Source organism: Myotis daubentonii, chromosome 17, assembly GCF_963259705.1.
Source record: "Myotis daubentonii chromosome 17, mMyoDau2.1, whole genome shotgun sequence".
Taxonomy (NCBI): Eukaryota; Metazoa; Chordata; class Mammalia; order Chiroptera; family Vespertilionidae; genus Myotis; species Myotis daubentonii.
Genome location: NC_081856.1, coordinates 6782410 through 6854498, shown reverse-complemented (window position 1 = coordinate 6854498; position 72089 = coordinate 6782410). Strand labels below are relative to the sequence as shown.

The 72089-nt window shown below is 45.5% G+C and overlaps 1 protein-coding gene across 1 annotated transcript; it reads left to right on the top strand.

Annotated features, from left to right (window-relative positions):
- The first annotated feature begins 20418 nt into the window (after positions 1-20418).
- On the top strand, positions 20419-59441 carry STMN2 (stathmin 2). The gene is made up of 5 exons (XM_059672670.1): positions 20419-20560; positions 42097-42192; positions 42813-42985; positions 55194-55385; positions 58099-59441. Exons 1-5 carry the CDS (start codon positions 20542-20544, stop codon positions 58156-58158), a joined length of 540 nt encoding a protein of 179 aa, XP_059528653.1. The 5' UTR covers positions 20419-20541; the 3' UTR covers positions 58159-59441.
- The last annotated feature ends 12648 nt before the right edge of the window (positions 59442-72089 follow it).

Below are 72089 nucleotides of genomic sequence, written 5' to 3'. Positions count from 1 at the left end.
AAACTGATGACTCACTAATCATAAGCAAATAAAGTTGTTGCATTAAGCCAATAAACGTTTTCTAATTTGTTACACGGCATTAGATAACTGACACAATAACACGCTATTATTCTCTGAAATAAGTAGCATTCGTTCATTTAAAGAGGAGTAATAAAGAGCAATGCCTTCATTGGGGAAAGCAAAGGAAATGAAAGTATGGTGTTATATTAATTCTCAGTCTCATCCAATTGCAGTTTTTAGCACCCTGACCTCTGTCTAACAAATCCTTAGTCTTCTAAATTAGCTTAGTGTTCTACAACTAGAGAAATATGTAACTTCCAAATTGTTTCCATTGGAGCTATCCTACTGTCCTAGAAATCCATAGAGTGAGCCCCATTCCCTAACTTGTTAATAGCGGGATGCTGGGAGGCAGCCGTGGTGTTGGATGAGTTACATGCCTGGACTGATTACAAAACACGGGTCCACTGTCATTCACTTTGTATCATACAAGGGAAAGGTGCTGGGGTATCTGGCTCCCCCATGAGCTTGACCAAGGTTAGGTGAAGGTTACCCCTAAGCCCTGTGCACAGTTGAGGAAAAAATTACTTACTGGTCAGGGTCAGTGCTAATGCTTCTTAACCAGGGATGGGCCTGATAGCCACCAGTAGACTTTTTTAAACTAGCAATCTTCCCATCTCCTGGAAGCTTTCGTTTATCCAGTCCAAGATGGGTTGCAAGTATCTGCTTTATTTCCACATCAAAGGTAATGGCTGTGCGCACGGCTAAATGAGAATAACCAGGAAAAGCAAAAGAAGTTAACAATGGCATATGATTTGAGAGTTGTGGCAACGAGAAGATTTTTCAATATTACAACCCTCCACGGGCCTAATATAGTTTCTGAAATTACACTCTCTTTTTTGGCTGGAGACACTATATTACCCATGGCCAGGGCAATTATAGAATCAGGGAAAGGTCTAGAATAAAAATTAAGATTATCTCCTAATTATGTACCTAACCTTGATAAAGTCATTTAACCTCTCAGTTTCTTCCTCTGCAATATAAGGAACAAACTATCTGCTCACTAATTTCCCATGAATGACAAATAGTGCATTAAAAAGTACTTTTCGCTCTGACTGGTTTGGCTCTGTGGATAGAGCGTCGGCCTGCGGACCAAAGGGTCCCGGGTTCGATTCCAGTCAAGGGCATGTACCTTGGTTGAGGGCACATCCCCAGTAGGGGGTGTGCAGGAGGCAGCTGATCGATGTTTCTCACTCATCCATGTTTCTAAGTCTCTATCCCTCTCCCTTCCTCTCTGTAAAAAATCAATAAAATATATTTTTTAAAAAAAGTACTTTTCACACTCTAAAATGCCATCTAAAATAAGGAATTACTGCCCTTCAGTAGGAAAAAGCCATTGACTTCTCAGAACAAACTTATTTATTTTAATTGCTAGTCTAGTACCTTCTAAAATGATGAGGATTAAAGGCTCAGGTAACTCTGTATTGGGGTGGGGGGCACCCTGAGGTAGGGGAGGAGGAGGGACTGGTGTTTCACCCTGATGGGGGCTCCTCCCCAAGTGGCAATAGGAGAGGGCAAAAAAGGGGGCTAGAGGCCAGCACCATCGACTTCCCAATTTAGCCTCAATTGCTCAACAAATGACCCCAAGTCAAAATGGTCCAGTGAGTTCATTTGATTCTCAAATGATGAGGCAGGTCAGGAGGGAAAGACTGAAGTAAGATATGCCCGGGATAATGCGCTTGATTTTAGACATATTCAAGTTTTGTGGGCAGCTCTTCTCTCTCTCATTTTCTATTTGAAAGTGAGATTATTTCCATTTTTCATATTTGGGAGCACAGAGCTAACATGGCAGAGAGAGGAGGAATTTGCAGACACAGTAAAAATGAAAGTGAATTGCTTTTCTAATTGCCTTGCAGACCTAGCTTGTATGAATAATTATCCAGGATCCCTTTTGATTCTATAGTGTAATAAGGATGTGTTTTTTCTTTTGATGGCAATGAAATAAGTTCACTTATTGAGGTTACAATGATCAAAATAAAAACTTGAAAACAATGGACTCATGCTCTAGAGGAAAAAGAGTTTGAATATTTAAAATAGTAAAAAAGAAGGATCTCTCACCCTTTGAGACAGCACGGAGGGACCTGGAGAGTATTATGTTAAGTGAAATAAGCCAGTCAGAGAAGGACAAGTAGCAAATGATCTCACTCATATGTGGAATCTAATGAACAAAATAAACTGTTGAACAAAATTGATTCAGAGACTTAGAAGCATGGAACAGACTGACAAATCTCAGAGGTAAGGTGGGGGTCAGGGGATAGGGAGAGATTAACCAAAAAAATTATATGCATATATGCATTACCCATGGACACAGACAATAGTGTGGGGAAGACCTGGGTAGGGGGGTGGAGAGAGTAAATTGGAGAAAAAAGGGAGGACATCTGTAATACTTTCAACAATAAAGATAAATTATAAATAAATAAATAGATAAATAAATCTATAATAATAAAGGCATAATATGCTAATTAGACTGGACGTCCTTCCAGATGAAACCGGAGCTTCGAGGGAAGCCTGGGTCCCGGGTGCCAGAGGGAAGGCGGCGCCGGCAGCCAGGGGAAGGAAGGCCTACTCTTGCATGAATTTCGTGCATTGGGCCTCTAGTAAATAAATAATAAACAGCGAAAAGTTTTTCTCAGTTCAAGCTTTCAAAAATGTTATGTGAAAGTGAATGCTGTGCACGTGGCTTATTTTTTATTTCAATAATATATTTTATTTAACCCATATATGCAAAATATTACCATTTCAGTATGCAATCACTGTGCTAACCACGTGCCAAGCACAGTATCTGGTGTTCCACGTGTCATTTGATCTTCATGGCTCTCTGATGTACATGTGATCATAGCCCCCATTCCACATACGAGGGAAACTGAGATGACAGGTCAATAAACCTGTGGAGACCCTCGTGCACTCACTGGTGGGTTCAAGCTAGAACCCAGGCATCCCGACTCATTAGGCAACGCTAACCTGTGGCCTGTGGGGGCCACCACTTGCCCCTGGGGCTGACTTCCTCCCGACAGTCCATCTGAAAGGATCCTCCATTCATCTTCTCCTGTTGTGCTTCTCTGCAATGACTTATCATCATACCTCGGATTTTACAGTCACCGCCACACAAATCTGTGGTTAGTTAATTAACTGAAATTGGGAGACATTTTGCTGGTGAAAAATGCTCAGTGCTCCCATGAATAACAATTGGTGTGGTGCTCCAACTAAATTACACATCAGCACTGGGGATCCATGAACGGAGCGAGGTCAGAGCTCAGACAGCCAGAATCAGAGGAGATGGACCAGTCAGGGCAAGACAACTAGAGCAGATATTAGCCTCAAAAAAAAACAAGCGACTTATTGAACACCTACTATGTTCCAGGGACCAAGACAAAAATGGTGCCTGCCCTCATGGTCACAGGCCAGGAGAGATAGCCCAGCACTATCTCTGGTTCAGGACTCAGAGGACAAGACAGGTGCGCCCAGGGTGGAGGTGTGACTGACCCGTAGAAAGCGAGTTCAAGGTCATGGTGCTTATGATTCAGGGCCTGCACCCAGTCCTGAGAAGGTTGCGAGGGGACAGGGCAGGACTGCTGTACTGGGCCAGCACCAGGACAGGTTCTGAGAGGGACTCCGCCCCTGAAGTGAGGCAGAGCCTGCCACAGGAAGTGAGCATGAGCGGGGATCCTGGAAGCAGATGGGGGCCTGACCATCAGGGAGGTCAAAATAAGGAACAGCTTCAGGCCTAGAATTTCCGAAAGCCTACTGTGGCTCAGGTGCTACCAGACTAATACCACAGGAAAGAGCACATAGGAAGAGAGAGATCCCAATATTTCCCAAGAATGTGAGAAGGTTCTTTCATTGCATATGAACTATGTTCTAAACCCATGGTCGGCAAACTGTGGCTCGTGAGCCACATGCGGCTCTTTGGCCCCTTGAGTGTGGCTCTTCCTAAACCTTAGGAGTACCCTAATTAAGTTAATAACAATGTACCTACCTATATAGTTTAAGTTTAAAAAATTTGGCTCTCAAAAGAAATTTCAATCATACTGTTGATATTTGGCTCTGTTGACTAATGAGTTTGCCGACCACTGTTCTAAACAAACATATTGTTGTACCTTTGTCTTTTCCAGAGACTATTAACAAATTAGATTCTAAACTTTCTAAATTTGAAGGGAACTCCTATTATTATTAGTTTATAGAGACTGGTAAGTCCTTATCTAAACTAGCCTAGGAGAAAAAACTCTAATTAAGAAAGGAAGGAAAGTGAAAAATGCTTTTAAAATGCTGTCCACTTAAGAACTTGAGAAAGCTGAAATGTATAAGGAAGGAAAGAAAAAGAACAAGTTTATTTGACCTTGGGTGGTGGGCACACAATTGTATACTTGAAACCTATATAATTTTATTAAGCAATGTCACCCCAAAAAATTTAACTTTTAAAAAATAAAAAAAAAAGGAGCAAGTTTAACCGTGAATCATATTAACAGATTTGGTTGCTAAGTTACAAGATAAAAAGCAAATAGAGGTCATTTTATACCAGGCTTGCAAATTTGACTTTCTTTAAGCAGAACTTTAGTCCTTTCAAATAAAATTTGAAGAGCTTTTAATATCCTATATAATAAAGGGGTAATATGCAAATTGACCCTCACTCCATCACACTGTCACAAGATGGCTACGCCCACAGCAGAGGCAGGGTTCCCGTAATGAGTCTTAACAAGAGATCACCAGGGACCTGAGGCTGCATGGCCCTGGGCCAGGGTGGAGGACCTGAGGTTGCGGCCCCTGCCTTTCCCAGTGGGGCTTGACAGGGGACCTCAGGCCACACACACCCTGCCCAGTGGGGCTTGATGGGGAAACCCAGGCCATGACCCCCACCCCAGTGCTGAGCCAGGGGACCTGAGGGTGCGCCGGGGGACCTGAGGCTGTGCCCCTGCCCAGCGGGGTTTGACAGGGGATCTGAGGCTGTTCCCCCGACCTGGCAGGGCTTGACGGGGGACCTGAGGCTGCGCCCCTTGCCCGGCACCAGGCCAGCAGACCTGAGGCTGTGCCCTCCACCTGGCAGAGCTTGAGGGGGGTGGGGTCAGACGGGTCTGGATCTCACCCAATGGGGTTGGGGCTGGCTGCGTCTGGGACTCGTGTGATTTTGAGGTGCACGCAGGTGGGCAGGGACTTGACTCTGGGTCCTGCAGCATGCCCCAGATTCTGACAGGAGGAGGATTTTCATATACATTTTACTAATTTTCTTTCATCTCTGACACTTCTATTATAGAGAAAGGGCAAATAGCAATATTAAAATATTTCCTCTAATTAATTCCCTTTTAATGTGCATGATTTTGTGCACTGGGCCACTAGTTAGATATATAAATGCAGAAAAATGTCTTAAGTTTGGATAATATTCCTAAGCTAATAGAGATGATACAGTAGTTGCAAAGACATACTGTTATACCAAATGGTGAATGTGTTTTATCTGGTATCACATCCAGCGATAATGCAGTTGGCCTGGTCATGCTGGTGAGGCTAATGTTTTTTAAATGTTAAACACCTATCTAATTTTATGTGTACTTGTGTATGCTTAAATGCAGACATACAAAGCTATTTTCATTGGTAAACAAAGGAGCTTATAAATCATCATTCATAAAAAGGTTGATCTTTGAGTATAATTTTTGTGTTTTTGTCATGCTCTTAAATAATTTTTAAATTTTTAATTTATTTTCAATTGCAATAAAGTACATATAATTTAAATCATTTTTATGGTTAATTTTATTTAATTAATCTTGATTGTTAAGATTATTACAGATGTCCTTCTTTTTTCCTTCCATAGCTCCCCTCCACCCTGTTCCCACCCAAACCCAGGCCCTCGCCACCCTATTGTCTGTGTCCATAGGTCCTGGGTGCCAGAGGGAAGCCACTGCCAGCAGCCAGGGGAAGGAAGGCCTACTCTTGCACAAATTTTGTGCATTGGGCCTCTAGTATTGACATAATGGCCAGTTTCCTCTAGTGAATCTTTTTGATAGTGTCTTTCCCAAGTATAGGCCCCAAATTCAGAATAATAAGACTCTTGATATCTTTTTCACTTAAATAGTTCTTGGTATTGCTCAAATGGATCACTAGTTTTGCTGTTCTACCTACAAAGGGTAAATGCTGAATGTAATCCTATCTAATAAAAGAGAAACATGGTAATTAGCCGTACCTCCTCTTCCCTTCCCATTGGCTAATCAGGGTGATATGCAAATTAACTGCCAGCCAAGATGGCGGCCAGCAGCCAGGCAGCTTGACGCTAACATGAGGCTTCCTTGCTTCAGTGACGGAAGAAACCAACATTCCCCGCCTGCCTTGCCAGCCTCTGAGCTTGCAGTTTGAAACATTGTTACAAATATAGAAGCTAAACAAACTCCAGAAACCTGCTTTCAGCCAGCCGGGATCTCAGAGCTGGAGTTGATACAGTGTTTCGATTATAGAACCCAAACAAACCAGATACCTGCTTTCAGCCACAGAGGCCTAAGAGTTGGAGCCAAGCCTCAGAGCTAAAGCTGGCCCAGAATAAAAAAAAAGGAGCGGTTGGGAGCATCAGTCACCCGCCAGCCTGAAAACAGCCCTCAGCCCCTCACCCAGACTGGCCAGGCACCCCAGTGGGGACCCCCACCCTGAAGGGTGTGTGACCAGCTGCAAACAGCCATCATCCCCTCACCCAGGCTGGCCAGGCACCCCAGTGGGGACCCCCACCCTGATCCAGGACACCCTTCAGGGCAAACCAGCCGGCCCCCACCCATGCACCAGTCCTCTATCCTATATAGTAAAAGGGTAATATGCCTCCCAGCACCTGGATCAGCGGAGCCTCGAGGCCTCCCGGCACCGGGATCAGCGTGACAGGGGGCAGCGCCCAAACCCCCTGATCGCCCTGTGGCTCTGTGTGTGACAGGGGGCAGGGCCACAACCTCCCTATCGGCCCTGCTCTGTTCCTGACAGGGGAAGGCGCCCCAACCCCCTGATCAGCCCTGCTCTGTACCTGATAGGGGGGAGCTCCCCAACCCCCTGATCACCCTGCAGCTCTGTGTGTGACAGGGTGCAGCACCCCAACCCCCTGATCAGCCCTGCTCTGTGTGTGACAGGGTGCAGCGCCCCAACCCCCTGATTGGCCCTGGTCTGTGCATGACAGAGGGTGGCACCACAACCTCCCCATCGACCCTGCCTTGAGTGTGACAGGGGGCGGTGCCCCAATGCCCCAATCGGCCCTACCCTGAGCATGACTGAGGGTGGCATCACAACCTCCCAATCCGCCCTGCTCTGTACATGACAGGGGGCGGTGCCCCAACTCCCCAATCGGCCCTGCTCTGAGCCCGACCAGGGGCTGCTCCTAGGGATTGGGCCTGCCCTCTGCCACCCGGGAGCAGGCCTAAGCCAGCAGGTCGTTATCTCCTGAGGGGTCCCAGACTGCGAGAGTGCACAGGCCGGGCTGAGGGACCCTCCCTCTCTCCCGAGTGCACAAATTTTTGTGCACCGGGTCTCTAGTTAAAATATAATATTCTTCCTATATTGTTTCAACCACCATAAAAGCAAACTAGAATCAGAAGTCCCTTCATTTCTTAAGCAGACATTACAACTCCTGAAGTCACGCACCCAGATATATAAAACACTTCTCATGGGAGGTCAAAGAAAAAGGTGTGCTTTGTGGTTCTCACCTCCCAAACTGGAGCCTAGTTCTGGGCTGGGGGCTCGCCTTGGCGTTTTCCCTGATCCTGTAGTGAAGACTCAGTCATGGTGTTACAGGTGGAGAGGCAGTGGCTTCGTAGTAGTCGAAGTCTCAACAGGGTCTCTGGCTCCACCTCCCCACTATGACTCCCTGATAGAATACGGGCCTTGTCACTCCAAAACTACACCCACACCTCTCAGCCAGCCCTGCGACCACCTATAAAGCCTACTTTGTCTGATTCCCGTAGACTATTCGATCGCCTCACCAGTTTAAACCCAGCTGCCTTACTTCCCCTTTTTGGTAAAGATGAATTTTCTTACCATTTAACAGTGGTCCAATATGACACTATATACTTGAAAATTGCCAAGAGGGTAGATCTTAAATGTCCTCACCAGAAAAAAAGAAATGCTAATTATGTCATGTGATAGAGGTGTTAGCTACAGCTATGGTGGTAATTTTTGCAATATATAAATGTACTGAAGTTATACACTTTCAACTTATACAATGTTATTTGTCAACTCTATCTCAATTAAGCTGGAGAAATTAGAATTAACGTAATGCCCATAAAGCCTGTCCTGACTTGACTAACATTCTCCTATAAAGCCCAATATATTACTAGTATTTGTTGATGATGAAGACCTTAAAAACAATCAATATATATTTTTGTACTGGACACTTTCTTTACAAGATACCTTTTTTAAAGTCTTCAGAACATCTTTGATGATAATAGAAGTTGTTCAGAATCCAATCCAGGATCACTCACTACTTCGGGTGATGTTTGCCCTGGAATCAGCATCTAAGACCAGGATTCGTTTGTGAGGACACGTGGGCTCCGCTTTCTGAAAGGGAAGGGAGAGGACCCAGGACTGTGCAGAGGCTAAGGCTGGGCTGTGACACAGTCTCCACCAAGACCTCAGGCAACCCCACGGAGAGCTGTGACAGCGGCCTAGCAGCACTGTTCTCCACTATCGGGAGGACCCAGCATTTTTACTCTGAATCTACCAGATTGGAGTAGGCCGCCCTCGGAAGAGAGCATAACCTTGTTTGAAACATCTGAGAGAACAATGTCCAGTGAGAGCGACAGCTGGAGAACTAGGTCCCTCCATCCTGACAGGGGACACGGGCGTCATTTCCACGACAGGCCTAGTATGAAAAGTGAGAGGCTTTCTAACCCCCGGTGACACCCAACATGAAGGAACAATTGGCTTCTTAGCAGCCGTCCAACCTGCAAAGGCCACCTCAGCTATGAATTAAAGCCCACACTTCCGAAGACACAGGGGTGACTCCCTCAATAAACCACCAAGCACAACAGTCCCCTTTAATAATTGAGCTTCTCTAGGTGTTGAAGGAAAGTTCCCCCTCTGATTTCACGAACCCATGTTAGAATCAGAAGTATTTATTCAAATCTAACTATCTGTCCCTACAGGAGAGAAACGATATCCCAGCACTGTCTCGTACCCAGCAATGAATTTGGACATTCCCGAGGCACTCACTCCACGGCACCCACGCTGGGTCCAGCACATGCTGCACAGCCACATGCTGCACAGCCACTCAAAACGGCGAAGGCAGATTGGTCCAAACTTTTCAAAAATGTTGGTGGGGAAATGCTTCCCGAGAAACCTAACAGCAGACCAAGCAGTGCCTTCCCTGCAATGATTGTAACCCAGGTGAAACTATAGAGGCGAGGCATGACTCACACCCCATCCCAGGATGATCTGAGCACTTACAAGTGGGTTTCATTTAGTTGCCCAAATCACAAAGCTTTAAGTAGGTTTTCATACTAATTTTTAAATTGTCTGGTTAGATTGATGCTTTCCTTGCTGAAAGTCCAACTTGATAACTTTTAGGGGGGAAATGTTGTGTGTTTCATTTTATTGCCCTCTTTCCCGGTGAAATGCTTCAGAAGTTCTACACGATTCTTCCTTTAAAACAACCTTCAGTGACCTCAGCCCCAAAGCAAATGGAGAAGTTAAATGAATTAACGGTGTTTTTAGTCTTTATTTTTATAAAACCAAATTTACAGAAAAGTCACAGACCAGTTAAATTAACTCCTGTATACTGTTCACCTACATTTACTAATTACCATTTTATGCATTCGCTTTCTTTTTTTTAATATATATTTTATTGATTTTTCACAGAGAAGAAGAGAGAGGAGAGGGATAGAGAGCTAGAAACATCGATAAGGGAGAAACATCGATCAGCTGCCTCTTGCACACCTCCTACTGGGGATGTGCCGGCAACCAAGGTACATGCCCTTGGCCAGAATCAAACCTAGGACCTTCCAGTCCGCAGGCCGATGCTCTATCCACTGAGCCAAACCGGTCAGGGCATATGCATTCACTTTCTATCTCTCTCTTTCCCTTACACTCTTTATGTATATTATATTCATATAAATAATAAAATTATTATTATTATCACTGATGTTGAACACTTGAAAGTTACAGATATCATGACCCTTTACTCCTAAATCTTTCCATTTATCCCTAAAAGTAGGAACATTCTGTTACATAACCACAGTATAGTCCCCAAATTCAGAAAACCCAATATTAATATAATATCATAATATACTCATCATTCCCCCCTATATGTCCTTTATATAGTCTTTTCCTTTATTCAGAGACCAATCCAGCATCACTCACTACAATCAGTGTGATGTCTCTCTAGTTTATGTGGAGTAGTTTCTCACCTGTCATTGCTCTGATGACACTGATATTATTTAAGAACTAGAGGCCCGGTGCACAAATTCATGCATGGGTGGGGTCAGGCTGGTCTGCCCTGATTTGGGGGTGGGGGGGTGATCTGGGGCGGGGCCTGCCAGGGGGAGGGGCTACGAGTGGTTGGCTGGCCAGCCCCGCCCCCTGGTCAAACTCCTAGTTGAACTCCCAGTCGAGTGGACGATTTGCATATTAGCCTTTTATAATAAAGGATACCAGCTAGTTGTTCTATGGACTCTCCATCCATATGGGCTTTTGGATGTTTTGTCATAATTGTTTGGCAGGAAAGCAAGTTGCTGGTGTGTGTCCTCAGGGACCTGCATCAAGAGGCACATGCTGTTTATCATATTGTTAGCAATGTTAACGTCCATCACTTGGCTCGAATGGCTTCCATAAGTTTTCTCCATGTAAAATCATCAATATTCCCTTTGTAATTAATAAGTAATCTGTGGGGAAATACTCTGCGACAGGTTAGTTCTCTGTTCCCCATCAAACTTTCACCTAATAGTTTTTAGCATTTATTGATTCTTGCCTAAGTCAATTACCACAATGGCAGTTGAAGAATGGTGATTTTTTTCCAACCTTCTCTCTCCTTCTACATTTATTATATAACATCCTATGATTAAGAAAAAGAGCTCGCCCTAGCTGGTTTGGCTCAGTGGATAGAGCATCAGCCTGCGGACTGAAGGGTCCCAGGTTCGATTCCGGTCAAGGGCACGTGCCCAGGTTGTGGGTTGCAGGCTCGATCCCCAGTAGGGGGTGTGCAGGAGGCAGCCAAACAACAATTCTCTCTCATCATTGATGTTCTACCTCTCTCTCCTTCTTCCTTCTTCTCTGAAATCAATAAAAATATGTTTTTTTTTATAAAGGAGCTTTTCCTTTTTTCTTGTTTATTTATTTAGCGTCACTGGAGACCCAGGGATTCTTATCTTCTTTAATGAGTTCTCATTGTTGCTATAGGTGTGTTGATGGTTACAGTGTCCCAGATTTGGCCATCAGCGCCCCTTCAAGCTGGCTCCTGTGTCCTTTTCACAATGTCCCTTTTTTAAAGAACTTCCTTAGTTTTTTACCCAATCAGGTGCTTAGACTCATCTTGACTTCTCTCTGTGCCAGCCCAGGAGTCAACCATGCCTCTAAACTGTTCAGAAACCATGGCATGGCTTTCTTAAATCTATGCAGACTGTTTGTTCTCTACAATTATATCAATAAAGTTATGTCCCCCCCCCCACACACACACACATACGTAATCTTAGGGAATCTTATAACTAGACTAGAGGCCCAGTGCCCGCTGCAGCTTTGTCCAGAAGAAAGGACGTCCGGAAGGACATTCGGTCTAATTAGCATGTTACGCTTTTATTATTATAGATGGTCGCCCCATGATGGCCACATATAAATGTGGCCTATACATTGACAAGATCACCCTGCTCTAGAATTTAATGGAAAATTTTATTTCAAAACCAGAACGTGGATGCTGGATGTGCTCACTATATCAGGGTGTAATTGCTTCTATTTAGTGGACAGAACTAAGAAATACAGACTTATATTATAAATATAGTATATGTTTAAGTCATGAATTGGGAATGTGTATATGTTTCTTATATCTATAATTCCAGTCTAATTCCATACATTCTTTTCTACCTTCTATAATACATATTTGCACCTCCTAGCTCCCAACAATAAGATTATATGTACTCAGTTTCTCAATCCTGCTGCAGATACGAAATGGTTCCAGAATTTCCACACTTATACTGTACAAACAAGAAACAATTGAGAAATATTCAAGACTCAAGGTTTCATTTTCTAGGTCGTTGATTTTTATCTTGTTTTGTGTTGGGTTTTTGGGTTTTGTTTTGTTTTTATTTTTGCAGTTTGTTGTCTTTAAACTAGGAGTATATAATAAAAGCACTGTGTTTAAAAGTTATATACTAATGGTATTTAAAATCAGAACAGTTAATACTTATCAAAAAATTCAATTTTTCTTATCCTAAAATTCTTCTCCAATCTCAATTATGATGTGGTCTACATCACAGAATCCCCATAAACGCACTTTTCTTGCTGACCAGATTACCCTTATTACATTCTGATCTTGCCAGGTGTTTTCAAAGCTTAGTATCACATACTGAGTCCAGCAGGTACGAAGCACATTTTCTAAAGAGATTCCAGAGAACAGGCCACTGTACAATACACACTTGGTCACAGAAATACACCAATGAAGGTCAGTCTTAGAACTACATTAAAAAGGACCATTATAAGTGTTTCAAACCACTAATGTTGCTCTTAAACTCTAGAAAATGTATTGATACTTCCCAATGCAAACTTACTGAATACCTATCCCCATTGCATATCCAATCCTGGGATCCCTAAAACACCCCAGAAGCAGGAAATTCACAGAAATAAAGCAAACAATTATATATTGTAAATTGCCATAGCTTCCCAGACCCTTCTAAAAAGTATTAACTAATGGCATGTGACTCAATTGAACTCTAGGCCTCCCACAATTACTGCTGTTAGTTATACATCCAGAGCCTCAAGGTCCTCCATGGGATGTCAAGGATAGAAAGGGACAGGTGACAAAAAAAAAAAAAGAAAGGGACAGGTGACTAATAATGAAAGTTATGACTCTGTCATAAATCAATTGGGAACCATTACATGATTTGTTAAATCTATGGAGAATATTTGTTCTCCTCAATTAAACCAACTACAGTTAGGCAGTTACTGATACCAACTGATTATCTTTATGACATGTCAATATACACCCAAGGGAGGATTTTTCCTATATAATTAGATGGGCTAATGGCATGCTAATGACTTCAAAATAAGGCCTACACTTTGACAAGATCATACTGCCTTTCCAAGGACTTAGATTCCTCCCTCCCCATCTCACATTTTTGGTGGGGAGCCTGACATGGTAACTTAACAGAAAAGATCCAAGACACCAGATATCTCGAGGATTTCTTCCTCCGACTGAAATGTGTGACCCACAATTTATAGTTGACCATAACCCATTGACAATAAAAGAGATTAAACTTTAGAAGTCCACCCAACCCACAAAAACTTGTTGCCTGCAATAGCCCCAGCTAATAGCACGCTCACTCTTTACAGGCCAACCAAGTCCTGAGTCAGTACAATAGCTCATCCTGTGTAAACACTTTGGGAAAGGCGGGCTTGCTGATTGGGGGTGGGGGGGGTGCATATAATTTTGAATGTTGACCAAACTGATTCAGGGGACTTGTACTCCTGCTGGTTCTAAACCAATGAAAAACGAAGGTGGTATTCTAAATATTTCTTTTTATATTTGTGGTTGTCCTCAGACCTCTTGCCTTTTCTACTGAATGATATGCAAGTGTCTAAAAATCACTGCAGGGCCGCTATGCTAGGTTGACAGCGGCTGATGCTTCTGCTTCAAAGAGCCTGAAGCCATCCTGGATCACTCAGCTGACTTTGACCTAAAGGAGGGCAAAGTCACCATAACATAGAAATGGTGCAGTCTTAGCTTATCTGAGGAGGAGAGGTCAGCAATCGCCATACCCAGAAATAGAACACATCACTTTCAGGCACAGAACTTCTCAGAAATCTCCTAAGTAACTGAAGTTGCCTTTCCTGACAATGGCCAGTCCCAGAAAATGCCCATTTGCTTCAAGGAAATTGTTCCTCCTGATACGTTTTAACAAATTGGCTTGCTCATGGACAAAAAAAATAATAATATTTCACTGTTCCTTGGGCTGCTGTGGAGTTTGCTTTCATAAATTCTTCCTTGACTTGGTTTCACAACTGATCTCCACTGCATGTGAGTAAATACAGCTGTGCTTTTAATTAAACTGAATATATCTGGATTATTCTTTGAGGTGATCACCCTGGATCTAATCAAGAAAGTTGACTTCCATTTATAGGAGACACAGGAACAAGTGATCACATGGAAGCAGTCACATCAGAATGTAAGAAAAGTCACAGGACAATTGACCCAGTGACTGCAGTGGCTCAATGGTGGGAATTTAAAATAAAGAAGGGAGGTCTGCCCCAGGTCAAGAGATTTGAGCACATAAAACCAAACAGACTGTGTGGACCATGTTTGAGTCCCACTGCAAAGACACTGTAAAAATCATAAAAATGTGATTATGGACACGTATTAGATGATACCAGTACACTGTTATTAAAATTAAGTGTAATCATAGAATTGTACTTATGGCTGAAAAGCTTTTAGAGATACTTAAGTATGTAAAAAGAATGTAAATGATATCTGAGATTTCCTCTTAAAGATTTCAGCAAATATGAAAAAAAAAGAAATAAAAGGAATAGAAGAAAATCCTGATAATTTTTTACTTGATTGATACAAGTTCACTATTTGCTCTCTCTTCGTGTCCATCTGAAACAGTTCCTCACAAAGATTTTCTTATATTTTGATGTATATGTTTAATATATGTATATGTATGCACTCATTTTTGGAATCCTCTTTCCAAAGAGACCACTTCCTGCACATTCTAAATAAAGCCAAGTAGTGAATCTGTGGGCAGGTTCTCTCCTGCCGAAGTAGACAGCATTGGCTCCCAATCTGCATCTTGCTCTCTGCTTGCTGAGCTGAATTCCTGAAAAGGTAGGTGGACTTGCTTAGCCTGGGAGTTAGGGAGCAGTTTTTTTAAAAAAGGAAGAGTCCATCAAGATGAGAAAAAGTAGAATGAGATTCTATTGTCTATAGTTGAACTCAAGGCTAATGTTGCTGTCAAATTGAATTTTTTATGAAATAGCTTTTTGGAGATTATTATGCTATGCAAAATAAGCCAGTCAGAGAAAGACAAAGATCACATGATCTCACTCACATGTGGAATCTAATGAACAAAATAAACTGACGAACAAAATAGGCCCAGAGGCATGGATGCATGGATGCATGGACAGACAGACAGATCTCAGAGGAGAAGGGGAGCACAGGAAGAGATTAAACTTACATGCATATATGCATAGGCCATGGTCACAGACAGCAGTGTGGTGAAGGCCTGGGGGGGGGGGTGGTGGCTGAATGGAGGGGGTAAAGGTGGGGGGAGGGAATGGGGGACACCTGTAATATGTTTTTTTAAAAAGTTAATTTTAAAAAGCCCTTACCTACATGTACTAATTTGATAATAAAGCAGGATAGGGGTGGAGGAAGTTCAGAGGGTCAGAAGATCAGTGACTAAACAATTAATAGGAAATATCTGGGGAGACAGTACAATAAGTGCTTTGGCTTTTCTCTTCCCTAATCCCACCTCCTTCCAGCTGTGACTTAAGATAAACAAAGTTCTCTTTGGCACGAATGGTAACTGCAGTTCACAGAGGGGCTTCTGTTTGACATGTAAGATAGACTAGGCACCGCGGGTACAGAGTGGTGAGTCACTCTCCTCCTGGGCTTCTCTCCCAGGCGCTCAGGGAGGTCTCACCAGCGCTGTGAACTGAAGCGCCGAGCGAACCCCCGATGGTGTCCCACTAATGTTCTCCTTGGATTCGGCTGGAAATCAACCTGCAGAGAGAAGGAAAGAGTTAATGTAGTGGCGCCAAGACACTCGGGCAATTACTTGTTCAACATTACCAATTTAACGTAAAGATTTGATTTATTAAGTTTCTATCAAGCCCTTCTTATGATTAGAGCAACTTCATTTCCAGAAAAGTTCAATTATGAAGCCATCAATAAGACCTGCTCATTTCAAATAAGTCAGTTTGCTTCGAGGTAAATGATACTACTGACTAATATGTACAAGTCCCATTTGGACATAAAGAAAACCCCAGGCACAAATAAGGAGACAATGATGAAGCATTCTTCATTTTTAAATAGCTGATCTAAAAGGAAAGTATTAAGATGTCTTCATTCCGCAGAGAAACAACTCTGACGCACAGGGAAGTGCCTACACCCCACAGACCCCATTGTTAGTGAGGGGCACTCATGTCTTCTTGGAATAACTTTCCTTTTAACTAAACCACATTTGATGGCTCCATTAAGGCATATCCGACCCTGTGTGGTGTGTGTGTGTGTGTGTGTGTGTGTGTGTGTGTGTGTGTGTGTGTGTGTGTTAATCTATAGGGGGTTAAATATGGCAAAACCATCAAACTGCCAGTCAATTAACTATTTTTCATGTGTTGCTACTTTCGATGTGTCTCTAGATATCTTTAACTGTAACTGCATTTCCAACCACCTAAAAAATTCAGTGGCTTTTCATTTTTCACAAACTTCCTTTGTCATCAATTGAGATCAGGTCAAAATAATTAATCCAACTCTAACAGTAGTTTTCATATCTTACTAACTTTTAATAATTCCTTTAGGATTCTTCTCCAGGTGCGTGATGATGATTAGCAGAAACCAGAGGACTGCATTAGATGACATCAGCTAATCCTCCAAAGCAGCTGCTCCTCTCCGATTTCGGAAGGAATCCGCACCTTGGGCCTCCAGGCAGAGGGAATGCATAACAGGCTGTGACCCGCAGTGATTAAAACCTGTTCGCACAGATCTGACCCCACAACCTCCTCTCACTGCTGTTAACGCTCAAAAAAATTCACAAGGGTCTTCTGCTGACAGGAGCTCTATCCACCCTTGTGCTTTTGCGAAAGGGGCAGGATATGGAGAAACGACAGTGAACAGCCGCGTGCCCACTCCCCATGAGCTCAGAGCAGAGAGGGTGATGGGAGCATTTCTGTGGCTGCACTGGATTCAATCATCTTGAATTAGTTTCCATTGTGTTTTGTTGTTGTTTCACAAACATTTATCTACCCTTGAATCATGAAGCCAAACACCGAAAAAGATAGAAATATGTACATTACTCAGCCCCTACCCTTACAAAGTTTAAATATATTGACAATCATAAACATTATAGCGACGACTTATTAAATATCTATGGCGCCACAGGCAGTTTCTATTTGATAACCTAGCCCTTCAGTCTACCCAAACACTGCAAGACAGCGATGGTTCTCTTTATTCTACAAGGTACAGATCTAATGCCTGTTCGCTTGTTTGGGATCCACCTGTCCCCATGGAGACTGTTACCTTCAGGGAAAGTGGTCTCTCAGATCCAGACCTCTGGCATCCACTCTACCTCTAATCAGAGGAGTCAGCTTGGGGTGTTGTTTGTTTGTTTTCCCTATTCTTTGCAACCTAAAGGACTCTAACTGATAAACAGGATGATATTCATCCTCCGGGAGTATTATTTTCTTAAAGAGTTGTGGCTTCTGCTTTCCTTCATTTTATATTTTTTAGACATTAAGGAAAAACTTAGCTGATTTCATAATATTAAAGTCTGAAGTTTTATTAAATAAGGATTTGTTTGATGAATGAATTAGCTGAACAAATGTATGAATAATGAATAAATGATTGAATATGAGATAACTTCTCTCTTCCTATTTTGCCCCTACTCTCTCAGGCTGAGACACATGATTGACAATGAGAAGAAAATAAAAGAAAAAATAATAATTGATTATAACTCAGATCTTTGAGTATATGTAATTTTTCTTAGCCTGTTGGTGTTAGCCTGCTTTTTTAAAAATCCTCACCCAAGGATATGATTTTTGAGAGGAAAGGGGGGAGGTAGGGAGGGAGGGAGGGAGAGAGAGGGAGAGAGAGAGGGAGAGAGAGAGATGGATGTGAGAGAGAAACATAGATCCTTTGTCTCCCTAACATGCCCCGGCCAGGGGTTGAACCAGAAACCTGACCAGGAATCAAACCCAAAACCTTTTGGTGCACAGGACAGTGCCCAACCAGCTGAGCTACCCTGACCAGGACAGCCTGCTACCTTTACGTTCTATAGTAAATCATACTAACCTACCCTCTTCCCTGCTTGACATTATTTGAAAATCATACCTATCTGAGTGTAGGTGCCTAGCACCCAGGAAGTCAGAAACAGAAGAGTCCCACATCAGACACTACCCCTGCATATGTTGACCTCCTCTCACAGTCCGACCCATCAGTAAGCAACATCACTAGAGAATGAGAGATTGGACAGTAGACTGTGTGTTTTGTTTTGTTTTACTCATAGGGGTAAAAAGTGCAAAAAATCTTGTTCAACTACCAATGCTAGTTGCTGAAGACATCAGTGCCATGACTTAGGGACCTTTCTCTCCAAGGAGGCTAAAGAAAGTGTAGAGATGACATCTACCCTGCGGGGAAAGGGCGTGGTGGGTAGGAGAAGGACCAGCATTGTAAAGACATTAGTCACACAGATCTGTTGAAGATCCCTCGCCTCCTGACTGGCAACTACTCCACTGAAAGGAAATCAGCTCTCACATTTAAAGTGGGAAATGACTATAGAGAGGGGGGAAATGGTTATTTATTTCCAGACCCTGCCAACTTCCATATTGTGCTCTTGCTGTATCATGGTCGCAGACCTATACAATGACAGGAAAAATAATTTCTAATCTTCCTGCTCAAGGAATGATGTTATTGATCTGCACTTTATCTTTTGTTTTTCCTGTGACTCAGCAGGTCAGAACAGCCTCAGTTCCAAGATGTCCACGGGATTAAATGTGTTACAAGTTAATAGGAGGTGAAGAGCTTTAGTTCAGCACCAAGGAGAGTGCCCTGCTGTTTTCAAATGGTTTTAGGCATTCAAAACTGCATATTATTCATGAGGCTAGAAAGAAATTTTGAAATGGGATTTTATAGACTGGCTACGAACTCATTTCACTCATGAGAAAAATTCTAATAATTTCTGTAAAATAAAAACTTGCCAGGGTTTTGTACATGTTCATGATTTCTATGCTATACTGTTCTCTTTGCCTATTGTCAGGTGTCAAAATCACAGTTTCTGAATGGATCTAGACTAGAGGAGGCTCAGTAATGTCACAAAAGTGTTACTAACAGATTCAAAGCTCCATGACAACAAGTCTTACTGTCGTTCTCACAGCTGTTTCCTTCCTTAGGGCTTGGTAAGTGCTCAGTGAATGTTTATGTGAGTCCAGTGGGAATAAATGAATTAATGAATGATATTAGGTAAGTGACTGGGGGTGAATGGATAAGTGCCCATTTGTAATGAAAAGTCATTTTTTCTGAGTGGTCTCAGAGATCCCTGCATACCATGCTGCTCAACAAGAAACTCGAACACATCTGTCCTTGGCCCATAGCGATGGAGTCTGGGTCTCAGACCCTGCCCTTTCTGTGTCCTCAGCCTTCAGTGGGGAGGGTTCTCCTTAGAGACCTGGACATGTTGCTCAGGTGTCAACCCGTGCAATCCATCCTCTCCAGGCCAGCACGGCAGCCGCCCACCTCTGGCTCCTCCAATGCTCAGGGCGCCCCGCCAACCTGGCTCTGCCCTGACACCAGATGGACAGGACACAGGCCCAGGAGGCGAGCCCTCCTCCCCTTCCACAAGGCCGCCATGGCTACTTGTCCCTATTTCCACACAGCCCCTTCCTTCTGTGCCAAGAGCAGAAAACATCAGGCCTTGCTTTGCTGAGGGACCCGCAAGAGGCCAGAGGGTCTGAGCCCAGCTGTGCCAGAGACAAATGGCAAGACTGCAGTTCTGCTCTGAGTGGCCACCAGAGAGGACATCGGGTCACCCTGAGAGACTAGAATCTACCAAAGACAAGGCCGAAGGCCAAGAGAAGAGACGAACAGTGAAAGCAGCGTTTAGACAGATGTTTGCAGCGGCAGAATGTTGGGAAGACTTCTCCGCCTCGGAGTCCCTTTCCCTGGTTTAGGACTAATTTGTGCAAAGAAACCTGTGTGAATGGGGTCACGCGTCCCGGTTCCCAGGTGGGCCCAGCCCGGTTTCAGCTCCAAGGAGCCCTCTGGGCTCAGGCGCCACTCTACTTGGACTGTACTACCAGGGCCCCGGAACGGGGGGAGCCGCCGGGCCAGGACTGATTTCCATTTCAAACTGCATTCTGCTACTTTGTACTCCAGCACCGCTGGCCAATCAATATTTAATGCTCGGAGGTTCTGACTCTGCGCGAGTCATGTCAGGGGACCTGGGGAGCCAATCTGCGCGAGCCTCGGGGTGATAATTATTCATGGGCTCCTGCCTCTTGCTCTTTCTCTCGCTCGGCCCCACGCTGCAGCTCAGTGCCTTATTCAGTCCTCTCTCGCGCTCGCTGCTGCTGCTGTCGCGGACCCCTCGCCTTCGCGCCGCGCCGCGTCTGCACCCCCCTGCAATGGCTAAGACAGCGATGGGTAAGGCAGCGCGCCGCCTCCCCGAGCCTGACCTGGAGCCCACCCTCGCCGTCTGCCTTGGAGCTTGGCAGGCTTTCGGAGATGTTTTATAGACAAAAAGGCACGGAGGGTAGCACGGAACCGGGGAGGGCTGCGCACGCTGGGGGTTTGGGGAGAGCCGAGAGGAAGGGAGGGTCCTTGGAGACCTAAAGCTAAGAATTTCTTTTTAAAAGTAGACGCAGGTAAGCTGCCTTCCCCTGGGGAGGGAATCATTATGTTGCTGTGGTTAAAAAATTAAGGCTCAGCGGGGGGCGCGTGGGGGGCACCTTTAACATTTGCTTTAAATGAGGTTAAGGGGAATTTTGGAAAGTGCTTTGTAACGTCCTTGTCTCTCATCTAGTAAGAAAGAAAGAAAGAGGGAGGAAGGAAGGAAGGAAGGAAGGAAGGAAGGAAGGAAGGAAGGAAGGAAGGAAGGAAGGAAGGAAGGGAGAGAAAGGGAGAAATTGAGGGAGAGAAAGGGGTGGGAGAAAGAAAAATGCAAAGTCAAAGCGGTCCCGTCTCGGCTGCCTGAAAGATGGGTGGAGACGAAGGGTGTGGGGGAGAGCAAATGGGCAGATTTTATTGTCTCAGGGGCTGGAGAAACCGCTAGTCCTGGGGTGCGGTGCCAGGGGGGGGGGGGCAGCTCCTTTGTTTTGGGGAAGGGAGGGGAAGGAGGAGGTCGGGTGGGCAGCTGCAGGGGGGCGGGGGGAGGGACAGCGGCTCCCGGGCCTGGGGTGGGGTTTCTTTGTGTGAGGAGACAGGGTCCCCGGGGGAGGCACCTGCGGGCTGGGCGCACAATGCGGAGGCCCCACCCAGTGCGGAGCCAGCCCCACCCCCACCCCCACCCCCACCCCCACCCCCGCGGGGCGCGGCCTCAACGGCGAGCGGGGCCGGGGCGCAGGCAGCGGGACCCCGGAGCCCGGCTCGCGGGCAGCGCCACGCCCGCCCTGGGCCCCCGACTCCGAGCCTGGGTTTGGGAGGCGCCCTGACCGTCGCCCCCGCCCCGTCCGCACCCTGGCCTCATTGTTCTGTTTTGCAGAGGGAGGAGGAAAGTGGGGGAACATTTTTCTTCTCAAAACCATGTTGCAAAGGGTGATCAGCATAGACGCAGATGGAGGCTTTTTAAACTCCTTTGCCCGTCTTGAGGAAGAGCTTCTGGACCCTACAGATGTGTGTCTGTAATAACAGATACAAAAGAGGTCAGCGGCTTCGACTGAGCCGCGTGAATATCCGATTCGTAGGTCCGACGGGGCCAAATACTGGCCATTTTCAGAGGCTCAGCCTAGACCCCAGCTGCGTGGGGACGGAGCCCTAGCGCACCCAGGGCCTCCCTCTCCAGCGGTCCTCGTCCCTGGCGCGCTCTCTGGTTCCGGGGCTTGGTGGCCCAGGTGCACAGCGAGGGAGGGGCCCGGGGTCCGAGGCTGGAAGCTGCCCTCCCTGGGACCCGGTGCGGGGAGGCGCGGAGAGAAGCGGCGGGTGTGCGAGGAAGCTCCGCCCTTGCCCCACCCCGGCCGGGAGCTGGGACGAACTTGGGCTGCATCTTGGCTGGAGAGGGAGGAGGATGGGGAAGGGGGCGGCGGTCGGGGCCCTGCAGTCCTAGGGTCCCCTCTCCCCTCCCCACCGCCTGGAGCTCCCGGGGCCCCTCCCTGCGCTCCGCCACCCGCCGGCTGGGCCGGGAGCCGCAGGGCCACACAAAGGCGCGGCCCCACCCGCTGGTGGGAGACCACAGAGGTGACCCTGCCGCGGGTGCGGGGAGGGCTTCTCGCCTCGGCTCGCACCGCCCACGGAGCTGGGGACTCTCCACAGCCCAAGCCCACGGCCACGCTCTGCTCTCCCGGGTTTCCCGGGGTGGGGACCTGGGAGGGACCCCGCTCGGGGCGCGGCTCGGCCCCACCCCTCCCGGCTGGGGCTGCACCGCACGGCCGCCGGGAGGGGGCGCGCGCGGCGAGCAGGCGCCGGGAGCAGAGCCGCCCGCAGAGCCCCCGCCGCGCCCCGCCCCGCCCCGAGCTGGGCGCTCGCCCCCGCGGTGCCGCCCGGAGACCGGTGCCTGCGCAGTGTCCTGAGCTACCCCCTCCGCCCTAACCCCGGCTCCCCTGCCCCCCTGCCGGTCCCGGAGGGTCTGAGATTGGGGGCGGGGACGCCGGCCCTGCCTCGCTCCCGCGCCCAGCGCTTTTGCTGCAGGGGATGCGGCTAACACCCCTGCTCGTCCGTGTTCCTGTTATTTCAAACCATCGTCATTACTATTTCATGATTCCTGGCCTTTCTTGTTCAGAATGACTTGAATGACTGCATTGGGTTAAGGATGAACCCTTGTCGCACTCACTCTCCTTCCGCCTACTCCTCCCTTCCCCACCCCTAACCCCCGCCCCACCCCAAAAAGGAATTCTGACTCCAGTTGCTCATTTTACGTTAGAAAAACATGTTTTCGGGTTTTCTCGAGATGATGTGTGTGCCTGTGGGTCGGATATGTGCGCGGGTGCTTGCTCACGGCAGGCAGGGCTGTGTGCTAGAGGTTGCTGGAACATTCTCCCCAGAGCACTGTGGCTGCGGCTGTGGGAAGACGCACAGATCGCTGAGATAGGATCTCTGGCATGCAGTCCATAAGATGACATCTATACACGCATAAATATAGGTTTTGCACAAAATCTTAACTCCCCCCCCCCCAAATCTGTTCTTCCCGCTGCTGATTCTTGATACAGTCTCAATTCCACACAGAAACGTGGTTGGGGAAACGGTAGCCAGCGTGCCATGAGTAAAAACCCCACCCAAACAGGGCAGCTCTGGTCCTTCTGCCATCAGCGCGCTGCGTCTGCAAATCGCGAAGAGGCGCAACCTCCGCGATATTAAAGTCGTGGGTTTTGAAATCATTCCAGCTGCAAAGCATAATCGATCGATCCGGGGCGCGTGCTCTTTCTGACTCAGGAGCAATTACTGTATTCAGCGTGGTTGCTCCAGTCTAGGCGCACAGAATACTCCCCACGCCTCCTTAATGAGGCGGCACCCTCTACATGGGTAGATAAGTAATGGAAGTGAGAAGACCAGGGTTTGGTCAGGATTCCAGGATGACATTGAATTGAATAGCACTAGCTTATCAATTAATCATATAGAAATATATACAGGGGTGGACAGAAATAGGTTTACAGTTGTGAGTAAGCAAAACAGTTATTCTTTTATTATTTATTAATGTATTATTTTCCATATGAACAACTACTGTAAGCCTACTTTTGGCCATGTATGTATGTATGTATGTATGTATGTATATCAGGTGAATAAGCTGAGCCTGCAGCAAGCATTGTGTGACCTGTTGGCCCAATGCAGATCACTCGTGTGACGGTATAAATGAATACACTGGTGCTGTTTGCCTATGCATGTATGCGTGTTAACGTCCTCTGAAAGAAAGTCCAGTTTATTTTTAAATAGTAAATTAAGACGGGATGGTTTGTAATATTGAGATCTAGAATTTTGTGTAGCCAAAACTCACAATGGTTTTGTGATGCGACTTACAGGTTTGTAGTGAATTACTCTAGTGTAAGGGGGAAGGGTGTGTTTTCATTGCCAGAGAAATTGCTTCCACCCTTAGTCACTAACATTTTTAGCAGGGTTTATCTGTTGCATTAAAAACACTTACTTACTGTGGGTTTTCCCCATTAGTAATGGATAGATTTGGAACAAACATTTTATCATTTGGCCCAATATGCATGCAGCATTTCACTCCGATTCAAGACTTGCTCTCAGCGTGCCAGAAAGCTGAGTCACACAATAAAATACTTTTCCTCCCTATAATTTAGGATCAAATTAGTTTCTGAATTCTGTGACTATTCAGTAGTTGCTATCAACAATAATTTTAAGTTAAATCTGTACAATTAAAAAGTAAATGGAAGATGAATCAATTACATATTAATTGGGGAATATTTCTCATTGATAAATCCAGACCATCTTTAGAAAAAAAATCCTGATTTATCAATCACCATTGTTTCTCACTCGGAAGGTTTGGGGCTGACCGTGGACCCCGCCCACCCCTGTAGCTGGTTCATCAGTTAAGGCTGGTGCAGTGGCCTCCCCAAGGTGGCTGCCGGCTCTGGGCGTGGCCACCCCGAGCCCCTGCAAGCTAACTCTAGCTCACACCAATTTCCTCTTTGGTTTTGGAAAAACACACATTATTCTGTGGTCACAGGATGTGTGACCTTATATGAATAATGCAAGAAATCTGTCAGGCAAGGGGAAAAATACCAAGCTAGCCACTGACCCAGATGTTTCCAGTACCAAGGCCAGTTCCCTTTCCTGGTTCTCTCAAATGGAAACTTTGGAGTCTGCATTAACTTTTCCTTCCACTAGAGGGCAATCGAATTCTCTAAAGCAGCGGTTCTCAACCTTCCTAATGCCGAGACCCGTTAATACAGTTCCTCACGTTGTGGTGACCCCCAACCATAAAATTATTCTCGTTGCTACTTCCTAACTGTAATTTTGCTACTGTTTGAGTCGTAATGTAAATATCTGATATGCAGGATGTATTTTCATTGTTACAAATTGAACATAATCAAAGCATAGTGATTAATCACAAAAACAATATGTAATTATACATGTGTTTTCCAATGGTCTTAGGCGACCCCTGTGAAAGGGTCGTTCGACCCCCAAAGGGGTCGAGACCCACAGGTTGAGAACCGCTGCTCTAAAGAGGTAGATTAACCCACCTTCAAATACTTTTTTTAATGAAATATTTTTAATTGGCTTATTCGGTTGCTTATTTGCTACTTTAGTGCTATGCTTTACCCCAGTGGAATAAAAAGGGTTGTGAGCCTGGTCAATTACAATGTATTCTCTTACAGTCTTACTTTCTAGTCTCACCACATTGTTACTATAATATTATTTTATGTTAATTTGGGAGGAGGTGGATAAATAGTGGAAAATGGTCGATAGTAATAGAAAAATTACTAGGAAAACACACATTAATGTTTAAACAAAGGAATAAATTAAACAAAAACATTGTTTACTTATTCATTTATTTACAATGTGCTTGATGTTTGGGACACACCTGAATATCAGTGGCCAACTTCTGTGGCCACCTTTGCATTGGTAGGGAATTTCTTTCTCTTGTATTTCATGTAATTATAATCCATCTGTAAAGTATTTGATAGTTTCATGTGACTGTGTTCCTCAAGCTTTAATGTGCACATGAATCGCCTGTGATTTTCGTTAAAATGTGAATTCTGTTAGGAGATCTGGTTGAGACCAGACATTCTACATTCCTAACAAGCTCCCCTGGGTGCTGATTCTAACCACCAAACGGGTCAGTTTTAGAAACAAAATGTGTGCCATACACGTCCCTTTCATAATCAGCTCTGGTATGATGCCTTCCCATTTTCAAATCCATGGCCAACTTCACAAAATATTTCACTTCCAAACTCACATGCTTAGGAAGTTCATTCTTCTGGAGTTACATGTTTTGTGCCATCAATCTCTCTTCACGGGATTTTTAATATATATTCCTGTTGCAGGATGCAGGACTCAGCAAAAGACCTTCAGGAGAAATGCCCAAAGGAGTATGTGTGCATGTGTGCGCGCAGGCATGTGTACATGTGTGTGTGTGCACGCTCACGCACGTGTGTCCAAGAAAAAATGAATGTGTCTTGTGGTCCAGTTGAGAAGGACTGATAAATCAATATTCAGCATCGCTAGCTTACCGTTATTTACAAAACAATGAGTTCAACTTGGAAGTTTTTAGTTGTGGATTAATATACAAAAGTCTGAAACTCTATTTGCCATACAACTAATTCATTGCAAACCCTCCTTCTACCGAAGCAATTAAAACAGAGGGTGCGTCCTAGGTGGTTTGGCTCAGGGGACAGAACGTCGGCCTGTGGACCAAAGGGTCCTGGGTTCGATTCCAGTCAAGGGTATCAGGGTCCCCTCTGGCCCAGGCAGGAGGCAACCAATCGATGTGTTTCTCTCACATCAATGTTTCTCTCTGTCTTTCTCTCTCTTCCACTCTCCCTAAAAGTCAATGGAAAAGTATCCTTGGGAGAAGATTAACCACAATAAAAAAAAAAAAAAGCAGAGGGTGAGCTGCACTGACACTGCCGCTCACTGCCCCATACTCACTGCTGACCCACGCTCTGCCAGCATGTCTTCCTGGACCCGCATGCGGACGCCAAGAGCTGAGTGTGGCTGCAGATCAGAACACAGATTACCTGTGGGCTTCCTGCTTCCTTAAGCCAGGAAAGGACCCCCCCTTTTTTCTCTTAATACTTTCTAAGGAAGTCAAGCCAGAGGGGAAATGGGTCTGCAAGGCATCAGCAAAGACATCACATGTCAGCCCTCGCCTGCAGTGGGTGGCTGCCCGCAAACATGACCACATCCTGGAAATGTTATCCTGCAAAACAACGCTACACACGAAGAAAATCAAATGAGAAATGCAGTGCTTCCCAGATAGGGTACTGAAAGCACTCCGGCTAAAACTGGCCACGGAGTGGGGAGGATATGCCGTAAACGGCTTGACTGGCCCTTTAAATCAGCAGTTTTACTGTGACATTGCTTTTCCCAAGAATCACTTTTCTGGCACAAAGATTTCTGTAACAAGCGACTTTTATTGGTGGATTCACCCCTTACATAACTTGCTAGGCACTAAGCACTTTACACATATGACCTATGTTAACCATCCAATAATCCTTGAAAGTAGGTCATAGTACAGGTGGGGAAGCTGAGGCACAGAGCGGTGAGGTGATTTAGCAGCCAAGGTACCATAGTCTGTCAGATCTGGAATCTGGGCCCAGACCATCGGCTCCAGAATCCGCGCCTTTAGCCAACACCAGATGCTCCTGGGCCCGCTTCCTGGCGGGGTGACCCCACGGGAGGGCAAACCTGTGAGGCCACCGTTGAGTTTCACAGGCCTGGGGCGGTCTCACCCTCTCTGGGCAGACTCGCCTTGAAGAGGAAACGCCTTCAAATCGATGACTAGTTTTAGTAGCTCACCTGGGACTTATTAAAAAATTGCCATGGTTTGGGCTTTTGGGGAAAGAGAGTTAAGAGATCTTGGGGGGTTGCAATGTAGGGAGCACGCGGCTCTCTGAACGGTGCCCTGAGAGGCAGCAGGGATTTCTGATGTGGACACGCTATGGTGACCAGCTTCTGGGGAAAAATAAACCCTGGACTTAATCTAATCAGTGTCATCTTGGATAACGCATTTCAAAATGGATCCTTCCATTGACCGTAGATATCCAGTTCTAATATTTTGTCTTATGAAATAAATCTAAAGGAAATATGCATCCCAGGCACCCACATTTAATACGGTCGTTGGAATCGCTCCAAGCCCCTCCTGATACTACTGCCTCTGAAGCCGGCAGGCGTCAGAGGTCGCCAGAAGGCTGTGACACCCGTGCAACATTGTTTAATTACCTTTTAGTGAAGGCAGCACGCCTGTCGTTTGTCAAGGAGACACTGGCAGCTGTGGAACCTGTGTTTGTATAACCCACTTTACTAGCCGTGATTAAAGATAACATTAGGTGTACACGCGTTCTTACAAAACACTTTTATGTGGCTGTAAAGGTTAATGAATGCATCCCCGCAATCCCTGTGCTCATCGTGGAAACAGCTTCGCCGGGAATTGTACTTCATAGAAGAGGCCACATGTACTATCCAACCACAGCAAAAAAAATTAAGATTTTTCTTATTAGTGATTTTGCTGACCTCTAGGTTACAATATTTACTGCTTCGAAAAAGTACAAGATTCCAAAAATTTGCTTTCTAATCAGAGTAGATCATTACGGTTCTTCCATGGCACAGGAAGGTACATTAAGAAAATGTGATTTTTTTTTTTAAGCAAAATGATTGCAAAAGCACCACCGGTAAGAGGGCTTATGTGGCAGGTATTCTTCCGGAGCAGCTAGCTGTGTTCTTGATGTCAGAGTTTGTAGCCATCATTGCAGCAAGGACTTCCTGTAACAACGACCATCGGTAATAAGAATCTGTCAGTCTTCTAGCTGTTTGTCTTTATGGCAGGGTTAAAAGAAACGGATGCCATGTCTTGAAACCTAGTCCCACAAACACTTGTCTAGGAGAGCATTAAAGTTTCAATTTTAGCCTCCTGTTTTTTTCCCCTACAAACTGCAGCCAGACAGTTTACTTTCACTCAATAAATCTACTCATTGTAAACCTACTAGTAAATAGTAATCTCCCCGTTTGGACTTCCTAGTGGACAGAAACCAAACTCCTGAGGCAGAGCTCCGCTTAGAACGTATCAGCTGCTGCAAAGCTGAGACCAGAGAATCTCGGGAAGATGTCACTGTTCTCACCCCAGACGAACGGAGGGGCGCCAGCCATCTCGGGCTGGGGACCCGGCTTCAGAACATAATTGTCTTTATTGCTGCCTAGAGCTTCTTACTCCCAGCACTGGCGTCCACTGCTGTTATTTAAGTCCTAGCTTTATCTGAGAAGTGCCAGTTAGCATCCTTTGCACTAGCATTGTTCACGAACACAAATTACCAGAGTCAATGCTAGTCTTTTGATGCACATTATACATGATCCAAGACTCCTGTCACTTTAAAAATCATCTTTTCACTGGACTTGAGGGCTACATTTTCCTTTTATAGTTTTTTTAAGAACAGACACAGATTGAAAAATGTTCAAAAGGAAAAATTAGGATCTACCTATATTAGACCTTGTAGTTCTTAAAAAAATCTTTGTAATCTTCATATAACGCCTATAAGATGGGCATAGCACACAGGTTGCTCTGTCTTGAAATGAAACAAATGTGAAAGTGATTCGGATCTGCCAGGCACCACATAAATTCAAGGGGTGCGTTTTTCATGATCAGTTAGGTGGAATGACTGGACACTTTATTCATGAAAACCTCATTGCACATGCATTCAGGATGAGTAACGGGGAGCAAGGAGCACAGTCAGAAACAGAGTCGTTTGCTTTTTGAAAAATACTTCCCAAATAATAAAAATTGAGCCCTGGCCTGTGTGCTCAGTGGTCAGGGCTTTGGCCTGCGGACCAAAGGGTCTCGGGGTCAGTTCCCGGTCAAGGGCATGTACCTGGGCTGCAGGCCCCATCCTCAGCCCCAGTTGGGGTGTGTGCGGGAGGCAACCGACCACTGTGTCTGTCATTGATGCTTTTCTTTCCCCTTCCCTTCCACTCTCTCTTAAAATCAATGGAAAAAATATCCTCCGGTGAGGATTAACAAAAATGATAAATAAAAATTGAAATAAAAGTTGAGTGGCTTGTTCAGACAAGAGTGTCTGATATTTTCAAGGGCTTGAGCTTAGGTTCAACTTAAAATTCTTCTTTAAAAAAAAAAGAAAAAAAGAACATTGGCTGAGAAGAAGCAATAACTCATCCAAAGTTCTATTACAGCCCTAGCCGATATGGCTCAGTGGATAGAGCGTCAGCCTGCGGACCAAAGGGTCCCGGGTTCGATTCCAGTCAGGGTCACATACCTCAGTTGCAGGCTCCTCCCAGGCCCAGGCCCTGGTCAGGGCTTGTGCAGGAGGCAACCAATCGATGTGCTTCTCTCACATCGATGTTTCTCTCTGCCTTTCCCTCTCTCTTCCACTCTCCCTAAAAAATCAATGGAAAAAATGTCCTCAGGTGAGAAGTTCTATTACAGTCAGTCCCCACTGACTTTCCCCAAACCAGCCTTCTTTAAGGGAAGGGGCCCGCGGTGGCAGCAGCCAAGTGGAAAGAATTGCTGGGCGAAGCAGGGAATTGCTGGGAAAGGCCTCGGCAAGCAGACACCGAAAATGGAAGAAGGCAGACAAGCCAGAGGCAAAACTCAGTAGAGTTTTCTCCTGGCCCCACGCTTGCCTCTTGCCCACATCACCTTGACATTCTCTGCTCCGAGTCACCCCCAAGCAACTGCACAAGCAAAGCAACCAGGACCAGACAGACGGTCAAGTGCACGGGAGGCTTGGTCTACAGCTCACCCAGGAGTTACAAACAAGGAAAAGCTCTCTGATAAGGAGATACTTTCAACAATAAAGATTGTGTGTGGGGTGTTTTTTTTTTTTTTTAAAAAGTCAGTACTAATAAATTCCACCAAAAAATGGTCAGGTCAGGGAATGTTACTATTCCATGTAAGAGAGAGTTACCCTGCTTCCCTATTCACTACCTGGTCATCCTTGAGCAAATTATCATTTCTGGACCACAAGTGTCTCAGTTATGAAAGGGGAAAATAATAGCACCTAAATCACTCTGTTGTTAAGAGGATTAAGTAGCAGCTAAAGGATAAGCACTTTGTAATAAAAATATTAAGCCCCTTTCTAGACCCCTTATATGAATGATGGAAACACTAAGTAAAAATATTAATTTAAAGTAAAAATCTAGCCCGGCCAGTGAGGCTCCGTTGGTTTGGCATCATCCTGTGCACTGAAATGTTGGGGGTTCAGTTCCCAGTCAGGGCCCATGCCTGGGCTGTGGGTTCGATCCCCAGTTGGGATGTGTACTGGAGGCAACTAGTAGATGTTTTGTTCTCACATTCATGTTTCTCTCACTCCCTCCCTCTCCATTCTTCTCTCTCTAAAATCAAGAAAACCATCTTTTCAAAATGTTTTCATAAATAAATAAAGTAAAATTTTAAATTATTTGAGATATCTTTGACATATAACATTATATTAGTTTCATGCATATAACATGGTTGATATTTTTATATTTTTTAATAAATCCCAATACTTTGTAATTTCCACATGTAATAACAAATCTACTAGAAATTACTTAGAATTTAGGAACTGATCACTACTCAATAATTCCTTGTGATAGAGGGAGAACTGATATTATATTTATTTTTTAATATATTTTTTATTGATTTCAGAAAAGAAGGGAGAGGGAGAGAGAGATAGAAGCATCAATGATGAGAGAGAATCATTGATTGGCTGTGTCCTGCACGCCCCACACTGGGGAATGAACCTAGAACTCGGGCATGTGCCCTGACTGGGAATCGAAACATGACCTCCTGGTTCATAAGTCAATGCTCAACCACTAAGCCATACTGGCCGGGCTAATATTATATTTATGATGCAGCTGCCAATATAGTGTCTCTCCAAGACAAATCCACTCTGGGTAATGCCAAAATTAAAAGCACATTTCTCCGGCATTTATTTCTCATGTTTTTCTGTCATATTTTGTATATCATCCCACTTTAAGTGTGTAAATATATATATATATATATATATATATATATATATATATATATATTTAATGTGTATATATGTATATGTATATACATCTATAATAATAAAAGTATAATATGCTAATTAGACCCTACAGCCAAACAACCTTCTGGACGAAGCTAGGGCTGCAAGGATCGAACCCCTTGCACAAATTTTGTGCATCAGGCCTCTAATACATATATATATATATATATATATATATATATATATATATATATATGTCACATAAAATGTCACATTTAGTAGAAATAAAAACTAATTCCAGAGTTATTAAAATGTAGACGTCTCCTGAAGAGCAATAGCAGGAAAGGGAGAATTATAGCACACACACACACACAGTCTCTGATTCTTAAAATCTTATTAAACCATCCATTTCATTCAGATCCCACACCCCTTGGCTGTTATCATCTCTTCTTCCTGCCTCTCCAGTGTCCTCCCGCCTGGCCCTGTCCTGCCTCCTCCTTCCCTTCCCAACACCCTCCCTTCAGCTACATCATTTCTCTCCCAGGCATTTTCTTACCTAGATTTGTTTAGCCTTCCTCCCCTCAACCCATTAGTAGAGGCCCATAAGGAAGATCCTAGAACCAAATTCAAATAGAATGTTCCTTAGATGCCTACAGTGGGCCAAGGAGATGGATTCTCAGAGTTTAGTATTATTTCTGAGTCTTTCACGAGAGTAACACCTTTTCAACCAACAGTGTTTCTGGTACCAATCAAAAAAATCTAAGATGTTAGCAGAATCTAATTGTTAGAATAAGAAAGATGTCCTGAGAAATCAAATTAGTGTTCACACACCTGGCACCTGACTTTCCAAAGGCTTAAGGGAGGACAGTTGACTAAGGAAATAAAAAAGCATTTGAACTTTGGTTTTGCCTCCAAAATATCAATTCACATACATGTATGGCACACAAACTAGGAATTACCTTTATGACAAATGAGATCAGTGATAGAAATATGTGCTTACATTTACAAGTACAAGAGAGTCCTTGTTCCAAGTTGATATTGTGGATGATAACAATCTAGATATAAAAAATACTCTGTTGTTTCACATTTTACGCCATCAAATACAGATAAGGTAGACACCCACTTTCTCAGAAATATGAGATGATGAGAACGGAGGAGCTTCGTCTTAAGGCATCGATACAGTTTAAATCCTCCCAAGGTCATAATATATTGCCCTCAGGAGGGAAGCTCAGCCTTAAAGAAAATTCAGACATATCTTCACTAAAAAAAAAAAAAAAAAAAGTCTAACAAGGTTTTGAAATGCCTTGCCAACACTCAAAGGAAGAGAGCAAAGAATGGCATCGCTTCTATCAACCGAAAACTTGGTTAAAAATCGTTTTAGTAGTAGAGCAAATAAAAGAAAATGAAATTCAGACTTCAGGATGAACACTTCTTTCTTAGTTTAGGACTAACATTAAAGAAATATTGAGTTAAGCAGCTTCGAAATTGGATTCCTTTCATCGAAATTTTTCTTTAAATGAAATTAAAAAAACACAGTTGCTCTGTATTGGTGATGCATTGCAGCAAGCTATATAACAACCTACTAAGAGAGGAGATGCAGGCAAATGGAAGTTGGGAGAGACGCTGGGCTTTCGGTCCTGCTGGCGTGGCTGAACAGAATAAACTAATTACCTAAGCCAACCGAGAGGGAAGATGTCCGTCTTGACAAACAACAAATAGCCAAAACTTACTAATAATTTAAACATATAAAGTGATGGAATTAAAGTAACTTAATAGTGCTCACCAATCCAAGTCAATCAGGTTTCATAAAAGTAGAAAAAATGCAATAACCAAATCAAACTAAAAATCCTTTATAATATACAGGGTTTGGCAAAAGTAGAGTTACAGTTGTTTGTATGGAGAATAATTAATAAGTAACACAGGAATAAACTCTGTGTTTTGTGTACTCACAACTGTAAACCTGCCTTTGCCCCATCCTGTATTTCCCCAAAGTCTGAGCAAACTCTACTGGTCTCAGGGATTCTCCTTTTATTTTATGGCTTCCGTATATTGAGAAATCTACCTGCACGAGAACACACAGTTACTTTTTAAATCTGAGTTTCTTTGTGCCATGTAATTATTTATTTCTGGTAAATCAAAACCCAATTTTTTTCAATGTCTTTTCTTCTCTGGAGCCGTTTGTTTCATTACAAAAATAAGCAAAGTGATATTTTGGCATGGGAAAAATAGCAACTCAACAAAACTACATCTATCGTAGCGTGAGCGTGAAGAACTTCCGTTTACCATTTCCTGGAAGACCTCTGATCCCATGTGTCCAGAAGGAACAGGAAGTGTGAAAGAAGGCAGGTGTGGGAAGCGTCCCCCGCACTTGGTTGTCTCCTACGTTTGAATCCTGCTGTGACGTGAGGACAGGAAACTCACAGTGGGACTCACAGGCAAAGACGTAACTTGCTTTGCATGTTGCTTTTTGTGCCTTGCAGAAAATTATGCTCATTAAAAGATTCTGGTATGTGCTCGGATGAATCCTATTTCAGAAAATGAGTCTTTACCTACCAAAGCCTGAGGAAGTCCCATTTGATTTCCAAACCAAAAAAAAAAAAAAAAAAGCCGTTTTCATGGCACGTCTAGGTTATCCTGAAGCATCACTTTCACGCTATTAACTGCCTCAAAAATGGACGCTGACAGTAATGACTTGTGGGAGCTGTGACATTACGATGCTGGACACTCGTTGCCAAGTCTCCGTCACTCTCACCTCCTCCCAGAGATACTCAGAAATAATATCCCTGCAATCATTTTTAAATTCTGAGTAGTTCTAAGCCTTGACAATATTTATATGTTTTATCTTTTTACTGTATATTTTTTCATTTTATTCTCCTTGAGACAAAGCAACTATAAGACATGTAGCTTAAGTAGGGCTCACAAAGTCCGGAGACTTGTTTTCATTCAGCAGAAAATGATTCCCTGACTGCTCTGCTTTTGCCCACTACACCAGTTACATCACTGCACAGTTTGTTTGTTTATTTTTTTTTAAATATATTTTTATTGGTTTCAGAGAGGAAGGGAGAGGAAAAGAGAGATGGAAACATCAGTGATGAAAGAGAATCACTGATCGGCTGCCCCCTGCACACCCCCCACTGGAGATCGAGCCCACAACCCGGGCATGTGCCCTGACCAGGAATTGAACTGTGACCTCCTGGTTCAAAGGTTGACACTCAACCACGGAGCCACGCCGGCCGGGCCCTGCACAGTTTTTGAATGGGTGACTGAAATGGACCTTCAATGAATGTGATGTGAAAATCTGATTTTTAGGACGCTATGGAGTCAATGTTCCGTAATGTGCATCTTGCAAAGTGTCATTGAATGAGGCTAGAATCTTCCCTAGGGTTTTGGACGTGCGCGAATCCTACCTGAGGCTTTCATGGCCTTTGTCTGAAATAGTTGCTGTCTATGCATTACTACATATCCTTTACTTCCTAAGGAAGCATGTGGGGAGAATGCTGTAAGCCTCGGACGACAGACTTACCCAGATAAGGATTCTGTCCTATGGCCTGGAACCGTATGAGTACTATTTGGCACAAACACCAAATTAAAATACTTCTCTCAGTCACAATTGGTGCTAGTAAGTATTTGTAAGTTGTACAATTTTGAAAGACACACACAGAATTACAGCAACAATACAGACCTCTTGGAATGCATAGAAACTTCCCACCATCAAGGAAATAGACGTTTATGCAAATTATTCAAGAAATGTGCTCTGAATTTTTAGCAGCACCAGGAAGGTGAGGTCCCAGGTCTTTCCTTAGCACAATTTTGATCACAAGGACTGATTCATGTCATCCAGTTTCTTTTCCTCTTCATGATGCTTTGCCAAGAATCAATCTAATTGAAATGTAAGAGCCTCATATACACTGAATGGCCAGATTATTATGACCACCTGACATTTGTAGGCAAATTAGCTATAATTTCACGCTGAAGTTGCTAGAGGGCCAGACCATTATAAACGTCTGAATAGCACAACATACCTAAGCATCGTTGCTGATCAAGTTCATCCTATCACGTTGATGGCGTATCCCAACGGAGATGACTTCTTCCAACAAGACAATGCGCCATGCCACGGTGCTCGTATTGTGCAGGAGTGGTTTCAAGAACAAGAGGGAGACTTTGCCTTGCTTAGGTGGCCCCCACCATCACCAGATCTCAATCCAATTGAGCATTTCTGGGACGAAGTTAAAAGAGCCATCAGGCAGCTGGTTCCACAACCATCAAATCTCACAGAACTGGACATGCTATTCCTCAGGCATGGTGTCAGATTCCTCGCATCACCTTCCAACATCTTGTGGAGTCAATGCCAAGAAGGATCGCCGCAGTATTGAAGGCAAAAGGTGGCCCAATGAAGTACTACTGATGGGGTGGTCATAATAATCTGGCCACTCAGTGTATTTCTGTAAAACCCAATAATGGGTTGTCCATCTTTGACCTTCTTAAAGGCCACTTTATTTGACTCGATATATATTCTACGGAAACAGGCTGCTGCTTCAGCCTATCAAATATTAATCTTCCAAAACCTTCCTGGTCATTACAGCTTAGGAGACCGTAATTCTTGTGGGAAAGGTGTGTAGGATGAATGCAAACTGGATCCTCATTTATACTAAACCCAATAGCATGACATCATTGTAGCAGAAATATCTATGACATTGCCTCATATCAGAGATCTGCTGGGATTTTTTAAAATCTGAGATTTATTTTTCATTTAAATCAGTTGAATCCTCAATTACATATTCATCAACCAAAGTTTTTTTTTAAGGCCCACATTCAAGCCAATCTAGTATGTGTTTTAAATGAAATCATTTTAGTCTATTGCATCTTTCAAGAAGAAAATCAGTGAAGGAGGTCCCAAAAATATAACTAAACGAGTTGACCGATTTGACTTTTAGGAAATAAACTGCCTCAGACTATTGGACCACAGAGCAATCAAACTACCAAACACATCACACACACACATGCACGCACCCACACCCACACATGCACGCACATGTGTGCACACGCACACATACTATAGATCAAAATCAAGTTAAAATGAGCATCAGGAGCTTGATTTGTAGCATGGAAACAAGGCAGCACAAAGAGCTGAGAAGCCCCTGGTTCCATCGATGTTAAGACTCGGACAATGGGAGGCAAGGAGGGTACAGTGAGGAGAGCGGTGGGAAAGTGGGTGGGTTCAAGGTCTAGTAATAATGGGTGGAGGTTCAGGTCTTCAGCACCAATTCGCGGAGAGCCTGGCTCTGCCACTGCCTGCGGTTCACTCGGGGGAGAGCCAGCCAGGCCCACAGCTACCTCCCCAGTGTGCCAGGGGCTAAAGGTACCTCCACCAGGAATGACAGCTTTTTTTCCCTGAGAAAAGGGGTGCCTTTAGTCCATGTTTATAAAAATGGGTAAGTTTCAAATAAGAAAATTTTTCAATGAAATCCCTCAGACGCCAGTGCGATCTGTGTGCTGTGAGACCAAGCGCAGGCGCCGTCTCCTGCGTTCACCCTCTTCTCTGACTGTGCCCTGCACTCTGCCCAGAGGCTTTCGGAAGAAGGCGGTCAGGTTGAATCAAACTAGGTATTGAAGCCAAGAACCTCCGGCCCTCGCTAGTCTCACAGGAAACATGAGAAAGGAAGAGAGAGAGAAGGCGCTAACAGACCTGGGCGCTCGCTCTGCGGGAGCCATCCAGGGCACACGTCCTCAGTCACGTCCAGGCCTCTGGGGACTGTCCTTATGGTCACGCACTCGAGTGTCCACTCAGACAGTATGAGATATTTCCTCCCAACGTAGCACCTTACGAACATTCCCAGAGCATTTCCTATTAGCTCTCACCTGGTAACAGGAAATCTAACCCAGATAGCCACACCCTACTCTGCAGTAGCCAAATCTGAGGAGACAAATAAAATTTTGCCCAGAATGAATACACGGAAAGTATTTTATGACACTACTGATTCCAAATCAAGTAACAACGAGATGGTAGGGATGAGAGCTCATGTTGGTGCGTGCGTTCTCACACAAGCCAAGTGAAGTAGAAAGTTTACAATGTTTATTTATTTGGCCTTTCAAAATAATGGGGCAGGGCATATTGTCATGAATAATATATTTGTTGAAACACAACATCTATAAAATTAAGAGGTAGTTGAAAGTTGGAGCAAAGGGCTCAGAACTTATGATGTAGGCTTAGAAGATTGGGGGAAATAACTATAAATGTGTGTGTCTATTTCATATTTTACCAAGTAAGCAACACATCTCATTTTAATCTATCCCACGATCTAATCTGATGATTAAGTCTCAAGAACAATTATATTGTTCTCCACTACTCTGTTCCTCAAAGAAAAAAACACCACTCTCCACATTTATATACACACAGGGAAAAGAAACAGAAAAATTTCAGGTAACTGCCTGCCAACATATATCACTCTTCAAACACCTGAATAACTGGTGCAAAAGTGTTTTCCTAAAATACCTGGCTAACACCACTTTCTCTATCTCCTTGACTGTGACATAAGCATGTAAGGATATACTTACCCATATAATAAGAATATACACTCAGGACTCTCGCTGGTTTTTCTCAGTGGTTAGACCATCAGCCTGTGAACTGAAGGGTTCAGGGTTCAATTCTGGTCATGGGCATGTACCTCGGTGCAGACTCAATCCCGGGCCCTGGTCAGGATGCATGCGCAAGGCAACCAATCAATGTGTCTTTCTCACATCAATGTTTCTCTATCTCTGCCTCTACCTCTCCCTTCCACTCTTTCTGGAAATCAATGGAAAAATATCCTCCGGGTGAGGATATGTATATTACATATTATATATATGCATCATGTGGCTGAATTTTAAATGTGTGTGTATATATATATATATATATATGTGTGTGTGTGTGTGTGTATATATATATATTATATACACTTAGTATATAATATATATATATACACTACATATATATGTAATACATAATATTTTTTTCAGAGTCCTTGCTCAGCAACTCTTCCTGAGTTTTCTCACCATCTGCACCAAGTAAAATCCACAAGTTCAAAAAAAGGCTTCTTTCTTTCTATAAATCTCTATACTTACTTGTGCCAATTAAACAACAGACGCCAAAGGAAAATGGGAAGATAAAACGTCTTGGATTCTTTATTTTAAACATCAGTAATCCTAATATACCAACAAATAAAAAGTAATCCTTTCTGGTTAGAAGCCATATGCAGACGGTGAAGGTGTGTGTTACAAATCTGAGCAGATTGTTGGAGGAAGTGAATAGTTACGCTCAAACCGAACTCCACTCTGATCTGTCGCACGCTGTGCAAGTTCCTCCACTTCTCTGAGTGTTTGCTTCATCTGTGAGTCTAGACTAGTATAGTGCCTCTCCCCTGGCTGTGTTGAGATGACTAAATGAGAAAATGCATGCAAACGGCTTAGCCTGCTACGTTGTTTGATCTCAGCGAATGGCGGCTGTTACCAGTATCCGCAGTTCATGTAGCCTTTCGGAAGAGTGGCAAAACTACCACTGTCCGTACCTCACTAGGCTGCGTGGATATTGCTGTAGAACCATTAGGCATCATGTGGGCTGAATTGTAAATGAAGTCACTGGAGAAATACACCTACTTGCAAACATTAGTAGTTAATCGCAAGTGCAACCAACTATGAAGAAGATTACATGGCGCTGCCGGTCACCTCCCACATCCCGGCAAATGCGCATCCAGCTCTGCTCGCATGCGTTGGGGTGCTGTGAACAGAGTGATACAGGCTGACTTTCAAAAACCGATAACAACAGTTGTCAATTCAAAGTATGAAATATCAATAGTGAGATATTATTAGCGGGTTTCTAATAGCCTTTGCAATTGCTTGGGATTTTTTTTATTGTGCATACAAAAGTTTATCCAACTTATGTGCATTTCAGCACCTCAACACATGCCCTACTTTCTGCAAGAACAACTCGCTCATGGGACTTCGTTTTCAGGACACTTTCTCTGGCAAGCTGCCATTGACCACCACCCGCGAGGCCCCCTCCTCTCTGCCCTGGGCCCTCACTCAGATGTTATTTCCTATCAAGGTGCTTTTTTCACACAGTCTCTTGCATTTCCTGTCCTTTGCCCCGGCACTACCATTTCCAACGCCAACCATGGTGCCTTCAAATTCATCCAGCCGTTTCTTAAGCGTGTCTCCCAGCAGCAGGTCTTTCCGGCATAAAGTGGCCAAATAAATGTAAGGAGGGGCTTTTGTCAGGTACCTGCCCCACTTTGGAAAGGTTTAGTGGCTCCCTGTTACTAGGAGGAATGTCATGGCCAGACTTGGACAGTGAGAGGGGATGTTACTGATGGGCTTAAACCATCCCACTGCCACCTCTGCTTCTCAAAGTTTCTCACAGAAATATTCCTAAGGGTTGATGCAAAACCAAACTCCTAAGCTTATGTTTCTTTTAAGATTACACTTAAAATTCATGATAGTCTAACATTCTTAGATAAAATCTATCCATGCTTGTTTCCAGGCAAATATGATGTCGTAAGTCACAATCAGTTTCCATGAGCAAAATTTCCAAGTATCTTACCGGAAACCTGGCTCCCAGGAAGACTTCCTACCATGGTAGCACAGCCTGTGGCCACGCTGTCTCCAGGGGCACAGAGGTCCCCATTCACAGATACCAGGAAGTGGGTGATACTTCCTGGAGTTTTCAACCTTCTGAGAACCCAGAGTCCATGAAAGTCTCCCATGGACTCTTTAGAGCCCAACTCAATGTCCTTCCCTCCATTTTCTCTGGCTGCTGTATGAAATACAAAACACCCAGTTCCATTTGAATTTCAGAAAAGCTAAGGAAGATTGTTCGTAGGTCTCATGCAATATTTGGATTAAACTTGACTCGGTGTCCTATATGTGTAGTTGCTAACTCTAGCAACCTGACTGTGAAACCATTCCTGCCCCCCGCCCCGCCCTCCTCTGACCAGGCAGGCCCGGCTCTCTGAGCACAGTGAACCTCATCCTGAAAACTGAGCTGGAGTAGGCCTGTTGGCGACCTTGACGTAGCGTTACTGCATTTCATCCAGAGGCCCAGCTTTGTCGTTGGCCTCAGATGACTGCCCTCGGTGGGTCAGTTGACTAAATGCTCCCTTGGGACCTTCCCAATCTAGCATTCGTAGCTCTAACGCGCCCGGTGCTGTGTCTGTTTCTCGCTGGCCAAAGAAGGCACACCTGCCGCTAGAGCACAACGGTATCTTCCGCGCCTTTGCATCTCCCCAACATGCTCGCTCTCCCTTGGGCCACAGTGGTGATCAGAAGACCCTGCCAAGAGGCATGTGCTACCCGGGAAGTTCAACACATTATTCCAAGTTAGGGCACCATATGCCTATCAATTTTCTCCCATTTTTCTTAATGTATTCATCTCACTAATTAAAGAATCAACATCTGGCCGTCACTGTCCTGGTGACCACGAACAGTGGTAAAATGCCCTCGAGGTCGCCTGGGCAGGGCACCCCTTGGAGGAGAAAGGGGGGAAATGAACTGGAAAGGGGAGATAAGGAGGAAGGAGGTGCCCATCTGAGCTCCTGCAGCCACCTGGCGAGGTGGGCACCCACACTGGGTTCCACAGTGAGCAAAGGAGATCCATGCTGGGTCTCAGGCCAGGTTTTCGGTGTGTGTTGAAAGAGGGAGACGTAAGGAAGTGCCCTTGGGGGTGACGAGAAAGCAGCAGCCTGGGTCCCTGGAGGATGTATCTGCTCACTAGCTATCCCGGTGCGTTCTCTGCCGTCTCCAATGAAGGCCTTCAGGCTGAGCCAGCTCAGGGCACCTCCTGAGTCTCACGTACACGCCACAGGCCTGCGTGGGTGCTGCACTGTCCCCATCTCTGCTCGTTTCTGCTCCTGCTTCCTCCAGATCTTTCCCGTTGCTCCCTCCTGTCCTGCCAGATCTCACTCCTCCACCTTCCTTCCTGTAATCCCCGTCCTCCACCGTCTTACCTGACTGGCTGGAACACGCCATTTATGTCCTGTGTAAGAACATGCACTTCAGAGTTCGGGCTTAACCTTTCATCCGTTTATGTTTCGTGAAAGAGAGCAGAGCGGGGTCCCGGGCGGTATATGGAGAAGGCTATTACTACTGAACTTAAATGAAGCATTCAGAGGAAAACGGGCCCTGGCCAGTGTGGCTCCGTTGGTTGGTCGGCATCCCGAACACCAAAATGTTGCCGGTTCGATTCCCAGCGGTCAGGGCACAGGCCTGGGTTGTGGCTCAACTCCCGGCTGCTCACTGTCCCACTCCCACATCGATGTTTCTCTGTCTCCCGTTCTTTTCCTCTCTCTAAAAATCAATAAAAATGTTTTTTAAAAGAGGAAGCTGAGGGAGGGGAGAGTCTAACTGAGCCCTTTGTTCCAGCCTACAAGGAGAAAATGAAGGAGCTGTCCATGCTCTCGCTCATCTGCTCCTGCTTCTACCCCGAGCCCCGCAACATCAGCATCTACACTTACGACGGTGAGTTCACGCCAGGAGGGCTGCCCCTGGGAGGGCGGGGTCCTGTCCTTTCTCCCTCCCAGCTCCTCGTCTGATCAGATCTGTGGCTGGTGGAGCTCGCTCCTCGCGTGCTGGGTCCAGCTATCAGGCCTTACTGCTTGTCTATGGCTCAAAACAGTCCGGACGTGGGGCCGCTAACAGGGCTGTTTGTGGGAATGGAGGACTTTGTTATTTCTCATCATTTAGCCTGGAAGTGCCTCCGGCCTGCTAATTTCCACACAAAACCATCGAAGTCTGTGCTACTTGTTTTTCATGTGAAGCCCATATTTATGCAAAAAAAAAAATCAAGTTTAGATTAAAAACAATTCAGGCTGTTTTCTCCTAAGAATGTCTGCCATTACTCAACGCCCTATGTTGAGTTCCCCAACAGCGTAAATGTTTATTCTCTTAAAATATATCCATAATCGCACGGCAGAAAGAGGTCCTGTATTTCCCACACAAGGTGGAGCAAGGGTCCTACGCAGCTCTGTATCCCTATCTGACAGCACAGGCGGGCTGCTCTCAATCGCCGGGACTCGGGTGATTAAAACAGGCCCAGCTTCCAGCTCTGTGCTCACCATCCGCACACATTCCTTCCTCAGACATGGAAGTGAAGCAGATCAACAAACGTGCCTCCGGCCAGGCTTTCGAGCTGATCTTAAAGCCACCGTCTCCCATCTCAGAAGCCCCGCGAACTTTAGCTTCTCCCAAGAAGAAAGACCTGTCCCTGGAGGAGATCCAGAAGAAACTGGAGGCCGCCGAGGAGAGAAGAAAGGTAACTTTCCCGAACATTTTTAAAAATGTATGCTTAGTTATGGTTGACATACGTTAGAATAGTTTCTCTCTCTCTCTCTCTCTCTCTCTCTCTCTCTCTCTCTCTCTCTCTCTCTCTCTCCCTCCCTCCCCCTTTCCCTCTCTCCAGACACACACACACACACACACACACACACACACACACACACACACACCCCTGGCTGAGGTTCCAGAGGACGGCACCTGGAAACGTGAGGGCCCTCAGTGGGCCTGGAGTCAGCCTACTTCTAGTAAAGGTTGCTGCTTGTAGACTAGCTAGAGCCTGAGGTCTCAGACACTGAACAGCTCCACGCCCTGGTGCCCTGCCCCCACCGTGGGCCCCTCACCCCAAGGGAGAAGGCACAGCCTCAGGTAACTTTACTCCAGGGCTGGTGGTGGGAGGCGTGCAGGTCCGTGCTCCTCCCTCAGGTCTGCGTCCCATCCCCAGTGTAGTTTGCGGTTTTCCTTGGAACTAGGAACCACCCCTCCTCCCTCTGAGATTTTTCCTGCCAGATGCTCCCCGGGGATGAGTGCCAGGCGCTGGCCCTGCCCGCCCCGGCTGAGCTGCCTGCCATGAACTTGCTCCTCTCACGGGCAGGATCTGCCCTGGGATCTATGAGTGTCTTCCTGTGCTCATTTTTTCTCCTTTTCCACTGGTTTGTGTTAGAGACCTTTTCTTTTGCCAAATTTTAATTCTTCACAATCAGATGACCAAGAAAAGCCAAGGGTATTAAAAATGGAGGGCACTCAGAAACCCCAAGGACTTTGCACACAGCGGCAGTTCTGTCTGCATGTATCTGTACCAACGATGTGAATGTGGGCATCCATCCCATGAAGATACCTTTAATCAACCCAAGTGGAATTACTTTAGCTAATTCATACCTACATTGTATTTTCCACGGACTTTATCATCATATGTTTCTAGGATTATTTCGTCACTAAGAATATGCTCTATGCCCAATCTTGTGATTTGAATAGAAACTCTGCATTTATAATAATTTTCAATTTTATTAAGATGTTGTCTATAAAAAGCCAACCCAGTAAACACATCTATGTGACATGTATAAAGAGAATGAAGACAGTCCTTCTAAAAACTGAAATTTCTAACAGGGAGTGCAGGACAAGCACTTGTCTGTGTGTGTGTGTGTGTGCGCGCGTGTGCACATATGCATATGTGTGTACATATACATACAGATATATACATATGTATGTAGTATCAACTAACAAGCCTCAAAGATTAGAAGTCCTCAGGGTAACTTTTCTGAACCAGAAAATACTGTCTGTTTAAGTGAGAAACAACACGATCTCCCTGTGGTTGAAAACCGTCTTGCTGTGTCCTGTAACACGCTGATCGCGATTTCACTTTCCACTGCAGGGTGATGTTCTCGAATGTCTGAGGAGGACTTCTTTATTTCTTACGTATATATTTATTGAATTTGCCCACGTACTGTTGCTCTAAGTCAGAATTTTAAAAGGAGGAAACTAGCTACTAACCTGAATATACGTATAGAGCGTTGCTTTAAAAATATTTGTTCGCTTTGGGGGTTGTTAATTATAGCTTTCCTTGCATAGCCGAGCTAAGTTAATTTCATCTGTGACCATCCACCAAGACTTGGCTGCTGACAGATAGTAATAACGACTGTAACAGCAGCGAGTGGGCCGCATGCAGGCAGTTAAGTCCTCCCCATGCACTGGCATCAGAGGACACGGGTATCGGTCCTAGGTTCACATAGGCAGGTTCTGGACTTGGTTAGAATACAAACTCAGTGACTGAGCTAAAATGGAAACTTAGAGATGAAAACTCAGCATCATGGTTCAGGGTGTTGCTGGCATTTCTAGATTGGGCATTTAATTGGAAGGAAATCCTAAAAGGAAGAGGAAGAACAACACAAAGATGATCAATGTTAACTGGGAGTTTTCATAAAACTCCGTGAGTTAACTACTTGCTGGTTCTGGTAAAATTCCTGCCCCGTAACAACAATAACTTATCAGCAATGAGACATTCATACAATTGAATTGAACTGGAAACTGGCCACGTGGCTAACAGACATCGACACGTATAACCATCTGCATTATGACTCCCAAGAAAAACGTTTTTTGGAACCCTTTAAAATCAGTATTCCTCCGCATTTTTGCTATGACTTCATGTTACAGTTTTCAAGGCAAAAATCATTATCTAGATTATGTCCTGGCAGTAGGGCTTTAATTAGAAGAAAATACAACTAATTAACAGAAAATATCAACCAAAAAAATCATTACTTGATTTTATTATGTTGGGTCGTACTGACTTAATTAATGTTCATTTGAAGAACTGTTCGTTCTCTTTAAAAGGCCTTCAGCAAGCGCATACATCTCAGCGATTATCTAAGCCAGGACATGCCTATAACCAAAACCCGGCTCAACTAGCTAACACCAGAGCAGGGTGTGTGACTGAAAAGTCTAGGAGGGGTTGCAGCTTCAAACCAGCTGCATTCAGGAGGCCGAGCAATAGTGTCAGAAAATGCTCTTTCCATCTGTTTCCAATTGCTTTCAATAGTAAGAGTGTTTAGTTCCAAGAGTCATCCCAAATTATTGTCCTCAAAAATTAGCAGCTCCTGCAGAAAGAGCTCCTCTTTCCTAAGAGTTCTACCAAAAGCCCTGGAACTAAGTCTCGATGGTCTGTCCTGGATCACATGCCCGACCTGGGAGACAGCACTTTGATTGGCTAGCCTGGATCACATGACCTGAAGAGCCTTCGCTAAGATCTCTGAGGTTAGAAGTGAGGAGGAGTGATAAAGACTACTGACATGTTCTTACCTGAAGAAAGGAAAATGGATGTTGACAAGAACAAGTACAAGCATCCACAGTTTTTATCTGCAAATGTTAGATGACCATTAGCATAATGATTTTGCTCATGCACTATTCACTTTGTAATTCTCTTCTTTAGCCCTGCTGACATCCTGTGTGGATATTTTCATATAAAAAGAACAAACAAACAAAAAACCCAGCTATGCAGCTATTGAGACCAGCACTGCCCGACAGAAATATAATGTGAGCCACAGATGTATTTTAAATTCTCCTAGCAGTCACATTTAAGAAGATAAAAAGGAAACATGAAACTAGCCACGTGTGGCTACAGCTGGAGGGCACAGAGACAGCTGATTAGACCTGGAAGCTTGTAGTGAACAATGGAGGACCTTTAGGCCTAACTTTTCCAAAGTGGCACCAGATAATTATTCAGATTCAACTTTACCTGGTATTCTTCCTTCCATGCTCTCTAATAATTACATTGATATAAAGTCACAAAGAAACTTCCATGCTCTGATTGCAATCTTTGCATTATACAAACCAGCACAGGTGGAGTTTAGGACCAACGAAAGGGTGGGCTCTTCTAAATCCCACACTTCCTTCCTTGCCCACCCAGGTCTCATTTTATGTGTCAATTCCTCACTATGGGGAGGGGGCTCCTCCAAACCCCTTTTTACTTGTTATTCTCTCTTGTGGTCATAGGTGCTCAGGACTATTTTTCCTTTGCAGTCCTTGGCACAATTGGTGCACACAATTGGTGAGCATATGTTTATCTGCATATTTACTTAGCCCTATATCCCCCATCTATACTAATAAAAGCATAATATGCTAATTAGACCAGACAGCCAAATAACCTTCCAGACGTTATTTCGGACATCCTTCCAGAGAAAGCCGCAGTGACGGGGGCCGAGGCAGAGACAGCTAGGGGCAGTCAGGAAGGCAGGGGAGCAGTTAGGGGAAATCAGGCAGGCAGGCAGAGTGGTTAGGGGCGATCAGGCAGGCAAGTGGTTAGGAGCCAGCTATCCCAGATTGCAAGAGGGATGTCAGACTGCCAGTTTAGGCCCGAACCAGCTGTCAGACATCCCCCAAGGGGTCCCGGATTGGAGAAGGTGCAGGCCAGGCTGAGGCAATCCCCCCCCCATGTACGAATTTCATGCACTGGGCCTCTAATTAGCTTATAAACTCCATGAAAGTACACGTTATATCTTCTATTTAATAGTGCTTGGCCATAGTTAGTACTACAAATATTTTTAAATGATAACTTGCAGAACAAATGCTGAAGTGGCAATATATAGCTTGTTTTTGTTTCATCCTCCCATCATAAAACAAAATAATAGTAAGTTTCCAAATGACACCTTCTGAGGTTGCATTAAGTAAACTCTACAATCCAAAGAATTCTCAGTCTGGGGAAAATCACTCAATCAACAGATATGTATTGAGCATGCTCTATTTGACAGGCCCTGTTCCATGCATTAGGGATACCTCACCAACCTTACATGTCAGTGGGGGAGACACGGCAAGTACAAAAATGTACATGTCAGGTGATACTAAATAAAACAGGCCAAAGGGAATTGGTGGTGCTGGAGTGAAAAGCTCTGTTCATGTGGGGTGGTCGGGAAAGGCCTCTTGAATATGAGAACATTGGAAAAGCAGCATGAAGGGTAGAACATTGGAAGCAAAGAGAATGGTGAGTGCAAAGGCCCTGAGGTAGGAGGATGCTAGGATTGTTTGAGAAATAACAAGGAGGACAGTGTGGCTGAAGCAGAAAGATCAGGGGGAGACTGGTAGAAATTGAGCATTTTAAGGAATTTGACTTTCAAGTAAATGAAAGGTCACTGAGGAAAATAAAACCATTTCACTGCTTGATATGAATTGCAGCTTCTTTTCACAGAAATATCTGCTTTAAAAAGCTGGGTGACTAGAAAAATAAAGAGTGTTAGATAAATAGAGAAGACATGAATGGTTCCAGGACTACCGATGCCCAGAGAGGATGCAGGAAGTGTTTTCAGGACAGTGGGTAGACCAGGAGCTTGAACTAGTGGATCTGGGTGGGGGTGGGCGAGCAGTGAGGTGAGATTGTGGAGGGCCTTGAATGCCAAGCCAGGTGCTCACATTCCGTTATGTGAGAAACAAGGAGTCGCTAAAGGCTTTCACAAGTACAGATGTCCAGCTTCGCCCAGTGGTCAGCTACATTTCCACTGCCCTGGGCCCATTGCCTCTCCCATATATTACATATTTTTAAAGACTCAGCCTGTCAAACATACTACATTTAAATAAGTATTAATAAATTCCTGTGTCATGGTTATAGTCAAAGGAATCTGTAACTGCCAATAATTCTGACCATCATAAAATAATAAACATTTTCTCACTAAATTGATATAATTCTAACTCAAAGTAAATACAGAGATAGCTGTGGACATAGATGTGAAATATGATTTCTGGTAGGGCTTTTAAAGCATAAAAAACTATGTGTTCCCCTCCATTAGTCCCTGCTCCTGAGAGCTCAGGGACCACATCTGGGCAGCGGTGACCTGGGCTGTGTTGCGGGGCCTCGGGGTTCACAGCTGGACGGCTGCCCCGAGGCGCCTCCACGCACCGGGAATTCACTCCGTGTTAAGTGTCCTGACAGTTTCCCGGCTCCTCGCCCCATCTGCTGACCCGACTGCTGCTCTGACCATCTGGTTACTCTGTTGGACCAGCTTCCCTCAGGCTCCTCTGACCCAGAATTAATGCTCCGTTGATTAGCTGGTGGCAGTTTATTATTTAAAAAAATAAGACCTTTCCCTCTTTTTCTCGCTTTTTAATTATCTCTGGGAGTCCACGGTCACCTCCGTGAGACCATACTCTCTCATGAGGGCAGCTTGAAGCTCATATTCTGAAATCAGTTTCCATAGTGCAGCTGACCCACTGGGACAAAATGGTAGGAACACTTAGTCATCCATCCTTCCACCCACCCATTCATTCATTCAACAAACATCACGTAGCAGGAGGCAGAAGAGCCACGCTACCCATGCATCCCCATTGGCTCAGGACAACGTCAGCTTTACTCCTGCTGTTCTGATATCATCGGTATTATTTCAATCTCCTACGTGTCCTGGTCTGGACAGTACATGATACGGACATCCTAAGCCAAGCACAGTGTTTATGAGTGTTTCTTAAAGTGTAGTGGTTAAGAGCATATGGTTAAGAAAATGTCTATGATTCAAAGCCTGTTCCACCACTTAATGGCTGTGTGACTTTGAGCAAGTCACTAAACTCTCTGTCCTATTCTAGCCATCTGTAAAGTGAGACAAATAATAGGGCCTACATCACGGAGTCACTGTGAGAATTAGAGGAATTAGTTACTCCACACAAAGACATATAACCAGCACTGGGAAAGCACTGTTAGCTGTTATTTGGCAAAAACACACCCAGTTCCTGACTTCACAGATAACATGTTCTAGCAAATTCATAACTTTATAAAGAAAAGAAGTTCATCAGTAATGTAAATACTGAAATGTTACCATACAATGTATTTCATAAATATTTTTAAATATTAAGAATATTATTTATCCAATTATAAAGAAAAATAGTTTGATAAGTGGCTTGAAAATTTAATGTTATGAGAAAATGATGAAAGCTGAAGGATTTAAATGACATTGATAAAATCTCGTGTTAAAATTGATTAAATTATGAAGAATGCCACTCAAACCTGTCCTGTGATGTATAATTGGCATCCTGACAATATTGGCACAATGAACTCCCAAGTCACTGAACTGCTGAAAGAAAGATGTGTTGCTTATTTTTATAAAATGGCATAAAAGTAGGTCATTAGTCACCAAACTTGATAAACTTATCTTTTGCATTTGTTGGCAACTCACATTGTAGGTGGCAATTAACGTCAAACCCAGGAAAAGAGGGGGTGGACTGTATAGCAATAGGTCCTGAACTGAAGGGCAGGGTTATTCGCAATTCCCGTGACCATGGCCACAGACTCCTCACGCGTGTCCAGCTCCCCGGGGGCTGTGTCCCGAGGAGTTGACCCAATAAACGGGTACAGGCTTTCGCAGAAGGGCTCGTTCTAAAGACTTTGGATTTTAATCATTTTAAATTTCTTATCCTGCTTCTGGTCCTTCAACACAAAGTGAATATTGCACCCTTTCGTTTCACACACTCCCATTCAGTTGTCATATTTTAACAAGACATTATTTGTAACTTTAATTGGGTTAATGTTTTCTTCATCGTTAACAGTAAATCAATCATTAGATGATCTCATGAGTGTCTGATAAATGGTGCTAGATGGAAAGTAACACACCCACATGATGAGAAGACAAGAAAATGATGGGACAGAAAAATATGTTACTTCAGAAGTGAATGAAAACTAGCCCTTTCTACATCCGGTCTTAAATCTCCTTTGTGTACCTAACATAAAGTGAGCTTTATATACCCCGCAACTCAAATGTATCTTCCATTCGCTTGCACAGTAATTAAGTCTTCTACTCAGTAATATAAGAAATGGTAGTTAGCTCTCTGGGCAATGCTGCAGTGTTCCCACATGAACAGCCACTCTTCTCCCAGACGCGTTATTCCTCCCTCCGCGTGCCTCTCGTGTACTTACTCCAATGATACCGAGTCCAGCGTGACGCCTGGAAAAGGCGTTTGACGATGACGTGCCTGTCATCCCCACAGCAGATGGAGAGGGCTGCCCGGTCTCCCAGGATGCCCCACTGGAGGTCTCGGGTCTATAAATACATTTGCCTTGATAACAGCTGATCACTCCCATGCCCTAATTTCCTATTTCAGAAATGCAGTGACCTTCTACATTAGGCACATGCCACTCAGAAATGTCCCTCCATGGCCACCTCCTTTTCCCTTGGACAATTTATTTTTAGCAGCTTTCAGCAAATCCCACCTGTGTCAGTCAGTCCCTTGCTCTCTGCTAATCTACAGAAGCGAAGGACAAAGCAAGAGGGCCTATGCGACCGTGTCAGGAGCCCGACTTGTGCAAAAATGAAGGCAAATGCTTCCAGTCCTGTAGGTCACGCCTGTATTCTGCGCCCACACTCACTGTGTGTCATGTTTTCATGCACTTTTCTGCATGACATGCCGATTTGCTCATTGATAGAAATATTGGGATCAGGACCAGCTGTGACCTGGGAGATTCCACAAGATTCAAGAGAGAATCAGTTTCTCCCAGGAAGGGAGTTAAAGTTTTGGCAGTGGTATCTGGGCGCTAGGCTATGAAAGAGAGAAGGAGAAATGGGATTTTCTGCAGCGAGGGAGTGACAGAGACTTGGGGCCCAAGAAAAGGCCCCCAAGACTCCTTGAAGAAGCTGTTTAAGAGTTGAGTGCTTATGAGGAAGGACCAAAATAGGGAGCCATAACTATTTTCTCAGCGAGGCATTCATTTCATAATCGCTGTCTCAGCCTGCAGTTTTTCAGAGACACAGATAAGTATCAGGTCGTAGCAATGCATTCGCTGAGACACAGTGGCTGTCGCCGTCCCCTCCAGTGCCGGTCTCTGCACTGCTGCCTCAGTTTCTGTCTCACCCCGTGAGCTGCGCTAATGAAATGCACTTCGCACCCAGGCTGGGCCTCTCATTTCGCCCCACTGGGTGAAGAAATGCTAATGCCATGAACCGGGCATTTCAGCTGAGCCAATGCCACTCCCGGATGCAGCAGGCCTCTCTCCACCACTGACAGTGGGGCCCGCGGGCACTTGCTCCCACAGACCCAGGGTGCCCCACCTCGGCAAGAAGTTGGCAAAGGTGTGTGTTGCTATCTTAGCCTTTTAATTCCAAGGGCTTCCTTTCTCAGGCCCTTTCCCCTGCTGTCTCCTGATGGTCATCAGCTCTTTTGCAGAAGAAAATTAAGAATGCAAGATCCAAAGTTAACTTGAGCACCTGGAAATTAACAGTTACACAGTTACCCCTTAATAACTACCCATGGTAGCTCTCTCCGCAGAAAAATGGCCATAAAAAGTCCAGGTGGCTCCCATTTATTCAGGTGGCGCCCATCTAGCCAGGTGGCTCCTATCTAGGCCACCAGGCTGGGTGCGCTGAGGAGGAAGAGGGGAGGGCCTGCTAATACCCTGCTCAGAGAATAACCACCCAGAATCCCTGTCCACAGAGAGGGCTTGAAGTTACATTTTGTTGGGCTTTATTTTTATCTATTTGGTTTTCTTTCCTGGCGCTGCCTCGGGGTCTCCTGTCCATTACAAGAGAAACCTCGATTCTGATCTTACCTCTAGTCCTCAGACACGTGGCACCCTCATTTGTGATAACCCAGACTTCTCTCCCTCTGGAAGTGCTCCGGTCTGGGGGTTACAGATTGAACTGCATGTCTGAGGTGAAGGATCAGTGGTTTCCTCCTGTGTCTTTGAGGTGCTCACTGACTGACATTTTCTATCGCTGCAGCCCATTCAGCGGATGAGGGTGGTGCAGAGGAGGGAGGTAGGAAAGGGTTGTATCATCACCATGAGGAGCCTGAACCCACTGATGTCAATAACTCAAGATGTTTGCACACAAATATCCTGCACACGGGAGGCAGCCAGAATGTTACACCTGAGTTTAGCTGTACCAGTCGCTTCAATTGCCATCATCTCCCAGTCACTGGGGTTTGAGTTTGGGTTTCAATAATAATGGCTTCCATTTGCCCAGAACTAGCTTACTCTGTACTGAACACTAGCTGAGTGCCTTGCAAACATTTCATTTGATGCTTATAAACAATCCTATGAGATAGGCACTATCTTTATCCATATGCCAAAAGGTAATAATTGCGTAAAGACTGTTCTCAGAGAAAAACTTTAAACACATACACACACACACACACACACACACACACACACATCTTCAATCAGTCTCTTTCTCTCTGAAACAATTCAGTAGCCCTGGTAGCAGAAAAGAAACAAAGTCGACACAGGAAGCTTCACCAATAGTCCACCTGCAGGCAGGAGGATGAACCAGCTAGAAAATGCTTTCATGTTTCTCCAGAAAAGCTCCATTTGATTTTGAACTTGATTTGTGTTAACATTTCCTCCTTGTTTTTCATATCGGTTTTATGGCAAACTATAAGGAAGCAGGAATGTGGCCCACTGAGATGCCAGTGAAACCATTATGGGGTTAAAACTAGAAGTGGGCTCAGCTCCCAGGATTTTCTAATCTCCCAGGAATTAATCTCCCATCAACACTAATAAAAGAGAAAAACGGTAATTGGCGTACGAGCTACCCTTTTCATTGGCTAATCAGGGCTATATGCAAATTAACTGCCAACTAAGATTGGCAGTTAACTGCCAACTAAGATTGGCAGTTAACTGCCAACAAGATGGCGGTTAATTTGCATATGTAGGCACAATGCAGGGAGGCGAAAGGGAAAGCAGGAAGAAGCCCCCTGCCACTGACAGTGATCAGAAACCCAGGGGGGAGCTAAGAGCTGGGGGGCAGGGCAAAGGCGGCCCTGGGGCCGCCTTTGCCCTGCCCCCCAGCCATGATCGGAGAATCAGGTGCCTTTTCCGCCCTGGCCAGTGATAGCAGGAAGTAGGGGTGGAGCCAGCGATGGGAGCTGGACATGGTCGAAGCTGGCAGTCCCGGGAGCTAGGGGTCCCTTGCCTGGGCCTAAAGCGAAGCCCACGATCTTGGGGCCGCTGCAGCTGCGGGTCCCCGCTGCCCGAGCCGGACGGCTAGGCCAGAGGCATCAGGCCTGGGCAAGGGGCCGATCCTGCGATTGGAGGGTGATGGGGGTCAACGCCTGAGGGCTCCCAGTATGTGAGAGGGGCAGGCTGGGCTGAGGGACACTCCCCCCCCCACACACACACACACCCAGTGCACGAATTTCGTGCACCGGGCCCCTAGTGTCAACATGTTCCTGATAAAGGTCGGAATAAACACATCCACAGGACTCATTAGGCTTTCTGTAGAATATCACCATTTTCCACGCCTGTAGAACTTTATCTGATTTCTAGCCCTGTCAGATCTCATACTGTTTATACATCAAGATTTATTGCTGAAACCGGTTTGGCTCAGTGGATAGAGCGTCAGCCTGTGGACTAAAGGGTCCCAGGTTTGATTCCGGTCAAGGGCATGTTGCGGGCACATCCCGGTAGGGGATGTGCAGGAGGCGGCTCATCGATGTTTCTGACTCTCTATCTCTCTCCCTTCCTCTCTGTAGAAAATCAATAAAATATATTTTAAAAAAAGATTTATTTACTAAGACCCCATGACCACTACCTTCAACTAAAATGTTTTCCTATTGATGCTTTTAGTGGTATTAATACTTAACAGCCCATGGAATATATTTCTTATCTACCATTGTGTGGATACTCACATTTAATCCATCTCAGAGGACCAGCCAATCCCAGGGAATTACCCAGAAACAATGAGCGTGTAATAATTTAGTCTTATCCCCGAGAAGTCCAGTATTAAACATCTACGTAGTTGTGGAGGAGCAAATGAATGTGGAAAGAAGTTAACACATCCAGGGTCACCAACACAGCTAAAACGTGAACACAGGCCTGTGCCAGTGTACTTCTCAAACATACACTGAGAGCTGCCTGCATTATAGTCACTAGGGATACTGGTCAAAAATATAGGCTCCTGGGTCTCACCAAACAGCCACAGAATCGAAATCTCTGGCGGTGGACACAGGCCTCTGCTTGTTTACCAAGCTCCCTGATGGCTGTTAACATTCATGCGCAGAACTGTGCTGCCCCCTGCTGCTGCAGGTGAATGGCAGTCCAGAAAATGCAGAGCAAAGGCAGGGGTGGGGGGTGTCTGCTCCTGGTGTTTCTGCTCAGATCACTAAGCAACCACAGAGTTTCAAAAATGACCTCAGAATGCTACAGAGAGGTCACAACAAAGACTTACTGTTGTCTGTGGCTACGTGGACCTTAAGTTTGCACTATAGACAAGTCTCCAAGGATAATTTGGCACAAGACAAAAAGGGGGGGTTAGGGAGGGGAAAGGGACATGGAATTAAACCGGGAAGTGAGTGTAGTGATTAGATTGGCGAAAGCAGGAAGGTCGTTGCAGCACCCAGCCTACAGCTGATCTAAAATAATGAGGCAGAGAAAAGACCGACCTTGCTCCAATCCTACCTATTGTCCTCAGGCTTCAGTGGATGTTGCTACCCAGTGATTAACGACAGCATCCCCTGTCACATAAATGCATAGCAGCAACTCATAAAAAACACAGGAACAAAAACTCTCAGTGAGGGTTAGATGTTTCTTCTAAGACAGCCTGTCCAGAAAGCTCACATCTGAACATCCAGCTCCCTCCTGTAGGAAACCCTGAGGCATGGTGGTAAGGGCCCAATGGCCAGCGTGCTCTGGCCAGACACGCTGCTTGTTTGCTAAGAGCGCGCTGGGGTCTGGGCCACCCCTCCTCCAGGCTCGCGTTGGGTGCCTAAGAGGACGTGTTTCTCTCTCCCAGTCTCAGGAGGCCCAGGTGCTGAAACAGCTGGCGGAGAAGCGGGAGCATGAGCGGGAAGTCCTGCAGAAGGCGCTGGAGGAAAACAACAACTTCAGCAAAATGGCCGAGGAAAAGCTGATCCTGAAGATGGAACAGATTAAGGAAAACCGTGAGGCTAACCTAGCCGCTATCATTGAACGTCTGCAGGAAAAGGTAATCACCTCGGGGTCCTGAGCAGGCGCATTCCTCAGACACCGCTGGGAGAACTGCAAATCCGGCACCAGAGATGGGTCAGAGCCTGCGCATGCGGGCACAGCTCGCCCCGTGCTCGGGCCTCAGTGTAGACAGACCTAGTGGGGCTGTAACATGGGCCAGGCTTTGGGCCCCATCGGGAGGCTGGAATTGTGTCAAACTTCCAGGGCGAATGGGTTAAGGGGGGCTAGTTCATGCTTTTCCAATGTAGGAAAGACCACTGCACTAACCTTCAGAGCCAACCTATTGGAAATATTAAATTAGGAGCATGCAATGCTTCATACATATATACTATATAATGCTTAATTTTAGTTTAACCACTAATTAATATGTAATGTTAAGTACATCAATATTAAGTTGGAAAAATATATTTATCAGAAGAGGACAGAGTATGTATGAATGGTGGGAACCTGTTCTCTCCACCTAGGAACATCTACGTGGAAAGCTCAGCTGTGATAACACTGCATGGAGCCAAAGTGCAGGGGAGCAAAGGGGAGGTGTTCATTTCCTCACGTCCATACCCTGGTGCCTTTCTCTCCACTGAATGTAAACTCGGTCCCATCAATCAGGATGAGTGGTGCTGCAGATCCTCCCCAAAATGTTCCTTCTTGCCCTTCTGTGGGCTCTGTGCTATACACAGCCAGGGCCACCACCACCCACCACCTCCACTATTGCCATCATCACCACCACCACATCACCATCACCATCACCACCACCACCATCACCACCACCACCATCACCATCACCACCACCACCATCACCGCCATCACTACCACCACTACCATCACCACCACCACCATCATCACCACCATCATCACCACCACCACCATCATCACCATCACCACCATCACTACCACCACCACCACCATCACCATCACCATCACCACCACCACCACCACCATTATCACCATCACAACCACCACCATCACCACCATCACTACCACCACCACCATCACCATCACCACCACCATCACCACCACCACCATCACCAACAACACCACCATCACCATCACTACCACCACTACCATCACCACCACCACCATCATCACCACCACCATCACCACCATCACCACCACCACCATCACCACCATCACTACCACCACCACCACCATCACCATCACCACCATAATCATTACCATCACTACCATCACCATAATCACCACCACCACTATCATCATCACCACCACCATCATTATCACTACCATCACCACCATCACCATCACCATAATCACCACCATCACCACCACCATCCTCACCATCACTACCATCACCACCACCATCATCATAATCACCATCACCACCACCACCATTACCACCCCTCAAAACCTTCCTTTCAAAATGGACAATGTAGCTATGAGTAGTCAACTTCTGTCCATTTTCAAAAATCAGATTAAGCCTTGTGAAAGAGGGTCTTTGAGATAGGCTGCCTCAATCCTTTTCTGAGCAGTCACCCTCCCCGCCTGTCCTGGGTGCGATCGCATGCTAGGCACTGGAGATGCAGAAAGATATGGACTGTCCCTGTCACCAGAACACTCAGTGAGAGTTTAGACACTCCCAGCCCCTGTTTTCTGATTATTTCTTAGGAAGCTCCATGTCGTATGTTAGAGTTGGTCCATCTCATCTACGAATCCGGCAGCCTCAGCCTGACATTCTAGTGATTCTTTGTTTTTTCACTTCCATTCTCTGACTACAAATATCAGGCCAGAACCAAAGGAACTCAGACATAAAACCTAAAAATATATACATTGAATTCCATGGAGATTTTCATGGGCACCTGGACTCGGGAAGGCTTGGAAGCTTTGCTGGGAGGGCATGTGAGGCTCTGGGGGGGGGGGGGTGAGGTTCGGGGTGACCTGGGCAGGAGCCAGAACAGCCACTGGATGCCTCAGTCAAACCCTAAAGTTACGATTTAACTTCCTTGTGTAAGCCCAGTCCTTTCACACTCTCAGAACTATTCCACCTACAGTACATGGGTCAGGTCAGCATTCGGAGGAGGCACCAGACACCAGCTCGCTGCAGGTTACATATGGTGGGACCATAGTGAGCGCTTGACTGAGATGCAGGAGAGCAAAGCTCCACTGGCTAAAATTTAGACCCATGACCCTGAACATTCCTCCATGCACCCTCAGTCTCCACTTTCCCACGTAACTGGTGAGACGCCTGCTGACAGGTTCTGGTACCATGGACAGCGGAGAACCACTGTGTTCCATTCAGGATCATTGTGACTCCACCTTTACCTCACATCCTAGGCCCTAAGAAAACCTACGTGGCATTGCTAGGCATGGGCACACTCATCTCATCACAGCAGGATTCTCATTCGACCTGCAGAAAGTTCCCCACCTGATACATCAGGAACCCTGAGCAGCGGTCACTGTCTGGATTTACACAGTGGCCGTAACAGTGAAAATCCTCTTCTGGTCATAGTTTCGGTTGAATACAATGGTTGTTGTTTTTTTAAGATGTCGTAAGTCTCCTAAGAGCTTCTGCAATGTGACACGTATTGGGTTCCATGTGTTCCTTTCTTGGGAAATGAGAACATTTCCTGAAGGTAGATGTCAAACGAGGTTCCTTCCAGTCAAGCACACCGCATGCAAAGGAGCGGGCGGGGCCCCCCGGTTCTGCGTGGAGCAGACAGCGGGCTCCGTGACCCAGCTTGTCCCTTGGTGTCTTGCAGGAGAGGCACGCCGCGGAGGTGCGCAGGAACAAGGAGCTGCAGGTGGAACTGTCCGGCTGAGGCGACGGAGGGTATGGCACGCCCCGCGGCTAGGAAGTCCCCCTGCCTATAGCATAAGGGATCAGGCGATATCAGTATGAGAAATGTGTGACATGGTTTAAGAAGAACTCACTATTTAAAAAACACACAAAAACAGAATCAAAAATAAAAGAAATCAATGCGGTCTCTTTGCAGAATGTTTTGCTTGATGTTTAAAAAAAAATACCTTGGTTCTTATTTTGTAAATACTTACATTTTTGTTAAAAAATACAAGTATTGCATTATGCAAGTTATTTCATAACCTTACATGTCCTGTAACAGGCTTTTGACGTTGTGTCTTTCCACGCAAATGAAATCGCTGGGTCTGTTCCTTCCGAAGCTCCCCACGTCTGACTCCCTTCCCTGCCTTTCTCATTCCAACAGAAAAACGAGGTCAGTAGACAGTCTATGGTGCTAGAGATCCACCATTGCCTAATGACCTAGACAGCGCTGTCATCCCTGAATTTGACCGAGCCCGTCCCTAGACCACAGGTGTTACGACTCCACACCTAACTCTACATTTGTTCATTCATCACCTACTTACTGCCTGGAAACGGCAAAACCAGGCTAAGAATACCCACCAATCGTAGCATTGGCATTCGCTCTACTGGATTGTGTGCTACCGATGTGCTTTGCTTTTAGAAAGGGATGGATGAGAAGACAGGCCTGAGATTAATCTGGGTGGAAGCAAAAAAAGGGACCCTTTAAAGTGCTGTTTTAAATGGCTCCAGCAGCCGCGAAATCGCTCTTCGTGAAGTGGGCTTAGTTCTCTCCTTTAAGTTCTGTTGATGGAATGAATTAATTAACGTGTCAGGTGGCTTATTTGTGGATGCCATGATGGACGATGTTCATTTAAGCTCTTACCTATAGAACAAGTACATGATGCTACTGAATAGTTTTCACTTGGAAACTGTGAGCTGGTCGTTGCGTTGAAATACACACACACACACACACAGTCAGAAACACTGCGGACTTTCACACAAGCTGGTCTTTCTTCCCCAGTGTGAGGCAATCCTGCCGATTAAAAAAATATATACCACTCCATCTGCGAGGGCTGACGCAGTGAAGGGGGTAGGCAGGGCACTGTGCCAACTAAGAATCACCAGACATCCACGTCAGGACCTATCACAGTTTTGAAGTCGTTTCTCCCCACCTCCCAACTCCCCAAGGTTGCTGCCTGCATATTTACTCTTCATTAGTGCTCTTTCCTGTATGTCATTGTGAGCAAGCTGTGATGAATAAAGAATTGGAGTTCTGTGAACTAATCAAGGGTTGGTCTGTTCTCTTGCCCCCTCACGGGTCTGAGCCCAGAGTCCAGATCTGCAAATGGCCAGTGGATTAGACCGTCTCATCAGCGAAGACCTGGAGCGTTTGAGACCTTGCTTCCCGGCATATGTCGTCAGTTTGGCTCAAACTCATAAAAATTATCTAAAATAAACAAACAAGTAAATAAGCAAAGAGACAGTAATTAGAGCTTGAGGAAGCCAGTGCGTGCTGGCTCCCTTCCCCTCTGGAGCAGCAGGTGGCCTCTCTTCTCTGTCCCTCTCTCAGGCCTGCACGGCAGGAGGTATCTTTGATCTGGTCCCCTTAACCACCTTCAGGACTGATGGAGGCACCACAGGCTCGGACCGAAACGATCGTTCTGAGGGTGAGAGCCCCTTTCAAAAACCCTGGAAGGTTTCTGGCACCCCCTCAGGGTCCCCTGGCCCCAGGCCACCTTCCCAGCCTGTGAAAGTGCGGCCTCCCTGCCCTCCTGCTGCATTCGCACTGCCAATCACAAGGTGCACACATGGGTACAGCGGGTCCTGCCCATGGCCCAGATGGTCCTACAGGACCAGTGGAACCACGTCCAGTTTAGCAGGAAATCATAAATAATTGAAACCACACGGATTTATGGAAAAAATAAACTGGGCTGTCATCCATGGCAGTGCTAACAAGCCAAGTTGAAGGTTGAGGCCATCTGGTCTCCACCTTGAGCATCTGTACTTGTGGGGAAAATCTAGCCCTGCAACACTATGCACACAAATGCTTAAAAACAGGAGCTCTGTGATCCCTTTTTTGGAATATCAATCAGCTTCTGATTGGTTTACTTTGGTGGTAACTAGGGTCACAGGCATTATTTTCAAGGGTAAAAGAACAAAAGGGTAAAAAAGAAAACTCTAGCACATAAAAGCTTCCTGTGCTTGTTGGCGTCAACCAACTCTGCAGGTTATAATTCCCTAACACACCAGCCCCACGGCTGAGGCTCCCACAGACCCTTCGTGTATTCAAGGTAGGAGCAAGGTTTATGAACACTCATTTAAATCCATTGGTCCCCCAAAGTCTCTTCAGACCTCTTTGTGATGACGATGGTACCTCACTCCCTAAATACCCATTAAATAAGGTATCGATTCAGTTCTGCGAGCTCTGTGACAGACAGTGAGCCTGGCCACGATGGTCTGCAATGGCCACACTGTCACGGAATTGTCCCCTCTCCCTCTTCTTGGGTCATAATCAACTCTTCTCTCTTCCTTGCCCCCCACAGTCCAGTGGTGTCCATCCTGTATCAATGGATAAGGATGTGATGGATGTTTTATTTTTTATTTTTAGAGAGAGAGAGAGAGAGGAAGGGAGAGAGACGCATCAATTTGTTGTCCCACTTATTCATGCATTCATTGGTTGACTCTTGTATGTGCCCTGACCAGGGATCAAACCCATAATCTTGGCATATTGGGACAATACACTAGCCCACTGAGCAACCCAGCCAGGGCATGATGGATATTTTAGAGGCCATCCATTTCTACATCCAAGAAGCGGGCCTTTCTGCTAACTTTTAGGTTAGCAGCAGCACTCAGGTCTTTGAGGAAAAATAAATGCTGTGCTCTATCCTATTCCAATCCTACTGCCGTATTTTTCCTACTCATATCGACCAAGCTTCTAGAAGTTGTTTCTCTTCCTTCACCTCGTATATACCCCTTCACCTACCGCCGTCTGCCTTCTGCTCTCAGTCTCCAGTGAAACTAGTCCCACCTGTACCAATGGCCTCTTTGCTGCTAAACCAAATAGAAACTCAGTCTGGCCAAGACGACCAAGGTCAGCCCCAGGTCCTACCTGCCCTAAGAGTCTTCCTGGAACCTCTCCCACCCACTCAGCTGGTGAGCCACCCACCTCTCCGGTGTGCGCCCAAAGCGCTCTGTGCACGACACTGGAAGAGGCCAAGGACTGCGGCTAAGGTGGAGGTTAAGGTGCCCAGCTTTCAGATCCTGGGCAGGTGTTTGTCTCCTTTAAATTTCCTCACCCGGAAGTTGGGGGTGGTTTCCGGACTCATTGTTCTCACCTCCTCACTCTCTCCATGCACCCTGGCCCTCTGGCCTGTGACTCAGTGGTACCTCCCCTCAGAGCAGGCCGTGGATGTTGGGTGTGGCCGTGCGTACACTGACCCCTCCAACGACAAGGGACTGGACCCGAGTTGAGGCTTGAAATGTGCAGAGGCTTGCCAACTTTCACTCCCAGCCTGTCGCCAAGACGTGCCACCCAGGGGCTGCTGGGACGGGGGCATGACCCGCACCCACTCAAACACCTGGGCTGTTGCCATGCCCGGCCGGCACCAGCCTGGAACCGGAAAGAAAACACACAGGAAAAGTCAACGCGTCGTCTTGAGGCCCCCAGACTTGATGTGGCGTGTAACACAGCATTACTCTGAAAGGGTCCATGTGACATCTGAGAAGATCGCTGAGGTTAAAGGAGCGAATATAAGATACCTTCACACGGCACCAGCTGCGCAGTAAATACCCAATCGTTATTCATTATCAACATAGGTCACACTGCGCTTTACTTTCTGTTTGCTTAGCTGCTTCTCTCATTTAACCATTAGTTCCTCTAAGGCAGAATCTCTACATTTATTATTGAATCCCTAGCATTTAGCAAGTGTTACACACACACACACACACACACACACACACACACACACACACACACACGCAGGAGCAAAATGAATGAATGCATCCAGCTGAGACGAATACGTAGTGCCGTGCTTGGCCTCTGTGGGCACTTCATAAATATTCGCTTCCATCCGGCTTCCTTCTCTGCAGTGCAACAGTGTCTGCTTGGTTTTACATTCTTTGAAGTTAAGCTTTATGTCCTACAAAGGACCGTTTTAGATGATCAGAAACTTCTGTGAAAATTGGAAAACTTGCCAACACCTCACCATGAAGGAGAACAGGTTTAGTCACTTGGGGGAACTCGCTGACAGGAACTGAACACCACTGACAGAAACCGCTGGCCTGAACACTATGCACATTGTCCCCTTTAAGCCTCCAGTTCCCTCTGTCAACAGCATCGTTTCCAATGGCAACCCCGGGACACTGCTGCCCCGGCAGGCGCCCGTCCCACCCAGGTGGCCTGGGGCTCTGCCTGGCTCTTGGTGGCCACTTCCAGGTCATTCTTCCTCCTCCCAACACCCACTCCTGACTCTCACGTCGCCAGACCACTCAGCCTCTTCTCTCCATTGTTGGCGGTCACTGCCAGCCCAGGCCACGCGCCCCTCGCTCCCTGTGATTTCTAGTTCCCGGTCACTTTACTCTCTTCAGCCCCATTCCTGTCCTGGCCACTGGCCATTTTCATACCACGCAGATGACGCTTCCACACTCTGCTCCGAGTCCCATGACATCCCCTCCTCTAGTGAGCCTGCCCCTCTGCTTTCTCTACGCCACCCAGCTCCTGGCTCTGCCCTAGACCGCGTCGTTATCAGGACTCACAATCCCTCCACCATCTCCATGCCAGGCACCCCACTCTTGGGCCTTCGCCTCCTGTTTTTCCAGCCGAATCCCTGTCCTTCAAGAACGCAATCCCTGGGTCGGACCTTGTGTGTCCTTCCCCCCACGGTCATCACGTCCCCCCTTACCAGCTTCTTTTCCCTGGGCAATCATCGCGATCTCTCTCTTCTATGTCCAGACAACTGCCTCCCTCAGTGTGCTGTTTCCAGCTGGCCAAACCCATGACCTACTAAACTAACTCTCCACCGAGCCCACGCCTGTTCCCATGCAGATGAAGACAGCTATCCTGACTGGCCTTCCTTTAAATTCAAGAACATAAACCTCAAGCAAGCCCTTTACATTTCCCAGCAGCCACGCTTTAGTTCTCTTAAACCTCCTCGAACTTCTAACATCTCCTTCTCATCCTCACACCCAGCTGATGACTCACTAAGAAACGAAGTAATTGGGATATGATATGCATGGACCCCAGCAACACATCCCCCACCCCTCACACTTCTGCTCCGCCTTTTCTGCTGTGACCAGGGATGAGCCATTTCTACACGAGGCCCAACTTCTCTCACCAGCTCAGATGGATCGCTCCGGGAATTCTCCCCCCTCCCTCCTATGTCATGTTTCTTTCTACAGCACCAGCATTAAAACATGCGATCACTTCTTCCATCCTAGAAAAATCCTATTGCATTTTCCCACCAGCCACTGACATATTCCCCAGCTCCCTGTACAGCACTGTCTCACTCACTGTACTTTCTCTCCTCCTCATCTCTCATGAACCCTCTCCATGAGGCCTCAGCCCACACTGCGCTGTCCTTATGAGGCTTGTCAGGTTCCCCACGATCTCCATGCTGATAGGTCGAAGGTGAATTCTCAGCCTCATCTTGTTTGACGTTATTTGACATAACTGATGACTGTCTCCTCTATGATATCTTTCTTTTTCTCTTTCTTTCTTTTAAATCCTCACCTAAGGATATGTTTGTATTGATTTTTTTTTTTTTGAGTGAGAGACACATGGATCAGCCGCCTCCCATACGCATCTCAACTAGGGATCAAACCCACAACCTAGGTATGTTCCCTGATTGGGAATCGAACCCACAACCTTTTGGTGAACAGGACGATGCTCCAACCAACTGAGCCGCCCGGCCAGGGCTTCTCCGTGATGTCTTCCTTCTCAAGGCCGTCACTGCCCCGAACGTAAACATCGTCTACATACCGACAGCTCCCAAACCGTTATCTCTAGACGCGTCGTCTGAACTTCAGTCTCATAGAGCCAGATGAGCACTCAACATCTGCATTTGTATGTTTGTACAATGGGCACCTCATTTTAACATGGCCACTGCAAAGCTCCCCTCATTCCCTCCCATCCCGCTCCCTCCGACTTCGGCTTCAGTTTCATCCTTCTAATTGCTGACAAAAACCATGTAGTCATCTTTCAGACCACCAGGGGGCAGTGTCTGATCACATGTGCCGACAACTCTTTAACCCCGGCAATTGTTTTACACGGGAAGCACCCCTGTCCACTCATCTAGGAAATAAAAGACTTGGACATAAAATACTACCCATTGCTTTGACATCACTAATTAAATACATAATGACAAATACTGTGGTTGGATTAAAATGTATTAAAATGGAAGAAAAAAAGAAATGTGGTTCATATCCATAATCTATAATTATCCTTATCTAAAGGAACACATCTCCACTTCCCAATTGGTCACCACTCTCACCACCCAGCCGCCGGTGCAGCAGGTGCTCACCCCGGGGACAAGGAGTCCGGCTTCCGCTCGGCACTGATGCTGCCTGAGCACTTTCAGCCGCTGCAGCCTTCCCAGTGAACGGCACTGCTTCCCCTCCTCACAACTCATCCAGACAGACAAGAGGCGATGATCACTTCTGGCTGGCAGATAAGGAAACACGGAGGGCGCCCTGCTTTTCGGGGCAGAATTGAAAGCGGCCTCCCAGTGGACAGGCTGCCCAGCACTCACTGGACGCAGCACCAGCCCCACGATCGGCCCCGAGCGCTGCCGTCGCCTGGTGAACTGGGATGGCCAGCTGCTCTCCAGGTGAGACTCCTAGAGATGCTATTCCTGGCCGAGCACTGGGGCTATAAAGAAGGTGGTTCCCAGAGGCCTCGCCAACGTCTTCACCAGGAACCATTAATGGGAGATCCCAGAGACTGTTCCAGAAAATAAAAGCCGTGAGAGCTGGAAGGTAACAAGCCAGACTTTGCTACCTGGTTATTGATCAACTGGCATTCATTAAACGGCGCTGTGGGAGTCGCTGTAGGGCTGGCGATGTATAGAATAGTGTCCTTACTCTGAAGGAACATAAATCTAATTATGAGAGCATGGCATCGAGTCCCAAAACATTTGTTCACAAAATATAAAACAGACTCTGCTTCTCTGTGGCTGAGTTCAACAGAGGTTGTCAATAAGGATTTGTTGATTACTTCTTAAGTTCCAACTATGAGTGAGGTGTAAGGATGTGTATAAAAGGCCTGTGTTTGTCCTTGCAGACCTTACATCCTCATTGTAAAGAGTATGATTTATTCTGTTTAATAATTTATTCAGTGAAGATTACTGGACCACCTATAACATTGGAGTATCATGAGAAGGAAGAGGGAGAGGACTAACCTGCAATCCCACCCAGGAGGAACTCAGCCTGGTAGGGGACACACACCTGTAAACAAATGGTTTACTTTCAATGTAGTGTGTGTGCATGGGAATATATATAGACAGATAAGTATATTATTACTTTGAAGATTGAACTATTTGTAGGTAGATAGTGCTTAACATGAGCATGAGAATGAGAAGAAACATCACCAAAAGGTGACATTGGAGGACAGAGAGTGTTTTTCAAGTAGACTCATGAGTGAAGGGTCTTCCAGGTAGAAGGAACTTAGTGTGCAAAGGCACTGGATCAGAAAATGGCATGATGGTTCATTCATGGCTGAAGCACAAGGTAGACACTGAGCAATGATGGGAGGTGAGAATAGTAGAGAAGCAGGGACTAGATGACAAGTGGAAGGGGACTTCAGCTTCACACAATAGAAAGCCATCTATACATATAAAGAGCCAGGGGCCATCACAACCAAATGGATGACCGAATGGATGACCAAACAGGCTGAGTGAGGTGACAAGGCCGGCAGGGAGGTTAGTGAGGGATGACCAAACAACTGAGCACCAGGCTGTGTGGGGTGACCAGGCCAGCAGGGGGGTTAGTGAGGGATGACCAAATGACTGAACAGCACATTGTGTGGGGTGACCAGGCTGGCAGAGGGGGACAGTTCGGGGTGACCAGGCCAGTAGGGGGTGCAGTTGGAGGCAACCAGGCTGGTGGGGGGGCAGTTCGGGGCAACCAGGACAGTAGGCAGAGGCAGTTAGGGGTGATCAGGCAGGCAGGCAGATGAGCAGTTAGGAGCTAGCAGTCTCAGATTGTGAGAGGGATGTCCAACCGCTGGTTTTGGCCCGATCCTAAACCAGCAGTCGGACATCCCTCGAGAGGTCCGGGATTGGAGAGGGTGCAGGCTGGGCTGAGAGGGACCCGCCCCCCATGCACGAATTTCATGCACCGGGCCTCTAGTTAAAGTATGAAGAGGAGACCAGGGCAATTTCATCTGTGTATTAGTAAGATTATTTTAATTGCTGTGTGGAGGATGGTTTGAAGTAGAACAAGATTAGAGGCAAGTATATAGGAGTCTATATCAATAATCAAGACAAAAGCTAATGAGAGAGATGGAATGTGGAATTATTTAAGATGTAGAATCAAAACCACAAGGCAGCCAATTGATACTGGATATAAGGGATAAGAAGTGTCAACAATTATGTATTTCTATTGAGACTTCTTAGTTTCTATTGGGTCATGGCTAGGTGCCCTCAACTCACCCCTGCCCACCAGCAATAGGAGAAGAAATACAAGATAATGAAGGAGAGGAGTGCAGGAGAGAGAGCTCAGGTGTAACTATACCGAGTTCAAGAAACAGGTGAAACACCTAATGGAGGTGGCCCATAAAATGGTTGAAAGCTGAGGTAGGAACAAGGATAGTAGATGAGACCAACCTGAACACAGGAGAGGTAAGGAAAAAGGTGACACTCCACAGACTATACAGCCAAGGTCATGGTGAAAGCGGGCCCTGAGGAAAAGTATTCTGGTGATAAGATGCAATATATGGTTTAGAGACTAGAAAATCTCGATCAGAGAGGCGAATGGAGGTTAGTAAATTTTTCAGGACATGAAGAATATAAGATTATCATTTCTGTTCACAAAATAAAAGGCAGGACCTCCCAAATTTAGTACCAAAAGTAGAGTTTCCTGGTGAAGAGGAGAGGGTGGTATAATATTTGTTATATACTTGGCACTGTTTTAAGCACTTGACATATATTAATATACAGGGTGGGGCAAAAGTAGGTTTACAGTTTTGAGTACATGAAACAGTTATTCTTGTTATTATTTATTAATTATGACATTATTTTCCATATGAACAACCTCAAACCTACTGTTTTTGCCCACCCTGTATTGAATCTTCCCGGAACAGTGAGTGGATATCATCATCATTATTTTGTGAGTGAGGAACCTGAGACTCAGAGGTGTCCAGTAACTGGATGGGGTCACACAGGTCGAGAGTGGTGGCGCAGGTGCTGAGCTGTACAGCCACCCTTCCATCCCTTCACCGCGCTGCCTCCCAAGCTGGTGGGCTGCTCTGACTCAGGATCTTCCCTTTGAGCCCGTCCACCGCCACCACCATGTGGATTCCAGGGAGGTCTGCTCTGTCCCCTTGCAGCACGGATACAAGCCAAGACCTGTAAAGTCTTTACTAAGTCATAAAAGAGAATAAAGTGGAAACACAGGAAGAGCACTCGGAAAACTAATCCGACTAATAAAACCCAAGTCTCTGATGCTTTTATAGTCGGGCTGCCCTGTTCTTTATGCTTTCCTCTGAACACAGCACTCCGTCCAGCGGCTGCCATCCTACACGCCTCTTGCCTGACTCCCTCACCTTCACCGGGTGGTAAAACCCATCTTTAAAATGGGTGATATGGACATCTAACTTGAAGAACATCTTTGTTAGTGAAACTTCTTCCTCATTTCTATGGCTTTACCAGCAGGCCCACCTGTACCCAGGTGACTGACATCACACCTGACATTTTTCTACCAGTGACACTTCCTGCCCAGGACCCCCATGCCCACAACCTTCACCGTGAAGTATGTCTTCACTCTTCCATGAGTTACCCAATACACCACACCAAATGCTGTGTCCACCTGTAAAATGGGAGTATTTCCCCATAAAGTTACAAGTGTTGGACCAGGGAGGAAGCTTAGGACATAGAGAGGAAAGGACTGGACTTGACAAAGTCTTGCTAGAAGAGCTGAAGATGAACTTAAACTTTCAAGTCCAGAGAGTACAAGATGGCAGCAGTGTAGGGGGATGCTAAACTCACCCCTCCTGTGAACAAAATAAGAAAATACACTCATGTAGGTAGCAAGTGCTCCTATAAGACAACCTAACACTGAATGGCCAGTTCTGACAACAAACAAGGGAAAAGGCTGGGGAGTGGAGGGAGCCCTTGGGGGCCATGGGAACTCCCTGGGACACTGCTTATGGTTCCCTCCGCCTCCAGGGGGCAGTGGGAGCGCTGCTGGGGGCTTTGGCCTTCCTGCAGTATCACCATGCTGCGTTCACAGCATTGTAGCCTGGAGCTTTGTCCTCTGAACAACGGGAGCAGCAGGAACATCAGATGTCTGCACACCCTCCTGGTCTCCCCACCAACAGCTGTTCCCCAAGCCCCCAAAGGCCCTGCCCTGGCCCCTGAACACACGTGCAGCTCAGCACCTATAGCCTCCTGGCACTTACAGCCAGTACAGGGCTCGCTTCCACATGGACCACCGGAGAGAAGGAGGAGGGAGACTGGGGAGAGAAGGCTGGTGACTGTGGGGATTCCCTGTCATGAAGTTAGTGAGCACTATTGCTAGGTCCCCTGCACCTCCATAGGGCGGGTGGGGTTCTGTCCAGCTGCTTGGGCTTGCCTGTAGGGTCACTGAAGTGTGTTCTGGACACATTGCCTGAGCCCATTCCAACCCCAGCAAAGGGAGCAGGCAGGGTCAATAGGACAGTACTACCTGCACCTGGCCTCCCCATCTGAAACTGCTCTGGCTCCACTGGGTGGGCCAGTGCCCCAGGCACCTTATGAACCCACCTGGCTTCTACCAGCCTGCCAAAACCACCCAACACGGTCTACACAGAGCCACTTTTCCAGGACAGGAAGAGACAGCCATTTTGTTTAATTCAAATAAACAAACAAAATGAAAAGACAGAAAAATATCTCTCAAATGAATGAACAAGAATTCCCAGGTGTTGGGGGAAGATTAGGGAAAAGGCAATAGTAACTTGCCTAATAAAAAATTCAAAGAATCAGTCATAAGGTGGCTCACCAAACTTGAGTGGAATAAAAAAACTTAGGGAGAACTTCAACAAAGAGTCAGAAAGTATAGGAAAGAACCAAGCAGACCTGAAGAATACAATAACTGAAATAAAAAGCACATTATAAGAAATCAACAGGAGATTAGCTAACACAGAATGGACCAGTGACCCAGAGACAGACTAGTGAAATCAACCAATCGCAAAGAAAAAAAAAAGAGTTACAAAAATACAAAGATAGCTTAAGGGACTTCTGAGATAACACCAAGCACTCAAACATTTGCATTATAGGGATCCCAAAAGGAAAAGAATGAAAAAAAAAATAAGGAACAAAAATTTTATTTAAAAAAAAATAATGGCTGAAAACTTTCCCAACCTGGGAAAGGAAACAGACATTGAGGTCCAAAAAGCATAGCATTCTAAACAAGATGAACCCAAAGATACCCACACCAGGGCATATTGTAGTTGAAGTGGCAAAAGTTAAAGAGACAATCTTGAATGAAGCAAGAGAAAAATAAGTTACATTCAAAGGAGACGCTATAGGGCTACCAGCTGATTTCTCAGCAGCAACTTTACAGGCCAGAAGGGAGTGGTTAGGACCTCTTTAAAGAGCTGAATACAATCTAGAATAATTTACCTAGCAAGGAATTCAAGAAGAGATAAAGAGCTTCCCAGACAAGCAAAAACTAAAGGACATCATCACCATTAAACCAGTTTTACAAGAGATGGTGAAGGTCTTTCAATAGAAAAGGAGAGGCCATAACCAGAAATAAGAAAACAGGAGAAAGAGAAAAGCCTTACAGGTAAAGCCAAATAATTGATAAATACAACAAGTCAGATATTCAAAAGCTACTAGGAAGGTTAAAAGAAAAAAGTATCAAACTCAGCTTAAACTATAGTAAGTAGTTAGGAGATAAACAATACAAAAGATCTAAAATCTGACATCAGTAACATAAAGCATGGAGGGGGTAAAATGGAATCCTTACTGAATACATTTGAACTTAAATGCCTAGCAGCTTAAAATCAACTGCTACAGATAAAGAATGGTATATATAAACCTTATGGAAACCACAAGCCAAAGACCTACAAAGGATGCACAAAGAACCAAGAGAAAGGAACCAAAACAAGACACTAAACAGCAAACCACAAGGAAAGAGATCAAAAGAAGAAAGGAACAGAGGACAACCAAAAACAACCAAAAAACAATGAACAAACTGGCAATAAGTACATACTTACCAATAATTACATTAAATGTAGGTGGGCTAATAAAAAGACATAGATGGATCCTTGGACAGTTTGGATTAGTGGCTAGAGCATCAGCCTGCAGACCCAAGGGCCCCAGGTTTGATTCCAGTTAGGGGCACATACCTTGGTTGCAGTCTCCTCCCCTGCCCAGCCCTAGTTGGGGTGTGTGCAGGAGGCAACCAATTGATGTGTTTCTCTCACATTGATTTTCTCTCTGTCTTTCCCTCTCTCTTCCACTCTCTCTAATAGATCAATGGAAAAATATCCTGTGGTGAGGATTAACAACAACAAAAAAGACATAGGTAGATGACTGGCTTAAAAAAACATGATCCATCCATATGCTGTTTCCAAGAGACACTTCAAATTGAAACATGCACCCAGACTGAAAGTGCAGAGACTAAAAAAAAAAAAAAAAAAAAAAGATATTTCATGCAAGTAGAAATGAATGAAAGCTGGAGTAGCAATACTCACATGAGACAAAATGGACTTTAAAACAAATACTTGAAAAAAGACAAAGAAAGACATTGCATAATTACAAAGGGGTCAATCCCAAGAGGGCATATAACAATCACAAATATCTACTCACCCAACATAGAAGAACCTAAACATATAAAGCAACTATTAATGGACATAAAGGGAGAAATCCACAATAATCTATACTAATAAAAGGGTAATATGCTAATTAGACCAGATATCTTCTGACGTCCTTCCGGACAAAGCCACGGTGGCGGGGGCTGAGGCAGAGGCAGTTAGGGGCAATCAGGCAGGCAGGCAGTTAGGGGCCAGTGGTCCCGGATGGCAAGAGGGATGTCTGACTGCCGGTTTAGCCGGATTGGGCCTAAACTGGCAGTCGGACATCCCCCAAGGGGTCCTGGATTGGAGAGGGTGCAGGCTGGGCTGACAGACTCCCCCCCCACCCCGCCCCAAATTTTATGCACCTGGCCTCTAGTACAATAATAATAGGGTATTTTAATACCCCATTCACATCAATGGATAGATCATCCAGACAGAAAATTAATTATGAAACAACGGCCTTAATGTCACAGTAGATGAGATCAACTTAGTAGACATTTGTAGAACTTTTCATCCCAAAACTGCAGAATACACGTTTTCTTCAAGTGCACATGGACTCCTGGAAGGGCCTTACTATGCACATTAGGGCTTTTGCAGAACCAAATATAGGGGTTTGCATTGCTTCCTGGTTCAGTCTTGCACCCATGTTCCTTCTGTTCCTTCTCCAGGATACACCACACATTAGACCACAAAACAAGCCTCAATAAAGTCAAGAAAACTGAAATCACATCAAGCATCTTTTCAGACCACAATGGCATGAAACTAGGAATCAACTATAGGAAAGTACACAAATGTGTGGAGATGAAACAACATCCTACCAAACAACCAATGGGTCAAAGAGGAAATCAAACAAGAAATCAAAAACTACCTTGAAACAAATGAAAAGGAGAACACAACTTTGTAAAATGTATGCGATGCAACCAAAGCAGTTCTAAGAG

What these genes read in the sequence shown, in the direction of transcription:
- STMN2 (XM_059672670.1), top strand. An exon ending in CAGCATCTACACTTACGACG is followed by an intron (nt 42,193 to 42,812) that starts GTGAGTTCACGC and finishes TTCCTTCCTCAG; the next exon opens with ACATGGAAGTGAAGCAGATC. An exon ending in CCGCCGAGGAGAGAAGAAAG is followed by an intron (nt 42,986 to 55,193) that starts GTAACTTTCCCG and finishes TCTCTCTCCCAG; the next exon opens with TCTCAGGAGGCCCAGGTGCT.